Here is a 70140-nt window from a genome sequence, read left to right on the forward strand (position 1 = left end):
TGGGAGACACGTGGGTTCATGCCCATTGTGTTCCTGGGAGCCAAAGACCCGGACCTCCCAGTGAAGAGCCAGGAGGTAGGAGCTGGGCTGAGAGAGAGGGTGAGTGAGCACAGGGGCGCTTGTAGGGGGCTGAGGAAGTGTGAGTGTGTCTGCGAGCATGTGTGTGCATGTGTGCGTGTGGGGCCGTGCCGGGCAGGACATGTCGGCTGAGTGGAGCCCGGGAGGGAAACCCCCCCGCCCAGGTCCCTCCTTAGCTGAGCCCCCCGGGAGCCCTGCGAACAGAGCGCACAAGCAGGCGCAGCCCAACTAGGGAGCAGCGGTTTGCACGGGAGTTCGTGCAGAGGGGCGCGCAGAAGGCGCCCAGAGGGCTGGTCCGAGCAAGCGGCCTGAGCCCAGAGGCCTGAAGAGCAGCTGCTGAGACCAGGTAAGTATGAGACGTAGCTCACAGCCGTGGCAGTGACTTGCCGTGCCCATCAGCTTCAGCTTCCCCGCACGGAGACCCCACCCAGACAGAGCGTGCAGCCCTGGCCCTGGACTGCGGGGGCTGCCTGGGGTGGCAGCGGCTGCTGACCCCGAGCACAGGCGCTCCCCCACGTGTGGGATGTGCTCCTTGGTGGAGCCCCTGGAGCGCCGAGTGCGGGAGCCTGAGCAGGAGCTATGCCAGCTACGCACATCAAGGCCCATGAAGGCTACACTGACAACTACCGCTGGGCCCTACTCCAGGGAAACGGCGCAGAGAGGAAGGATGTGCAGGAGAAGGGGGAGGAGGTGGCCACAGAGAAGACTGGCAACAAAGACCCCCTGCAGCCACCTGGAAAACAGTTGTCTCCAGGTCCAGAGCATGCAGAGCTGGGGCCACTCCTCCCCGGCACGGCACATCAGGTAGCTCCCCGCACTGTGCAGGAGGAGACTCCCACAGAGACGCCAGAGGAGGAGATAAGTGTTCAGGAAGTAAGTATTCCCACCCCGAGGAGGACACACCGGGTGGGGATGGGGACTCTCTCCTGAGGGGCAAGGAAGGACCTATCTGCCATCTGGACCCCTTATCCCTAGAGGTCTGCTGTCTCCCTGCTGCCCGCATCCAAGATGTTGTGGAGAGGATCCCCAGGCTTGTCCATCCCTCTGACTATTGTCAGACTATGTTCTCTTCTGTGCTCCCTGTTGCAGCCTCCTCTCATCCAGGGCACAGATCTGGGAGGGCTACTGGGCTGTGCTGGACTCCTAAGAGATCATGTTTGTACTTGAGCCCGGCCTCTTCAGCTTCATGCTCGCGCTGGTGCTGGGCCTCCTTGTGCTGGCGCTGGGCCTCCTTCTCCACCATCTGCATCTGCCTCAGCTCCAGGTCATGCTTGAGGTTGTGCTCCTCAGCTTCCAGCTGCAGCTGGTATTTGCACAAGTCCCACTCAGAGGATGGCCCCTCAGGGTCTGGATGGACTCAAGGAGCTGATCTTGCAGCCTGGTCATCATCACACAGGATCTTAATCAGGTCTTCTTTCTTCTGCTCCTCCTCTCTTTCATCACCTCTTTCAAGTTGACCACAGTCATGTGGTCATACTCGTCAGTCACCCCAGCTATCTAAACTGTCCGCTTGACCAAATGCCAAATGAGAGATGGTTTGCTCAAGGGTTTCCAGTGACTGTTCCCTTCCCCAAATGATGCCTTCAAGACAGCAGCTTCTCAGAACCCACCACTACCATCACACGTGGTGGGCCAGTAGAGGGTGCTCCTGCATTGAGCCATGTGTCTCACTGCGCCCAACCACCTTCCAGGCTCCAAGTGCTTCTCTGGGGGTAATGAAGCCACCAACCATGATCTGGTCTGATCTTGGCACTATGCCCCATGGGCAACACAGGCCTAGTAGTCCTTGCACAGCCCCACTAACTAAATAGATAGCCTGCATTAACTCAGATGCATGATCAAAGGCTACCATGCCACCATTTGCTGGAAGGGATTTCTCTGATATTGCTCAATCCTGTGCCATATTGCAAACCTACTCCTTGTAACTAATACATTTCTCCTAGCATGGGAGACTTGTTGGGAGAGGGTGTAGTTTATGCCTTGGGATCCCCTTGGTTTGGCTGAGTAAGGGGGACCTCTATTTCTGCTTCAGACAGGGAAGCACCCCAAGTTCTTGCAGTGGATCAAATACCCTCAAAAGCTACTAGGCCTTTGTTTCCCATTGGGCATAGGGCCAAGATCAGTCCAGATCGAGAACGGTGCCTTCATTTCCCCCAGCCTTGCAGGTGTGGTCCAGGAGTGGGGGTGCCTGGACGTGAGGTGCCCCCAGGGACGCACTTAGAGCCTGGAAGGTGGTCGGGCTCAGTGAGGTGGGTGCTCAACGCAGGAGCAGTAGCCACTGGCCCACCACGTGTGATGGTAGCTGTGGGATCCGACAACCTGCTGTCTTGAAGGCATCATTTGGGGAAGGGAACAGAGTCACTGGAAACCCTTGAGCAAACAATCTCTCATTTGGCATTGGGTCAAGTGGGCAGCGTAGATAGCTGGGGTGACTGACGAGTATGACCACATGACTGTGGGCAACTTGAAAGAGGTGATGAAAGAGAGAGGAAGGAGCAGAAGAGAGAAGACCTGATTAAGATCCTGTGTGATGATGACCGCCTGCAAGATCACCTCTGCACGTGCAGGCAGAACCCGAGGGGCCATCCTCTGAGTGGGACTTGTGCAAATACCAGCTGCAGCTGGAAGCTGAGGAGTGCAAGCTCAAGCATGACCTGGAGCTGAAGCGAATGGAGATGGTGAAGAAGGAGGCCCAGCACCAGCATGAGCATGGTGGCCAAGAGGCCAGGTTCAAGTGCAAACACCATCTCGCAGTACTCAGGATGCAGTCAAACCCTGGAGTTGCAGGCGCTTAGCGAGCCCCAGCTGCTCCCTCAGGCTGAACACACCAATCTCCCCTCACAACAAACATGGAGATGATCCAGAAGCCTTCCCAAAACAGTTTGAAAACCATGCATGCCAATGAAAGCTGGGAAAGGTCTTGAGCATATAACTAACCTCGTCTCCCGAGAGTGTTTGTGCATCACAAACTGTTGGGGACCAGGCTGTGACCAGGGAGCCAGCGAACAGGGACTGCCAACAGGGGAGCAGTTTGACTGCAGTTCACAGGCCAGGCATGGGCAGGAGCACATGGGGGCTTATGCCAGAGACTTCAGGGAAGTGAAGGAGGAGGGGTGCTACTATGGGGTGGTGACACGGAGCGCAGCCAAGGCCCCTGCCCTGCTGCTGCCTCCGGCCCGCAGCTCCTGTGAGGCCTCCGCCCAGACAGGCCCCTTGGATGGGTGGGCAGTGCCCTGAGCCCTGTCTGCGGGGGCTGCCTGGCGGGACCTCTGAGGCCTGGGGGTAGCGTGGGGGCCGGGAGTCTCTTGCCTGTCCCACCTGTGCCCGGACTGAGGCCCTGGAGGGGCAGGTGAGGGGGCTCCAGGCAGAGGTGAGCAGGCTGAGGGGGATCAGGGCAATTGAAGAAGGGATTGATGGCTACTTTCATTCTCTGCAGGATAAGGGAGGAGCACCAGGAGGTATGGGGGTGGGTGGGAAAGGGGCTGTGGGTTGGGAGTGAGGGGCACCGGCAGGGCTGGGGGGGCAAGGGGAAGGGTATATACCCCTTCCCCCACCCAGGGGTCTGCTTTCTTGCAATTGCAAAACCATACCCTTATCCCCGCCTTGTAACAAACCTCCTTCCCATTTTCCCCCTCTCCCTCCCGCTCCTTGTGCCCAACATCCCTCCTGAACATAAATTATATTCCCTTCTGCTCCCCATTCCCACCTGACCCCATCCCTCCCATGCCTGCACCCCAACCCCCCACAGGTTCCCAGTCTCCCCCAGCCTGAGAATGGTATTCGTGTCAGCTCCTTGTCAGGATGCTCTCATTCGGGTCTGACCCTGCTGCCTCTAAAGAGGCGAGGTAGGCGCCTCCTCTTTTTCTTGTCTGCAGCAGACAATGGGGAGGCACGGAAAGCTGGCTTTCTTCTTTGGCTGATGTCTGCGTTCCCCTGGCTGTTCATATAAGAAAGCACATTTGCTTCCTGTGGGAAGACTAGCTCTGCAGAAAGAGAAAAGCAAAGAAGCGTCGAGTGATTGACTCTGGATAGTAGCACTGCAAGCAAGCATAGAAAACTGGTGAGCATTCAGAGGTGCATGCTGGCTAGACACGTGCCACTTAGAAGTCCAAATAAGGTTCTTTAATTTGGTTTTTACTAATTATAACATCTCCTTTCCCACCAGCAAAAGTATGAGAAGATGTTGTACCATCCAAAATTATGCTTCTGGAAGTCTGATAACACCAAACTTACCTGTGCACTACATGAAACAGTTTTCTGGCTCTGAGATCATTGACTACAGACAGTAGCATGACATATACACACAGGGCTGTACATTTAGGTTGAAAGGCAATCATTTGACTTGCTTCCTCAATGCATCATTTCCATGTGTGGTTTTCTACGGCTTGCATGTGTTGGGTCCTTTATTCAACAAAAAGGTCAATGCAAATTCTTTTCCATTCAGCTGAAACAACCCCTTTACCTCATCATTAACCAAGAGCAGGGGTTGAACTTTGCCTTTTGGCATCAGAGGAGATTGCTGCTCCCTGAGCTCACAGGTCCCTGTCTGCTTCAATGGGAGACAGCCGTTTTCCAAAAAGGTGCCTGTGTGGGGAGGGGGGACACTGGGGTGTTGGGTTGCTGGGTCCCAGAGGCGAGCAGAAAGAAACCTGCTCAACCTGGCTTTCTCCCCTCCCTTTGCATCCTCCCTCTCTTCACTGGCTCTGAAAGAGGGCTGTAAATCCAGTGCAGGGCCTGATACTGCTGCTGATTTGATGGTGATGATAGTTTGACCTCGCAATGGTCAGGGATTGATGGTAGACTCTCCTCCTGCCACTCAAGATACTCAGCAGGCTTAGGGCTTGCCAAACACTGCAAGTACAATGCCTACAATCAAGTAGCCTTCTGTGAAGGTGAAGCTATTCTGTGGGTGATGCTCTGGATTTATACAGTGCTTTCTCCAGTAGGGTCTTTGACCATAAGTATGGCTTTTGGCATGACAATAGTTCAAATAAATAGTAAAGATTAGCGTGGGCATGCAAAACCTCAAACAACTGGTGGCCAGGATCCCATGGACAGTAAGTTTAAAGGAAAAAGGAATCGGGGAATTTGGTTGTACCTTCGAGAGAATATTAAGGGCACTAGGATATGCCATCCCTGTGTAAGGAAGGTTAAGAATCACATCAACGGACTGGCTTGTCTAAACAGCAAATGCTTTTGTGACTTGAAACTTAACAAGGAATCTCTCCAAATGTAGAAACATAGCTACAATACTACAGATGACAAGAAAGGAAAACTCCAGGCAGACCAAGGCACTGCAATACAGCTAGTCCGAGACACGCAAGCATCCTGTGAAGTTAGATGTCAAGGACCAAAGGAAGTGCAGGTCCATTACTGACTGGGGAAAGGGAATTAAAATTGCTCAATACGGAAAAGGCAATGTGTTTAATGACCTCTTATCTCAGTCCGCATAAAATGTGTCCTAGAGGTCTCAAGGAACTGAGCATACACTTAGGAAATCTGCAGATGATGCCAAGCGAGGTAGGACAGCAGATGATCTGGAAGATAGGTTGAGGATTCTCAATGACCTTGACCAATTGGAAAAAATGGTCTTAAATTAATGAAAGGATAGTATAATAGTTACAGGAGTAGAGTACAAGCTAAATATGAGTCATCACTGTAATATTCTTACAAAAACTGATAAAGAGCAAGAGCATATGGGGCTGTATTAACATGCATGTTGTGTGCAAAGTAGGGGAAACCATTTTTCAATGATATTCAGCATTGGGGAGGCCTTAGCTGGAAAACTGTGGCCAGTTCAAGGCATCGTGCTTTACGACAAACAGATGAACTGGAAAGAGTCTGGAGAAGAGCAACAACAATGAGGAAGGGTCTAATATTGTCCTAGACAGGAAAGTTGGAAGACCTGGATTATGTAATCCTGAGAAAATGGAGGGGGTGTTAGAAATCTTCAGAAAGGGTTGTTACTTGTAAAGAGGATCTCTAGTTGTCTGTGATGATAGCAGGTATAGTAACGGGCTTCCATTGCAACAGGGGGCATTTAAGCTGGAAATGAGGAAATACTTCCTAACTCTAGAAGGTGGGGCTAGGCCCTGGGTGTCCTGCTCCCTGGATGAGTAGCCTTCCCATTAGCTTGAACATTAAAGTATGGGAGGGCCCTCATTCTCCTCCCACCTCTCCAATGAGCTTTTGCCCAGCCAAAATGTCATGACTTATAGTACGGCCTAGTGAGCGCATCTGACCTGTTCATGGCTCCAAACATGCTGAGCTGCAGCACAACCCTATCCAAAACGGCAGCTATGTGGCTGTGGCCATGCTGGTTAGGCACACAAGGTGAAGTGGGATATAGCCCTGTGACTCAGTTTACATGCACGAGGAAGAAAGGAGCTGTGCCCATTTGAAACATCTAGTAAACTTCAGTCTTCTCCAGGAAGTTATTGAAGTCAAGGATGTAATCACTCACAAGGAGACGGGACATATCAGGACAAAAAACGGCTTCAGCCCATACTTAACTAACTGGAGGAGAGGGAGGCTGTACTGTGCTGCACCAGAATTAATACCGTGATGCGGAGATTACACAAGTCATCACAAATTCCTGGTGCAGAGGTTGTAGATTTTTTTCAAGCAGGATGGATTTCAGGGAGTGGATCTGGACTGTGTCGTCCCTGTGTCTTTCTGGGCACCAGTCAGGGTACAGGTGACGCTCCCAGACCTTTCTTCTGTTTCATTTGGCCCTGACTTCAGACAGCGGGACACATGTCAGCGCTGGATCTCTAATTGTCAGTCTTCCCCAGCTGCATGCATGACATCCCAAAGGGGAGTAGAGGTGTGCTGACTCCTACCAGGTAATCAAGAGGGAGGTCTACTCCACCTGGCTATGAGATGAAGCACTGCACTATTTCTAAAATGGATTCATAGGCATGTTCTTCTGCAAATATGAGGAGGATATTTGAACCAGCAAAAAGTTTTGCTCTCTTACCTTTGTGTTCTGAAATGACCTGCACAAGTTGGTAGTTTCCAGCTTCCTCCATGTCCAGATCATATTTTCTCATAATTTTTGAGATCAGATCTCTAGTTGTGTCTTGGCTCGTTAACTGGAAAAAGCATTTTGCAGTGAAATATTTTACTTCCTTGTTTCTTGACATTTGTTTTCACTTTATCTATCTGGCATGTTGGTTTGGTGTCTCATCGCTGAGGTACAGACAGTGCACAAATGGAAATTACAGAGAGATGGAAATAGTGTTGTGCACAGAACATCCTAGCAAAGGGTGACGGTTTCTGTGTGTATTTTACTCTACCAACCTGCGTCTCTAGATTTGGTTTGTCCCTAGTGTAAAAAAGACCACTATGAATGTTCTTTTATTTTGCCTCTGTCTCTCGGAAATCTTTCATTGCAGCGTGGTCACCCACACGTAGCAGAGTCTCAGAAGCCGCTAGGCTGGTCCTATGCCATCAAGGCTTTACCTGCCTAAATCTACCTTGGGCCAGCGAGATGGCACAAGCAGCATCTCCCTCACCATGCATCTGGCCCAGGGTTTCCCTCTAAACGGTTTCCCTTTCACTGGAAAGGCCCATACAACCTTCTCACAAACAACTGGGAGAAACATGGGGAAAAGCAAATGACTCCAAAGCAGATAGACAACTGGCTCAGCAGCCACAAGCAAAGGCCATTCTGCATGGATCCAGGTGGGAACGGCAGGAGGCTTTGAGTGGACTCCTACAGGGATCTGCCCTGGCTCCGCTGCTGTTCAGATGATTTGGATGCAGGAATAAAGAGCTTCCTGAGCAAATTTGCAGAGAACTCAAGACTGGGAAGGACAGCAAACTCACTGGGAACACTGTCTCTTGGCTGGGGATTTGGACTCGGGTGTGCTGATTGCTCTTGTTAGAACTAAAAAAACCTACAAGTTCCTGGGTTTTGCTTCTCTGCTCGGGGTCCTACCAAGCACCACATTTGGGATTGGACCTCCGCCTCCTTGCTTTAACTGTAGCGGGTTATGGTTCTTCTTGGTGTTTTGGGCATTGAGAATAGTAGTTGTGTGGGAGGTTGGTTTCTGCAGTATTAAGAATAGGTCAGACATAACTTGAGTGGAAAGGTTTAGTTAGGAATCATCCTGCCTTCAGCAGGGGGTTAGATTAGATGGCCTCCTGATGTCTCTTCCAGCTCTACTTTTCTATAAGAGAAAATGAGGGGTAATACACTATGATATTTAGAAGTATATGCCCTTTGGGATCCTAATTTTCTAGTGCTGTACAGCATCTTTCGGTGACTTGCCACCAAGCTGCTCTTCAGTGTATCTGTCTGCCTACCTGTGCACACACGCCCATTCATACAAATGGCGTGCATGGTTTCTTGGTACCTTAGTCAATGATTGAGGACAAGTGGTGGATATTATCCAGCTGAAAGCCCAGAGAAAAGTTTGGGAGGTGGAATGTACTTTGACTACTAAAATAACAATGTCAATTCACCTAAGAATCAAGGGCATGAGGTGGCCCCTAATATTTCAAAGCTTTGTCTTGGTGTGAATCAGAGCAGCAGAGAATTTACATGTAACTTGTCATCCCGAGTGAAAACACATCCTGTAATAAATCTACACAGCTCTTCCACATCACTTACCAGAATGCCTTTGTACACAGCACCTTGACTGTTCGGCACTGTGCAGTGAATGACGTAGGCGTCGTCGTTCTTCTGGGAACAAGGTGCAGACAGAGCAGATCAGAGGTGGAGGAAGGAGGAGGTGATGAACACGCGGCCATGGAAGGTACGCATGAAGGAGATGATGAGCATTCAGAGAGGTAAATAATGAAAAATAAATGAAGGGAAAAAGTCAGAAACATGATGGAAGCAGTTGGGATGAAAGAGCAGAACCAGAAGCAGGTATTTTGGGTCTATGCCTGGTTCTTGAATGTTGTTAGTGGTGGTGTCCTACCTCCAGGAGTAACTTGGTTTGGTATTTGTAATGAAGTATTCATATTTAGTATTCCATCTACAACTAACACCCCTGAAACACGGAAGATATCGATTTTTGCCGTTTGAAATGGGTGTTTAGTTGGTCTAATAAAAGACAGCACTTTTACCCAAAGAACCTTGTCTGCTGAAAGAAACGGTAGCATTCCTGACTACACAACGTGCTTTGCTCAGGAAGGAGCTCCTGCAGGGCCGATGCGCCTACTGACCTTTCTCTGCCATTACCTATTGGGCAAGGTTGTGATATGGAAAGTAATATTGCAAAACCCTGGAAGATTTGCTTCCATCTTCTGCACTCCTTTGTGTTTACAGACTCCTCTGACTTCTGCCCAGCTGGGGAGGGATGCATGGGACGGGCAGGAGGGCAGGGGAGCCTGGGATGCGGGCACAACAGTGCGGGGAGTGGGGGATATGCCTCGCTGCCTCTTACCCAGCCAGGACGGATGGCAGGGAGGGGCACAATGCAAATACATCTTGCTCCAGGCGGAAGGGGGCAAGCAGTAGCAGGGCATAGACCCCACTCCCCGCACTGCTGTGCCCACATCCTGTGCCTCTCTGCCCCGGCTGGGTAAGTGGGAGTAGGGCATCGCCTGCCAGTTGCCCATCTGGGGTGAGGGGGCACAGGATGCAAGTGCGGCAGTGCCAGGAGTGGGGGCTATGCCCTGCTGCTGTTTGCCCCCTTCCACCCAGAGCAAGCCGCGCCACCCCCAACCCCCTCCCCAAGTCCCACATCCCCCTGCCCTGGCTGGGCAGCTTGTCCAAGCCCCAGCCCCAATCCCTTCCTCACTGCGGGGGCAGTGCAACTCAGCCGAGGCCTGGCCTGGTTTAGTATAGCACCATGCGCTTTTGGGTAGCTCTGGGCCACTCATGCTGTCACTTGCGGGTGCCCCGTGCCCCTCACGGGGACTGTGTGTTGAGGCGGGATGGGTCCTGCATGCATGAAACAGGCCCCACCCGATGGCACGTGGTGCCCATGCACACAGGACCTGGGCCAGCATGACAGGTGGTCTCCGGGAGTGGGCCCAGGTGATGTGGCAGAGCAGCGGCCAGTGCCGAGCCGCGCTGCTGTGCCACATGGGGGGATGTGCCAGGAGGCCCCAAGTGCCCCAGTGCTCACTGCTGCTCCCAGTGAGCTGCGGGCTGTGCATGGGGGGCTGAGGTATTGTGGGGGTAGGCTATGTGGGGGAGCTGTGGGCCCTGCAGGGGGCATGTGGGCCTGGCAGGGGGGGAATGCTGTGGTCCTGGGGGCGGCAGTCCATGTGCTGTGTTGGGGAGCTATGCCCTGTTGGAGGGCAAAGGACCCACCCTACCTGAGCAGCATCCTCCCACAGTCCCCGCTCACCCACAGCCCCCCCACAATCCCCCCACATCTATCCCCACCCCCTGTCCCACCTCACTCCTGCAAGCAGCTGCTGGCCCCAGGCTCTATCTCCCCCTCGCTGCAGATCTGGGAGGAGCTGGGCGGGCTTATTTTGCCCCAGATGGCACAACTTGCCCCACACCAAAGGGTGTGGCCAGGCATTTGGTGAGGCAGAAATCCCCGGCTCAAATACATGCCGCTCCTATTTGAGCTGCTGCAAGCACACATGCTGCATGTGTGGACGTGCCGTAAGGGTGCAGAGAGAAGTGGAGCTCCCAGCTCTAACTCAGAATGATTTTTGCAAAGCGTTCTGAGTTCCTACATTGCCCGAGACCAAACAGAAGTTCACTGTTGGTCTGGAGGGGTGGGGATCTAGCTGCCCGCTGGGAGCCTGCAAGCAGGTTTCCACAACAAGGGCCAAGCTCTGTGCCAGTGTTGGCTGTTTCAGAATGGGAGGGGGGAAAGGCAATGGAGGGAGCTTGTTCTTGGGGCTCTGCAGCTGGTGTTGAGGGGTGGAGTGGGTGAATTGGAGCCACCCCACTTTGGGGGGCCTGTAATACACTGGCCCCACTCTGTAGGGGGGGCTGAAAAACCCTGAGACTCAACTCCTTCTGCTCCCTTGCCCCCCTCCCATTCTGAAAACACCCACAGGTTGGGAGCCCCAGCAGACACACCTTACACAAGACACTACGTTTTGAAACATCTTTAGCTGACACCACATGCAATGAGGGGCCAGATTTTCACCCAGTGGGCCATTTAAGCTGTTTGCAGCCGTGCACTTGTGTTTGGTCACAGCTATGAACAGCTTTCTGGGGGACAGGAGTAAACAATGCAGGTGGAAATTCAATTTTCACTTATAAGACAAATATTGGCAATTCCTCATCCCCTTTTCATATTGAATACTTTGAACAAAAGGTTCTAGACCATACCTTTTCCTGAGGCAGGTTCCTGGGCTGGTCCCCGGGCAGGTCCCTGGGCTGGCCCTTGGGCTGGACTCTGGGCAGGTCCCCAGGTTGGCTCTCGGGCAGATCCCAAGGTCGGTCCCCCAAATGGTCCTCAGGCTGGTCCCTGGGCTGGCCCTCAGGCTGGTCCCCAGGTTGGTTCTCTGGCTGGCCCTCGGGCTGCACCCCGGGCTGAACCTTGGGCAGGTCCCTGGGCTGGACCTCGTGCAGGTCCCCTAGCTGGCCCTTGGGCTGGTCCCCAGGTTGTTCCTCCCGCTGCTTCCCGGGCTGGCCCTCGGGCTGCACCCCGGGCTGGACCTCGTGCAGGTTCCCTGGCTGGCCCTTGGGCTGGTCCCCAGGTTGTTCCTCCCGCTGCTCCCCGGGCTGGCCCTCGGGCTGCACCCCGGGCTGGACCTCGGGCAGGTCCCCGGGCTGGCCCTCGGGCTGCTCTCCAGGCTGGCCCTTGGGTTGGACTTCGGGCAGGTCCCAAGGTCGGTCCGCCAGATGGGCCTCGGGCTGGTCCCTGGGCTGGCCCTCGGGCTGGTCCCCAGGTTGGTCCTCTGCCTGGCCCTCAGGCTGCTCCCCAGGCTGGACCTCGGGCAGGTCCCTGGGCTGGTCCTCGGGCAGGGCCCCTGGCTGGCCCTCGGGATGGTCCCCAGGTTGGTCCTCCAGCTGCTCCCCGGGCTGGCCTTTGGGCTGCTCCCCGGGCTGGACCTCAGGCAGTTCCCCGGGCTGGTCCTTGGGCTGGTCTCCTGGCTGGTCCGCAGGATGGTCCTCGGGATGGTCCCCAGGCTGGCCTAGATACACCAGTTTATTTTGAGCTAATTGAGGTGAGTGAAAATGGCTGTACCAGCCTTAGTTATGTATGGATAGTTTATGAAAAGAAGCCACATAAATAGAATTTTTAACAATTGTTTACAAAAATCAGCTCTCTGTCCTCCATTTCTGATTCCTTCCCTCCCCAACTGGCATCTCCCCTCTCTCTCTCTTTATCTTAACTCAGTAAAATCAACTCTAAATCTTGTTCTACAAGATGTTAACCTCTTAATTTCCACTGGCATTTCCCCTATAGTCTAACTCATTGACACTTCTCAGTCAAGTGAGGTGTCTGTCACTCAAAGTTTAAGAACCTTTTTCAAATATTACTACAAGAAATAAATGCAAGAACAAAACCCCTGGAAACTTCTGCTTGCTTTGAACAAGAGTCGGATCGAGACATAGACCTGAACATTTTCTTGGCCCACTGGAACCAAATCCAGGACAGAACCTCATTAGCCACCTATTAGCAACCTTGGAGATATGAATGTTTTTGGGGCTGAAGAAAAAGTTGGCCGGGGAACTCCCTTTTTGAGGGATGCAATGCATCTTTTATCCACCTTTAAATGCCTGAGCTTATCTGGTGGTGAACCCAATTCTAAAATAACACCTTCTTTCTGGAACATCCACCAGGTCAAGTTTATGGGGTTAAAATACTGCTTTGCTTTTGTATCCTCTATTTCATATATCATTTCCTTTCACTTCTGTGCCAAAGCGAGACATTAGCACATTGCACCAGGTCCAAGAAGCATACCCAGCAAGTGATTTGCCACAGGAAAGTTTCTAACTGGGTTAAGGACCGTGTGTCAATTTGATGCTGGACATATAGCATTCTTGTATTGCCACAGCTCACCATTGTTTCAGCAGGTCTTTGACCTGGAATGTAAATTATTTCTCTGTCCTTGGAGGTCAGAAGCCCATCACTCAAAGAGGAAAAAACACTCACACGCACTTCCTGTGCTATGGTGGTCACTAGCAAGACATGCTTCACGACAAAAAGGCTTTGCCTGAAGCTGCCTTTGGTCAGAGCACGGTAACACCTGATGAGATTTTTCTCTTTGCAAGGGGAGAAGTAGGTAGAGAGCAGCTTTGGCCATACTTCCAAAGTGCTGAAAATGCAAAGGCAATTTGCCTCTTGGCTGCTGCTCTGACTCTTGTGCGCTGGCAAATTCTCTGAAATGCCAAGTTCCCAGTTTCCAATCCACACGACCAGGCCTGTGATTCCCCACTGCAGATTTGTGTTTCTACCCACTCTTTACCCACTCTCCCAGGAGAGATTCACCAGGGACAGAGCCAGAAAAACCCCAAAGTCTACAGGGCCTGATCCTGTCGTGTAAGTGATATCAGGATTAGGCCCTGGCAATATAATTGTTGCTAACATTTACCTCCCAAAATGCAATTCTTTAGTGCAGTTTCGGAGATGATGAAGTGATAGCTTGAAAAAAAATATAACTTACTCTCATTTTCTGCTTCGTTTTGAAACTGGTGGAGGAGGTGTTTGGCCTCCATTTCAATGTCACAGCCAGGGACATTCTTGTTCAGGTGTGCTATTACTTTCTGTAGTGTGTGGTACTTCGGCGGCTCTTTGAAATCTTCAGGGCTGAAGTGCAGCCAAGTTTTCAAGAAGAAGATGATTGGACTGAAAAGAAATACATTGACAAAATCCAGTCATAATCAGTCTTTGTAACAGTGATATTTGTCATTCAAACTTGTATAAAAAGATGAATCTATTCCTTCTGCTATGAGCAAGCAAGGCATTCTGATCTGGGCACCTTTTTCCGTAATCCTGGTCTAAACTCACTGACACACATTTTACCACTCTTAATTACTCATCAAACTAGTGAATGAACACTGAATTGTATTCTCAAGATGCAAAATATAGGACAATTATAACTATTTTTAGCTATATCACCATCCTCCAATTTGATCTAGTATTACAGCAAACAAAGTAAAAGAGAGACAGGAAAACACAAACATCCTGCCCCAAACACAACCTTTACACAACACACAAATTGCCTGGCTTTCTCGCTTTCTACTTTTCTTGCTTTCTTTTTTTCTTGCTACATTTGGGCCACTTTCTGCAGTGCTTCTCTCCTAGTGTCACACAAAGAAGAAATGCCTACTTGAGTGGGTAAACTTCAGCTAAGTCACTACCACAGCTTTTGAGGTCTGCCAGTCTCTCCCCTTGCTCTCCCACAGACAGGCAGGAATAATGCCCATTCTCCTGTACAGACATGATACATAGGACCGTAAGAATCACAATCTGGCTCAGAGCAGAGGCCCCGCTATCTCACAACACTGTCTCCACAAGTGGTAAGGAGCAGATGTTTTGGAGGACAAGTAGGAGAAAGTGAATAGAGAGATGCATCCTCCGTCTCGATGTTTGCTAAGTCACCACGCACGTGGACATCCCTAAGCCCTATGACTGACAGCCCCAGATTGACAACTTTCGAAAGGGTAGTTGCAATCTTTTCCTGAACCTGGTTATAGTACTGGCCTCCACAACATCCGGGGGTGATGTGTTTCACAAATTAGTGAGGTGTGAAAAAGTGCTTCCTTTTGGTTGTTTCAAACCTGCTGCCTCATCATTTAATGAGGTGGCCCTAAATTCTTGTATCAGGAGAGAGTAAATACAGGTTTCCTTCGATTTCTTCTCTACACGCATTCCTGGAGCACGGCACATCAGTCACATTTGCAGAATGCAAACCCACTTTACAATTCATAGATTCATAGATGTAGGGTGGGAAGGGACCTTGTAGATCTGCTAGTCCGACCCCTGCCCTGGCAGGAGAGAAAACTGGGCTCAAATGACTCCAGCCAGGTAAACGTCGAGCCTCCTCTTAAAGACCCCCAGGGTAGGAGCCAGCACCACTTCCCTTGGGAGTTGGTGCCAGATCCCAGCCGCTCTGACTGTGAAGCAGTGCCTTCGGATGTCTAGTCTAAACCTACTCTCTAGCAACTTACGGCCGTTATTCCTTGTTACTCAGGGAGACCCTCAGGGGAACAAGGTCTCTCCCAAACCCCGCTGGTCTCCTGTAGTAAGTTTACAGATGGCCACCAGGTCCCCCCTCAGCCTTCTCTTGCAAAGGTTGAACAGGTTCAGGTCCCATAGCCTCTCCTCATAGGGTCTGCCCTGCTGTCCCCGGATCATGCGGGTGGCCCTCCTCTGGACCCTCTCCATGCTGTCCACGTCCCACCTGAAATGCAGCGCCCAGAACTGGACACAGTACTCCAACTGCAGCCTGACCAGTGTCGCATAGAGGGGGAGGATCCAGCTGTTCCCCCATCCCCCACATCCGGGCCACTCTTCCCTTCCCCTCCCCCACATATCTGGATTGGGGTTGCCCTGACCCAAACTGCCCCTCCCCATGCATCCAGATCAGGACTGGGACCAAGACTGGCTGCGGCACCCCGCTGCAGTTTCCAGAGGCTCTGATAAAGCCTTAAGCAAAGTATATAGGGGATTAAAACACATCTGTTCCAGAGTGGGCAGTAGCCTCAGGAAGTCCTGGTTTGCAAGGCCATTATTTTAGCCACTAATTTATATTTCTTCCCAAGTAAACCCAAAGACAAGCAGGTTATTCAGCACTTTATTAACATCAGACTTAGAGATAAGATCGAGCTTCGACCATCTCAGGTCCACACTCAACAGCTGCTGCTTCCCAGAACATGCCATACTCGCACTTCACAGCCCCACAGCCCCACAGTTAAGAGGATTTCCCGATGGTAGGACTGGTAGGTCAGATATTTTATAACATGTAATGGTAAGTATTAATAATCATTTTGTAGTGGGGTTTGAAAACCTGTGGCTTTCTCTGTAACACCCCCCTGCCAGAATGTCTTAGGAATGAGCAATGCTAAACTTCGGAAAACTAAAAACCCTATTCATGAAACTTTGTAGAAAGGTTGTTTCTGGGAGGGAAGATGCTGTGTAAGGGCTTGGAAGTTAGACTCTCGTCTTGGATTTACTAGTCCTGGGGTACTGACGAGATGGCACATGACAGAAAAGGATGTGGAACTTGTTTTTTCCCAAAAGAAATGAAAGAATTGAAGCTACTTGAACCCTTGCTTAAATCCAATCATTGACAAGCAAGATCATGGGAGTTAAGACAATTTACTTAATGTGGGAAACTGTGTTAATTTACTTGCCGGAAGCTGTGCTAGCACTCTTATAGAGAAACTCAGAACCATACACTCACTGCCGAGAGCTGAAGGGAGTCAGCGGGATCAACAAGGGGGGGATCAAATATAATCCTTCAAGTCCTTTATACTGCCAGTGCATACCAAACCTCAGAGCATGCAGATGACAATGTATAGACGTGCTGAGGGAAGGTTCATTAGACTCCTGCCTCTTAAAAACTAAGTAATGGTCCGTATGGAACTAGAGGCAGAAGAAGACATCTTCTTTTTTCATTTAAGAAAGGTTCAGTTTCACCGTTTTCAGCATCCAAATGTAAACACAGTTTAAAAATCCACAAGGATGAATGATTAATCAAATGACCAATTAACCAATGCTTAAGAAATTCCAGCATGTAGGATTTGGGGGACAGGCACCTGCATGCACACAAACACATGCACGCAGACATACACACATACATGCATCACATGCAAGCACACAGAGATACAGTCATGCAGATACATGCATGCAGATACATGCACACTTGTGCATGCACAGACATGCAAGCACACACTTGTGCATGCCAAAGATGAGTGCACACACATGCATGTACACATGCACGTGTGCACACAGGCACATGCATGCACAAACACATGCTCACAGACATACACACATGCATCACATGCAAGCACAATCAGGGCTACATCCCCCCTAGAGTATGTTGGCATTTCCAGAATAGAAAATGAAATCCACAACAGACAATAACATGCATATTTGCATAACATGTGGTGAAAAGAAGCAAGGGCAACAAGCATGCTTTGTTTGTCCCCCAGAAATTACTGACCCCAAAATAAAGGACAGTTTCTGTTCAGTTTTCGGGCAGCATCCCAGTCTGTGTCAATTAATGTAGGCATGATACAGTGAATTCTTTGCTGATACCAATAAGGATGGCTCTGTGTGCATGTGTCTGTGTGTGTGTGTGTGTGTGTGTGTGTGTGTATATATATATATATATATATATATATATATAAAAGATGATTAGTTTTACCACATCCCTTGAATCCTGACTGAGGTTTTGCTGTACAGCACACTTACTTCCCGAGGACTGCCCTGGAGTCCGCTGAGAAATCTGGACTTTCATCTCCTCTGCAGCTCAAGGTCTCCAGCTTTCCATGCCTAAACATCAAAATGGATATTTTAGAGAGTTATTTAAAAAACAAGCTCAACATACTTGGAAGGGCAGCACCACTAGACTCTTCAGCACCACTAGACTGCACAGCCCATCAGGGTAACAGGACCAGCAGGTGTGATCAGAGATCATGACAGACAAGAACGTAACTACACCTTAGTAAAATGTCCTTGTCATATCCATTTACGTTCTTATCACTATTCTGATTAGTCTGCAAAAGGACAAAAGAGCAGCAGGAAAACCACTCCCCAAGTCAGAGAGGAAACCAAATCTGGCCAGTTTGGGGGGACAAGGATCACGTTGTGACCCTGAGCAGAGTAAAAGATGTGAGAGGTTTCTTCAGAAATCCCTGCCTTTCCCATAATTACTGGACTATCATGGCTACATCACGCTTTCACTGAGACTCAAATAAGATGTTTTTTTTTTTCTAATAGTGAGGCTGGACAGCAAAGCGGGGATCTGGTTAAATGGAAGAGCTAGATTAGCAGACCTCATCGTTGGAAAGGTGGGAGGGCTCGGAAGAAAGGAGAAGACTGCATATAGATTGGTGATAACTAGACCTGCTCCCACCACAGGGCTGCTGGCTTAGTCCAGCACCAAAGAGAGTGTGTTGCACATCGGGTGCATCTACACGTGACATTAAGGCGAGCCATAAACTCTGGTGTACTTGGCGCCAGAGTCAACTGCTCCCAGGCACAGCATCTGCACGTGCACCCAGGACCACAGCACTTTGTGCCAGGGCAGAAGAGTCCCAGGCTGAAAGGAAGCATCAGTCCCAGTTCGGGGGCAGCACTGGGCAATGGAGGGACTGGCCGGGCACGGAGGTGCTACAGAGTGGAGCGAGGAGGCAGGCAGCCCCTGTAGTTAGCACCCTTGTGCCCCAAGGAGTCCCTTTCTACAGGACTTTGGTTTAACATAATTTCTTCTCTGGCTGTCAGCCCACCCTCATCCTGCTGAGGACCAGACTGAGACTGCCCTTTGGGGAAGGGCTGCTGTGATAAGATTTCCCCTCCGCCCCTCATGTTCTCCATACGCGGAGAGGGGCTGTCGCATTTTCTGAAGTCGTGAGAGTATTGAGACTGCTCTCGCTGTTCACTCTCAGATGGATATCACCTTTCAGTGGCATATCACCACAAAGAGGACAGGAAGGAGGTCAAGTCTTAGCCCTGTCCCCCTCCCTCTTCTGCTTCCTTCTACACCAGGGCATTTCCAGCAACTAAATGGTACAATTTGGCCCACCCTTTCGTGTTACATTACATTAGAAGAATTAGTTGCAAAATAAAGATGTTAATTATTTGCTGCTAGGAAAAATAGAAGTCTTCTTTACTGACTGTTGTAGGGAAAAACTTGGCCATTGCAAATCTATACATATTAAAGGCTGCCCACATTTTCCTGTGAAATATGCTTGTGGGAGAATTTAATGCTGAGACATGGTGCCTAATGGTATGCTTTATACCTGTTCTGGAGACCACTGCTAGGGGCAGGCAGGAGGCAGGGCAGGGTGGCACTGAGACAATAACTTCTTCAGAGAGCTACAGACTTTTGTTGGCCTTCCTCAGACACTATGAACGGACTTGCAGAGAGCAGGGGGACGAGACAGAAAGGTCCTGATCCAGCACAGGCCGATTCATGCAGCGAAGAGTTACGCAGAGGGACAGTGACAGCCTGGATTTGTTAACTCTGGATTTTCCCAGCAGTGTGTTGAGCTGTTTGGAGGACTGCTTGCCTCCAGCTGTCCTCTCTTTCCACTAAGGAACCAAGCAGTCCAATTTACTTATTGGTCTCCTTGTTTGAGGAAGTACTCAGCTCTGAGGAGGCATTTTCAACCCTGTTTCAACTGAAACACTGACTTTTTCAAGCTCGTTAGAAATACATGCATAGCATTAACTTCTTAAGTATGCCATCTTCAAAACTATTTGAGATCATTTCTTGCAACGTCACACCTCTAAAGGCCATCACAGCTTCCTCCACAGCTCTTGGCTCTTACCTGCTGAGGAGCATTTCTAGGACCTCACCAGGAGAGGCAAAGGTCCTGTATGTTGCGAAAAATGTATGTATGTTCCCAAAACCCTCCAGAAGAGCATCTACATTTTTCTGCATGACCTGTGAAACAAAAGATGAAAATCATGACATCAGTCATGAAACAAGCAGTCTCCCCGCTCTGAAACTCCAGTTCAATTTTGCCTTTTGAGAACACAGAAGATCCTATAGCACAAATTACTGAAATGTCATTATTTGATTGCCTGTCTAAAGACGGCTCCAATGATGAACTCATTAGAACAGCTGATCTTTCTTCACAGTATTACCTTGACATCCTCCCTCCACCGTGTCAGTAGCTAACTGCAGCCCAGAGACAAGCAGGTCTTTCCTCTCCCAACCACAGCAGCGCTGGGACACGCTAGCGGGGAGAAACATGTCCGGGACAGAGGAAACAGCACGAGTCCGCAGTGGCCCTCCTCTGAACCAGTGCCAAACCCCACGTCCACCCAGTGCTGGAGGGGGGAGGTCTGTTACCAGAAGCACATGTCGGTAGAGGAGACAGAAATGAAGTCTTGACCATGTGGAATCAGACACGTTTTGTGAAGGAAGAGTGTTAATCCCACGAGTCCAGGCATATCCCAGAGGTAGCAATGTATTTTGTCTCCCTTTGTCCCTCTTCAAGTTTTACATCTGGATGCAATATTTCTTGTCACTTTTAGACTTGCCCTTGCACTGGCTGGAGCCTGATCCAAGCCCAGGCAAGTTAAACGGAACAAGCCATCATTGTTATTCGAGAGGCAAATATATGTTATTAGTGGGAAATGGTCCCTGGGAGTGATTCAGGTACTTGTGTGGAAAGACAGCGGGGATGGAAAGTTCTGGACAGATAAAAGATGCAAATAGGTATGTTGACAAGGACAACTGGATGTTTCCCATGTTGTCTTTTTCAATAGTCCAGTTATAAACAGGAATATACATAGTTTCATAGTTGGTCGGGTGGGAAGGGACCTGTGCAGATCATCAAGTCCGAACCCCTGCCATGACTACTGGGGTCAAACAACCCTGGCAAGGTGTTCATCCAGCCTCCTCTTAAAGACCCCCAGGGTAGGAGCCAGCACCACTTGTCTAGGAAGTTGGCTCCAGATCCTAGCCGCCCTGACAGTGAAGTAGCTAGCGCCTCCTGATGTCTAGTCTGAATCTCCCCTCTGCCAGCTTGTGACTGTTATTTCTAGTCACTCCTGGGAGTGCTCGGGGGAACGGGGACTCCCCCAATGCCTGCTGGTCCCCTCTGTCCAGTTTGCAAATGGCCACTAGCTCCCCGCACAGCCTTCCCTTGTGGAGGCTGAACAGGTTCAGGTCCCTTAGCCTCTCCTCGCAGGGCCTGCACTGCTGCCCCCCGATCAAGCGCGTGGCCCTCCTCTGGACCCTCTCCATGCCGGCCACATCCCTCCTGAAGTGCGGTGCCCAGAACTGGATGCAGTACTCCAACTGCAGCCTGACCAGTGCCGCATAGAGGGGGAGGATCACTTCCTTGGACCTGCTCGAGATGCATCTGTGGATGCATGACAAGGTGTGGTTGCACTGACGAGAAGGGAGTTCCCCCAACCTGTAGGTATGCTGCTGGGTCTTCCTCCCCAGGTGCAGCACCTTGCACTTGTCAGTGTTGAAACCCAACCTGTTCTCATCCGCCCACCCCTGTAACCTGTCCAGGTCCGATCACACCCTAGTCCTCCTTCTAGCGTGCCCACTTCTCCCCACATCATAGTGTTGTCTGTGAATTTGAACAGGGTGCTTTTTACTCCCTCGTCCAAGTTGCTGATGAAGATGTTGAACAGTGCAGGCCCGAGGACCGAGCCCTGGGGGACCCCACTGCCCACGTGCCTCCAGGTCGAAACGACCCGTCCACCACCACTCTCTGAGTGCGGCCCTCCAGCCAGTAGTGACCAATCTGACTGTGTAGGTGTCGATGCCACAGTCCCCTAGTTTTTTAATGAGACTGGGGTGAGAGACAGTGTCAAAGGCCTTCCTGAAGTCCAGAAAGACTACGGCCACTGCTACACTTGTGTCTAATGATTTTGTGACCTGGTCACAGAAGGCTACCAGGTTGGTCTGACAGGACTTGCCTCTAATGAACCTGCGTTGGTTGCCCCTAAGCATAATCTCCCCTGCCGGCCCCTCGCGGACATGCGCCAGGAGAGTTATCTCAAAAAGCTTACCCAGGACCGAGGTAAGAGCTTACCTCAGTCCCTTTCTCTACACGTTGTCATCCCAGTGACCTCCCGCCAGCGTTAACAGACTTTTATGAACAAAAACACTTGTTTCCCTGGAGATACCTAGATAGTTCACATGAGTCAATGCAAATCTATAGCCCTCCAGATAATGCCTGCTCACAGTCCCCAACAGGCCTCCTTGTTTGTAACGTCTGGACATCCACAATTCCTGGTACGTGTGTATCTCGGGCCCCCTCGACACATGCAGGTAAAGGTGTGATTAGCACTGTCGTGTGTGCAAATGCCTGTACGTGATTCACAAGACCCAAGTGCAGCACAGCCCAACTGGGAAGAGCCCGGCCCAGGGGTGAGTGGGGCCGCAATCTGCCCTGCTCCATGGGTGGGGAGACAGGGAGTGGGGCTGGGGCTGGGGCAGGCGCTGCACAGCTGGGGGTGCAAGTCGGGGGGTGCCGCTCCTGCTGCTATGGGCTGTGGACGGGGGCCATGCTGGGCTGTTCCTGGCGGGGCGTTGAGTCACGCTGTGCTCGGGGAGGGTGGCAGTGGTGCTGGGTGGGGGGTCGGGGGGCTATGGTGAATTTTGGAGTGGCTGCTTTCTCCCATCCCCAGAGCCCTACTGGGGCCTCCATCTGCCCTCCACCCACGGCCCTGTCCCCTTCCTCCACAGACTTACCTGCAGCTGCAGCTGCTGCCTCCATAGAGCCTGCAAGGTCCTCCAGTCTCCGCTGTCAAATAGCTGCTCCTCCCCTTCCTGGCTGCCTCCTCGGGGCCTCGGCTCTCGGGTGCGGAGGCGCTGGAGGAAAGAAGGCAGAGGGATGCAGCTGCACCCATAGCCCTCCTCCTGCTCTGCCCTGTTGAGGAGTTCAAAACCTGATTAATTGGAAGTTATTACTTCCAGTAGTGTAAGGAGCCAAGATGATTAGATGTTAAGATTCATAGACTGTCGAGTTGGAAGGGGCCACGAAGGATCATCGTGTCCGACCTCCTGCCCCGGCAGGAAAGAGGGCCGAGGTCAGAGGACCCCAGCCAGGTGCCTATCTAGCCTCCTCTTGAAGACCTCCAAGTTGGGTGAAAGCACCACCTCTCTTGGAAGCCAGTTCCAGATTCTGGCCACCCTTACTGTAAAAAATGCCTTCCTAATGTCAAACCTGAATCTACTCTCCGCTAGTTTGCACCCATTATTCTGAGTTACTCTCTGGGGTGCTCTGGTAAACAGCGCATCACCAATTCCCTGCCATCCTCTCTGATGAAGTTATAGGCGGCTTCAAGGCTGCCCCTCAGCTGTCTCTTGTAAAGACCGAAGAAATCCAGATCTCTCAACATCCCCTCACAGGGTCTTTCACAGAGACCACTAATTATGCGAGTGGCCCTCCTCTGGACCCTCTCCAAGTTCTCCGTGTCCCTGCTGAAGTACGGCACCCAAAACTGGACACGGTACTCCAGCTGCAGCCTGACCAGTGCTGCATCGAGCGGGAGCATCACCTCCCTCCATCTGTTGCTCGTGCATCTGCTAATACACGACAAGGTGCGATTGGCTTTGTTGATGGCCTCGTTACACTGCTGGCTCGTGTTCATCTTGGAGTCAACTGTGACTCCAAGATCCCTCTCAGCCTCTGAGCCACTGAGGAGGTCATGCCCCAACCTGGCGGTGTGCTGGGGATTCCTCCTGCCTCGGTGCAGTACCCTGCATTTATCTTTGTTGAACTCAATCCTATTTTGTTCCGCCCATTGATCCAACCTGTCCAGGTCAGCCTGTATCTGCTACCTGCCCTCCAGTGTATTAATTTTTCCCCATAACTTAGTATCATCTGCGAACTTGCAGAGGGTGCTTTCCATACCCTCGTCCAAATCGCTGATGAAAATATTACATGACACCAGTTGAAGGACCAAACCCCACAAGACCCCACTGCCCACCTCCATCCGGACCAAGAACGAGCCGGCTACCACCACTCTCTGGGTCCTAAGCATATCTATACCTTTCAAAAGAAAACAAAAATAAATCAGAGGGACAAAAACAGAAAAATAAATCAACATGCATTGTACCATTTCTTTGCACACATAAATCGTGCCCCGATGAGTGTGCACATGCAGTTTGTGGTACTTCAAACCCGTTTCAGGCCCCATAGACCACATGTGGCACACATGCACTCCTTTGCCATGCTGCAGATTTATAGTGTGGTGCCCAAATTTGACACTGGGAGCTCCTGGTGTCAAAAAACAAAAGAAATCAAAGGTGGCACAGTGCACATGGCACCTACGTGTGCTGCCAGAAACAGAGCCTGGCTGGACAGAGCTATGCTCTGGTGCCTGGGCAGGCTCCAAGCAGCAGGATTGCTGCCACTGCTGCCCTGGGAGGCCCCAAGTCAAGTTGCTGGGGCCAGCACAGCTGCTGGCTCCAGCCTCCCACCCCCACCCAAGGCAGCTTGCCCTGCACCAATCCCATGTGCAAGGGCTTGCACCGCAGCATAAAGGAAATTTATGTCACCTCTATTTTTGCTGTGGCAACCGCATGCCCCTGCATGTGGAGACACACTCATAATGACTGTGCCCTGCTTTTATATCCATGCATCGTCATTCATCCTGAAAGATTGCAGTGCTTCCCAAAATACAGACTGGACATACCACTGACCTTCGGCCACCCCCGGCAGATACACAGACACGTAGCACACCTGATAGCTAGGGCCTGGGGGAGAAGAATGAAGGGGGAACGATTGAAAGACGTTATTCAGGGGACAGGTCTGAAATGACGGGACGGTCTCTCCAGGAGTGAAGGACTAGTGCTGAATTATGTGCACAACAAGGGACAGGGGAACCACAAGCATTGCAGCCAAGGTGGCAGAAGATCCATGTCAATGGGAGAGGGAGAAGTTAAAAAGAAAATGCGAGGATTATTAACTTAACTTCATTTCATCTACTTTACTCTGTGTCCTCTGAGCTGAGATATGTTGAATTAAGTTTCAGGAAGACTAAACAGTGGTGAAGATTTCCGTGTTTTGCATTTACATTGTAGGCAGGACAAAACACTTCTTGCATTGCAGGGAAATGAAGTTCTAGTAACCGCTGTCCTGATCATCTTTTCTCATGTGAGCAATGGTCTGAATTACCATAAGGGGGTAACATGGACGGGAGGGAAACAGCCTGTGCCACAGCAACCTGGAGGGGAGGAGTCCATGAAAAAGCCGCTCATCCAAACTGCTGGAAGATGTGAGATTCCCCCAGGATTTATGAAGTAGAGCTTTGCGCCTAGGCAACACTGAGAGGATGACGAATTAGAAATGCCTGCCTAGGACACAGTATGTTTCTGTCTTCGATTGAAAATCTCCTGCAGCATCTCATGAATGAATACTGTTTTCCTCTTAATGGCATATAGTCTAATTTTGATAACTGATAGATGAAATGTATCATTCTTAAGACAAAAACCCTTAAAATGAAAGCTGAAGAAATGGATACAGAAGGTGAGCACAATACTGCTGAAAGCATGCATTACTAAAAGCAAAATGCAAAAACTTTTCTATTATTTCAGTGAGTCACTATGAGCTCCTATACGCAGGCAGGGAGCCTGCTCTGACACGCTGGGAATGCAGCACGTTGGAGCAAACTATATGAACCAAGTCTGCCAGAGCCTGGACATCATCGCGCTCCAGCAGGCAGTAGAAAGACGGACACCCAGAGTTAGTCCAATGGTATTAATACCACAGGATTCATAAAGAAGAATATTTCAACTTAGTGCCGTGTTCGTGTGTTTTAGAAAGAGGAATTGTGTAAAAAAAAATGGGGAAGATCCTAAAGTTAAAATTAAATAAATGTATATCCTTACTTTAATTTCAAAAGCATGCCATAATGGAGACACGGACCATGAGCACACTGCCACAGAGCCATACCTCTTAACAAAAAAAGGAAGCAGGAAGGCATGAAAGAAAAGTGTTATGATATTAAATAGCAAGTTTTAGGAGACTGTTTGCATCAACTCGTTTAGAAAATGGAAATTGAAATCCAAAAGAAGCCCACAGAGCCTGAAGTGCAGCGTGAGAAGGGGAGACCAGGATGTTACGTGGGGAGCAAACTGTTCGTCGATTCATGCACTGTCAGGCCTGGAAGGACCTTGTCGATCCTCGGGTCCACCCCTGCACCAGGCAGGACAAGACACAGGGGGTCAAGTGACCGCGGCGCGGTGACATTCCCGTCTCCTCCTGAAGATTTCCAAGGGAGGTGACTGCACCCCTCAGGGTCACAGTCAGGGCGGCCAGGATCTGGAACCAGCTGCCAAGGGAAGTGGTGCTGGCTCCTACCTTGGGGGTCTTTCCAAGGAGCCTGGATAACTACCCAGCTGGGTCACATGAGCTTCAACGTACCAGGGCTCATATGAGCCCAGTATTCATTCCTGCCCAGGGCAGGGGGTCCGACTCGATGATCTGCTCAGGTTGCTTCTCACCCTACATCTATGAAGCTATGAACCACCACTGCGGGGAGTTTATTCCAGGCTGGACACCCAATTAAACACATAGAAATACATTTTTAAAATAGATTAAAGCAGGAAACTTGGAAAAGAAACAGTGCATCGATGGGACTACTAAGGCATTAAAGGAGATGAAGACCCCAAAGAAGACCCTTCAAGGCTATCATCCAACACAAAACACTTTAATAATCAGGTTTTGCTTATGTAAATCCCCCAGAGTCAATGGACGGCAACCAATGAAACTGGAAGCAGAATTTAGGGGTCAGTTCAATTACCAAAAAAGCCAACAGAAAAACTGTTCTTGTTGGGTTGAGCCCTCAGCCCTTTTCCTCAGTGTTCAACCAGGGCAAAGTTAGCCTGAATAGCATCTTCTCCTTCCCTAGAATAAAGAGGGGAAATGAAAATGAAGTAAGGCTTCATTGTCGTCTGCGGGCCTCGGGGGATCTTTTCTGGCCCTGCTCCAGAGCTCACTCCACCGCTATGCACAGACACCTGGCTGGGCCATCTTCTTTCCAGTGCAGCTCCCTGCCCTTCCCCTCGCCATGAAAACAGAGTCGTTACACGGAGATGGCATTATCACATTTAACATCACATGCTGCTGTCGACAGCGACAGGAGTGTTTGATCACACGCACTACTCATTTCCTTACCACGCATTGTGAAGATCTGCTGAGCACTGCATTCTTCAAGTAACACCTGAATCTCTCAAATTCGGCGAGGCAAAAAGAGCGTATAACAGTGAGAATTGACATCTCTATTTGATTTACCTTCCTGTGTCTCCAAAGGATCCCATGGTTGTATCCTGGGATAAGAAGCTATGCAGTTTTCTGTAGCTGTATGAAAGAAAGAAGGAAGAGCAAGTTGAAACCACAACCAGTAATTCCCAGTTACTTGATGTCTGGAGTGAGGGGCAGCATCATGGCCCGGGGGGCAGGGTACTGCAGTTTGGGGGTGAGGGGCACTGGCAGGGCTGGGGTCAGTGGGTTGGGAGTGAGGGGCAGCAGCAGGGCTGGCGGGGGCTGTGGCTTGGCACTGAGGGGCAACAGCATGGGCAGTGACAGGGCACTGGCATGTCCCTGCCCTCACCCTGTCATATCCCCCCCATTCCCCCTCCGCCATGTGACAGGTCTCCTGTATTTTGGACCTGGAAATATGGAAACCCTAAAGCAACCATCCACATCCTCACTGCCCCCTCTGCTGCACCCCTCACCATGCCTGCCCCGCCAAACATCATCGCTCCAAGCACTCCCCCCGCCTCCCCCCATGGCAGGCAAGCACACCTAGTCTTCAGTGCTTGGATTGCTACTGGAGCGGACTGAAGTCATGTTTAGGAAAGAAACGAAAGCATAAAAGTGACAATACCCCCAGCCACAAGTCACCCACCCTAGGACTCCCCAAGTGTGGGTGCAAACACCCCCCTCATTTGCCCACACTTACCCTTGCGGTCAGGGTGATCACAAGGACACGGGTGTGACCTGACAACAACCAGTGTCGGGTCGGGAGCAGTTGACCTGCTGTGTGCGTCTCCAAGAGCCGCACGGCGACGAGCCGGTTCTAGAAGGGGCCATTGTGATGCGTGTCACGTTCTCCGGGTCTGCCCACCTGCACGTCTCGGCCGTGTCTGGCCGCACCGCTGCATCAGCCACCGGGTGTGAGACAGGGCTTGGCTTGCACATGACCTGATGGTACTCACAAGGAGGGACTCCAACCAGGCCTGGACCCTGCAAGGGTTTCCCTCCAGGGCACTGTGACAGCGGATGAGGAAAGGGACTCCAACAACAGCTCCTAACGAACACCATTTATTGTGTGTGCACAAGAACATACGGCCCAGGTCTATCTCACACGTGTTCCCTGCGGTGACGTAACCTCTATTTCTGTAGGCCGGGGGGCTCCCGCTGGCTCCCAGCTCTGAGCTGGGGGAAATACACTGTATTACTTGCTGCCTACTGTCGGCCCTTTGACAGTGTGGATCCTCCCAGTCTCTCAGCATTGCACCGCTTTCATGGGTAACTTCCCTCAGTTTCCCTTCAAGCCCTTTCCCTTTCTGGAGGGCAAAATGTTTAACCAGATCCGTGCCCTGGATCTCCCTCTTCTGCCTTTGGACAAACAGCCCTTTCACCAGAGCTGCGGCTGAAGAGGCTCTTTCATGGATATCATGTGCTTACTGCGCCTTGAGGTAATGCTCCTTCTCTGCCATCCTCATTTTACCTTTCCTGCCTGCTTCCTTAACGATAATGGCGCTATCTCTTTCGCTTGAGATGAACGGACTGCAAGATGGACATATCTTGGTTGAACGACTGTGTTGTGAGATTAGTCCTCGAGAGCTCGATGTCTTCAAATCCCTGAGAGGTGGCCATGGAGAGGATGGAGACGTGTCCTGTTTTCTTCAGCCACAGCAACAGACTCAGAGTAAATCAAGAATTGCAGCAGGGGATATTTTGGTTCGATATAAGACCTTTCGCTCTATATGAGGGTGATTTTTTTTAGGTTTTTTGGAACACGGAAATGGGCTACCCAGAGAGTTGTGCAATCTCCATGCTTGCCAATGCATAAGAGCAGAGTTGATGCTTGGCTGGACTGCTTTGTAGGGCATGCTCCTGCCTTGAGCAGGGGGTGACTAGACGGCCCCGACGTCTCTTCCAGTCCCATAGTTGGTGATTCGATGCTCTCTTGGTGTGCTACTCCAGGGACAGAAGCAGCGGCATAAGAAGATTAGATAAATCCCTTTTGTCACTAAGAGTGAAACACAAGATACATTTGTTATAGTGGCTCCGTGGCCTTGTTTGGGAAAGGGAGGTGAAGTAGAAGACTAAAAAGTCATTTTGTGAGCTTGGGGAGATCAGTTCATGCAAACATTAAAAAAAATAACTATAAAGCAGTGCCCACGTGCTAACCACCTTGGATGTTGGTAGCGTGCTCTCATGACAAAATGTGAAGTCTCCTAGGTCTGAAGGCTGACAAAATGGTATACTTTAAGCACGGATTCACAGATTCACAGATGCTAGGGTGGGAAGGGACCTCAACAGATCATCGAGTCCGACCCCCTGCTTGGGCAGGAAGGAGCGCTGGGCCAGATGCCCCCAGCCAGGTGCCTATCCAGCCCTCTCTTAAAGACCCCCGAGGTGGGAGAGAGCACCGCCTCCCTTGGGAGCCCACTCCAAATTTTGGCCACCCTTACTCTGAAGGAGTTTTCCCTGATACCTAGCCTAAATCTGCTCTCTGTCAGTTTGTGACCATTGTTCCTTGTGTGACTCTACTTACCACAGGGGCAATGTGTAGGGATGCACGCATGTACACATGCCCCCCCTGAGCATGGCACTGCACCCCCTACAAAAACGCACCGCCGACATTGCTGGCAAGGTCTCTGGGTGGTTGCTGCCCCCTGGTCAGTGCTCGCCACCACCCCCCACCCTCCGACTGCTGACAACACCAGTGCCACCTGCGGGACCTCCCGCTTCGCACCGCCACTCTCCCGCCGCCACCGTCGTGCTCCCGTCACCGCCGTGGGCACGTGTCCTTCATGACGCACCATCTCTCTGCACATGGGCACGCAGACACACACATATTCTCCCTGCCATGAATACAGACACATACACATGCACGCCCGCACGCAGAGACAGGTGTGCTCTCTACTCACTCTGCATGAGGACACATTAACACGCTCTCCATGCCATGAACACAGATGCATACACTCACGCACACATGCAGACAGGAGCGCACTGTAGGCACTCACTCTCTGCACATGGACACAGACACAAATATACTCTTCTGCCATGAACACAGACACATGTGCAGACAGGCACACACACATGCAGAGGAGCGCATGCACACACACATGCATGTATGCATGGACATGCACGCATGCACAAACAGCATACATGCACATGCAGGCAGGCACATGCAGACATGCACATGCACACAGGCACATGCATGTATGAATGCACACAGACATGCTCACACAAATGCACATGCATGCACATGCACACACATCAACACACATGCACATATGCACAGACATGCACGCACATGCACGCAGACACACGCACATGCATGCACGCACAGACACATGTACACTGACATGCACATACAGAATGGAGAGACGCACACCCTCGTGCCCGCGTGCGGGAATATGCATGCACACACGCGCACACACGCAGGCCGGGGTCCTTGTCCGGCGCGGGCGGCCCCCGCCACCCCCCGGGGCAGCCTGGGCAGCGCGGCCGGCGGAGGCCCGGAGCCCCCGGGGTGCCGGGAAGAGCCCGGCAGGTCGCGGGCGGCGCAGGGCCGGGGGCGGCGGGGCGGCTGCGGCCGGGCTCCCCCTCTGCTCCGGCCGCCTCCTGCCCGGCCCCGGCCCCGGCCCCGGCGCTGCCCCGCTCCGAGCCCCGCAGCCGGCGGGCAGCAGAGGGGAGGGAGCCCGGCCCCGCGGGGGGAGCGCACGGGCCGGGCCGGGCCGGGCCGGGCCAAGCGGGGCTGCGACCGCCGCCTCCCGCAGTGCCCGGCCCGGCCCGGCCCGGCCGGCTGCAAACGCCCTTCCCCGCAGTGCCGGGGGTGGGGGGTGCGGGCTCGGGCCGGGCTCCGGGTGTGGGCGCGCGCCGCCCCGTGTGCACCCCAACTCTTCTTGGGGTGGGGATCCCAGCCCCCAACGCTGCACATTAGTAGTGCAGGGCATCTGCGCGTGCGGGGTGTCCTGCCACAGACTTTGCGGGGGGAGGGGCTCCCCTATGCCGCTCCCAGGCCCCTTGTTCGGTTTGTCCAGGGCTGTTTGATGCTGATGAGAGAGAAGGCAGTGTAAATGCTCCACCGCTTTAGTTAAGGCTCCTTCATTTTTGTCTCATGGGCAGTGCATGCAATTTAAAGAAGGGTTTTATGTTCAAAGCGAGTGGGGTGGGGAGTGCTGGCTGCGGGAGCAGGTGCGAGGTTGCAGCCCCCGGACCGGGCACGCCGGTGGGAGCCGGGGGGCGTTGCAAACTTGCCCCCGCCCCTGGCTGCACCCCCAGCTCCCCATTGCTGCAAACGCCTCCTTGCCCTGTCCTGCGGCTCCAGGACATGGGGACAGACAGGCACAGACCCCATGTTGTTATATTGGAGTAGACATAGGTGCCTCTGTATACAAGGTACCGAGATCTGTATCTATATCTCTCCCCCTCCACCCATGTCCCATCCGGGTCCCAGTCCCAGTGCCCCCGGGCTGGGCCGGGCAGGACGAGGTGGGCGCGGGCAGGCGGCCGTGGCGGAGCTGCGCTGCCCGCACCAGGCAGGTCCCCGCGTGTCCTGCGCATCCCCGGGGCTGGGCCGGGGCAGTGCGGGCAGCACCTCTGGTCCCTCTACACCCTCGCCTTGTAGCATCCCACCGAGACATGCTTGGCTTCTCTCTCTGGTCTGGTGCGTTCAGGGCTTTGCTTTTCTTTCTACCTCCTGTTTTACTGTGTTGGTGTCAACTGAAATAGCAGGTCAGGTCCTGCCCGTGGGCACGATCCGTTCTGCCCCGCGGTGGATTTTGTTGGCGGGGGTGGTTAGGAGCAGCTCAGGTTTAAATCTCAGGGGGTTTTGGTGGGTTTTTGGGAGCTGCTGGGAGGACCAGGACTGACTAGTACCACTGAGATGAGTTTTCTTTGACCCAGAGCTGTCATATTGAATGAAAGAGTTTGAATGTTTGTAATAGTTGCCCATTAGCCAGTTTAGGAAGAAGACAAGATTTATCTTATCTAGGCCATTGTTTTGGTCCGTGTGGAAGGTCCTAGCTTTGCTCAAAGTCTTAACTCTTGAATTTTATCTTTAGAGGCCTTTATAACAAAGTTAACATAAAAACGACCCTTAAGCAAACATCCCACATTCCGAGAGATCAAACCCTAGGAGACTTTTAAAAGATTGGAAATAAAAGTCAACTCAATGACATGGAAATTCCCCAAAGTAATTAAAATGGTCAAGAAAAGAAACTGATTACCAAGCAAAAGAATCTGTTAAGTAAGATCCAAGCCCAAATTTGGGAGTAATGACAGGTTTGGGTAGGAGGAGCCCAGGACGGCAACTCGCTCAATAAAAATTGTAACCTACTGTCCCAATTTGGAGGTAACCTCACTTGCAGAACATCGAAGGAAGAATCGCAAGTGTGGGCTGGATCAGACTGATCACCTTGTCGTGGAAACACACACAGAGTACTTTTGGGTCAGGTCAGCAGAAGCTTTTATTCAAAAGAAACTACAGCTGTAGGGGGAGTTCCAAAGTGACATGGATTTCCCAAGCACTTGGAAGGGGTCCCCCCCCCAAGAGCAAAATCAGGAGGCTTATATACTTTTTAACAGTCGCTTACAACTCACGTGATCATATAGTGAAATTAGCATGAAAAGCGGCTATAATATTTCTTCATTATTTCTTTGCTGTTATCAGGATGGGAATTATGGGGGAGGTGGGGTTAGTTCACAAACCTCCTTCTTGCACCTAGAAATCTACTTTGTACATACTTTTTTTTTCTACCTTCAATGCCGCGGTGAGCGAAGCTGTTGCAGAAGAGTTACAAACACTTGCCCTTATCTGTTCTACTGTACCGAGCCAGCAATTCTACACAAAGCGGTTATGTCATCTTATAACTAAAATAATCAAAGTTTAAGGCATATATTTTTTCTGATTCCACAACCTGAACCACCCTCTCTGTGAACACGAATCTCTTAAGTCATGCTGAACCTGCAGAGCACCCAAAAGGGACTGAAAGAAAGGGACTTGTTCCTATCACTGCTAAGACCAACCCTAAAACCATAACTAAAGAATGAAGGTATACCTGGGGATTTGGTTTCTTGGAATTCTAGGATTGTAAGTATATTATGAAAAATAATAGTATTGATTCAAATTTAACCTTTAGTTGTAATTGTAGTTGTTTTTGTAATACTAATTCTTATAGCATTGTTTGGGAAGGAAGTGCATTTGGAGCATTGTTTCTGATATATGTAGTTATTTTGTTCTTAATGTTTGTGGTATTTCTTAAAGCTAAGCAGTGTTATATGTGTAGCAAAGAAATTTAAAATAAAATTGTGTTGTATGAATTAAGAGTGTAATCATTGTGAAATCGTGCAAGTAGCTAAAAATTTCCCCAGCCAGTGCATCAAACGAATCAGTAAGTTGTGTGGGATTTTCTCTATCCCGTAGCCCACTAGAGACAAGCAGCACCAGGACCCAAAGCTGCTGGTGCTAAGGGGTGTGGGGGCTGGGGCTGGGCTGGGGCTGGCTGGAGCACTGGGCTTCTCCTCTTGCAGGGAGCAGGACTGAACCCAGGACTGTGCTGGGGAGCTGCCACATGGTACCCAGGCCCAGGAGGTCCTTGCCCAGCTGCTGGGCGCTGCCTCCCCAGGGCAGCAGGGGAGAGGCCCCCCTGCCATGGGGGTGGGCATGAGGCATGGGCTGCCGTCCACAGACCATGAGGGCAGGGGATATCCAGGCCCAGCCCAGCAGAGGAGGGTCTGGGGGCTCCTGTGGGAGCAGGGGAGCCACATGCCTCACACCGACCTGCCAGAGCCCGGGGGCAGGGCACGGACCCCTCCCACCACAGGGCCCCCTGCTTGCGCCTCCAGTGTGTCTGCTCCACATCCATGTGCCAGCTTCCCCTCACCAGAGCACACACCTTCTCTCCCCCAGGCCTGGACTCCCCTGCCCCTTGCACACCCAGAGCACACAACTTCTCTTCCCCAGGCCCAAACCCCTTGCCCCTTGCGCGTGCAGAGCACACACCTTGTCTCCCCCAGTCCTGGACTCCCCTACCCCTTGCACATGCAGAGCACACACCTTCTCTTCTCCACACCTGGACTCCCCTGCCCCTTGCACACCCCTCCACATGAGCACAGAGCCCTCCTCCCCCTCTCCAGCCTCAGTTTTCCCAGCAGCAGGGGGTGGTGCCCGCCCAGTGGGGCTTGCACTGGGGGCAGCAGGAGCAGGCGAAGGTGGCAGCCTGGTGCCCAACCCCTGCCCCCTCCCTCAGCTCCCCTTCCCCTCCCTCGGCCCCACTGTCCAGTTGCACCCACCCAGGGACAAGTTGTGGGAGAGGGGGTGTGTGTGCACCTGCTCAACCTGAATGTGGGTGTGCATGTGGGTGTGCTTGCCCTCCTGCATGGGGGGGGTGTGCCCATCCTGCTGCACAGGTGTGTGCACGTGTGTGCCTTCCTGCATGAGGGGTGTATGCATGCACACATGCATCCCTTTCTGCACAGGGTGTGCATGTGTTTATATGCCCACCCTCCTGCATAGGGGGTGGGGTGCACACTGTATGGCATCATGAGGTGAGCGTGTGCACACCCTTCCCAGAGTGCTGGATGTGGTGAGCAGGAGCAGAGAGGGGGAGCAGGGCCAGTCATCCCCTGTAGTGGGGCATGGTTTCTACCTGGCAGCTCCTGAGTTCATTCCCACCCCCCTGCAGCTCCAGCAGGGCACTACCAGCCCATTCCTCCTCCTCTTTAGCCTCAGTTTCCCCTGCTGCAGCAGGAGACCACTGCTCCTAGTCCCGTCCCTGACATTCACGGAGAAATGCCCATCTCCATCTGCGCTGTCGTTGCCCCAAGACTGGGGTCAAACCCCACTCAGTCTTCTCTTCTCCAGACTCAATCACCTGAGCTCTTCCAGCCTCTCCCCCTGCCTCCCAGGCCCCTCATCCTTTGGGTCCCTCTTTGCTGGCCTCTGTCCAACCTGCCCACCACCTCCTGGAAGTGTGGGGTCCCGAACCAGACACAGGAAGGAGACCTGGAAGTGATTGTGGAGAGTTCAGTAAGAGCATCAGCTCCATGTCTAGCAACCATGAAGAAAACAATGGAAAATGTGAGGGCTGATAAGGAAGAGAATTGTGAACAAGATTGAAAGCATCATGATACCCCCTTTATGAATCCATGGTGCACCCACACCTCGAATCCTGTGCCCTGGTCTGGTCCCTGCACGTCTGGCAGGATCTAGGGGGACTTGAGCAGGTCCAGAGAACAACGGTACAAAGGGCCTTCCCTATGAACAGACTCTAACGAGACCAGGTCTGCTCAGGTTGGTGTCCCCCAAGGTGCCGTTCTTGGACCTGTACTGTTTAATGTCTTCTTAGACAAACTGGACACTGGTGTCAAAAGACTGGCCAAGTTCGCTGACAACACCAAACTTTGGGGAAGAGTGTCTGCACTTGAGGATAGGCTGGCGATCCAGGCTGATCTTGACAGTCTTGCAAGGTGGGCAGAGGAAAACCTGCTGTCATTCAAAATGGGCAAATGCAAGGTATTCCACCTCCGGAATAAAAACTTGCATCACACTTATAGGCTCAGCAATGCTACATGCACTAGCACCATGACCAAAAGAGACTTGGGGATTATGACTGACCGCAAGATGAACATAAGCCACCAATGCGATACCACAGGTGGCAAAGCAAATAAAACTCTGGCTTCCATCTACTGATGCATCTCAAGCAAGACCCAAGAAGTCATCCTCCTGCTGTACTTGGCCTTGGTGAGGCTGCAGCTGGAGTAGTGCATCCAATTCTGGGGTCCACAATTTAGGAAGGACATGGAGAAATTTGGAAAGAAGAGAGCCACGTGCATGATCTGAGGGCAGAGAACAGGCCTTATGAAGAGAGGGTCCGAGCTATGGGACTCTGAGATCGGCGGTACACCCTCTGTGAAAAGCACTGCTGATGCTGCTGGCAGTGCGTGCAGGCTGTTGCTGCTTGCCACCCCCCCCATTGCCACCATCACCTCTGGCAGCATCTGCAGGCAGTCCCTGATCACCACTGGCCACCACCACTGCTGACCACCAATGTTCATTCCCTCTCGCCCCACACTGCCAACACCACTGTGGCTGCCTGCGGGAGCTCCCCGCTCACTGCCACCACCCCAGGGGATGACAAGGTCCAACAGTCACAAACTCCTGCAAGACTGTTTTAGGGTGGCATAAGGAAAAACTTCTTCACTGTCCGAGCCCCCAAGGCCTGGAATAGGCTCCCCCAGACGTGGTGCAATCACCTACTCTGGACACTTTCAAGAAACATTTCTCTTGCTGGGATCCTTTGACCCTAGCTGACTTCTTGCCCCGGGGCAGGGGGCTGAACCCAGTGGTCTTACGAGGTCCCTTCCAGCCCTAATGTCTATGCAATTACTTCTATGAAAGGTTCTGCTTTCGGTCCGCAGTTTGCCAGTCCGCAGTCTAAAATGGTTGGGAGCCACAGCTCTAGGAGACGTTCTCATCATGGAAATCCTAGAACAGAGGGGCTGCGGAGGCCTGCAGAGGTCACCTCCACTCCAGTCGCTGCCTGAGTCAGCATTAGCCCTGTCCAAACCAGCCCAGACAAACCCATCATTGAACTTCTAAGCCAAACTGCCACAAGCCTGACACAGTAGCAGACATCGCACCTGATCCTGCCCCAGGAAAAGCAGGGGGCCATGGTGCTCATCCTCTGGATGCTGTGACAGGTTGTTAATCTACACTCCAGGGATCCCAGGCAGAGGCCGGGATCACACTATAAAGGCAGGCAAAGCTCCCCAGTTTGTACTGGTCTGACCAGGGGGCTCAGACACATCCTGGTGCTCAGGAGGCATCCCTGGGATGGAGCCAAGCCAGCCTGGAGATCCCCCAGGGCTGCAGGGAGGGTGGTCACTGGTTGGGCTTGGGCTTTTTTGGGCACAGGATGGGGAGTTTAAGTAGAAGGAGAGAGAAGAAGAAATGGAGGTCCACCCATCCCCCTACCCCATGACAGCCCACCCCATACCTGCCCCAGGTGAGCAGACACCCCCATAGCACCCTGGAAAATGCTGGAAAATGGCGGTATAGCACCCTCTGTCCCATTACAGCCCCTATCACACCTGCCCCAGGTAAGTGTGGACCCCCCAGTCTCCCCAGTAAGTGTGCCTCATACATACCCCAGGTGGAGTTGTGCCCCCCCCAATGATGATGCCCCCTGCAGGGCAATGAGGTATCACCCCTACCTACCCTGGCTCCCTTCACACCTGCCCCAGGTGAACACAGATCTCACCCTTGCAGCACTCACTGCAGAAGCTTGAGGGCATTACCACCCCCCCGCCCCCGGCCCCTACACGTCATGTGCAATTTAACCTCCTCGACCTGGCTCCGGATGTGCACTCACCTCTGCAGTGCTCCCTGCAGTGGGCATGAGGGTGTAACACCCCCTGCCAGCTACCACAGCCCCTGGGTCTGGGACAGACACCAGCATCTGCATCAGGTCAGTGCAGTCCCTCCCCCACCCCCCTGCATCCGGTGCCCCTTGCCCTGCAGGGCATGGCAGTAATGAACCCCACTCCAGCCCTGCGCCTGACTCTGCAGGGCCAGGTGGTGCAACCCACCAACCCCCACAGGGGACAAACTCAGCCTGATTCCCCCATGCTTGGCTGGACAGCTGTGCCCAATGCCCCACCCCAGGCCCAGCACACACCACCGGTCCTGACTCTAATACCTGCCCCAGCATTACATGTTGCAGGCATGCTGGCAGGGGTGCTGTCACTGTTGTGGAAAACCTGCTCTCCCAAGGGTGGGGACACACCCCACTGGAGTTGGCACCATGCACAGACTGCCCCCCACTCCTCCCGTCACCTCCATGGTGCAGATGGGTGGTTGTGGTGGGTGAGGGCAAGAACAGGTCAGACGGTGCTGGCTTGGGGCACCTGCTGAGCCACTGGCCAGTTGCTCGCCCAGACTTGCTCACGCTGTGGTGCTGGCTCACCCAGCTCTGCGTCCTGCTGTGGGAAGAGGGCAAAAGGGGTGGGAGCAGCCAGTCAGGAAGCAGCAGGGTGGGTAGATCAGACCACCTCTTGCTCCCAAGGGTTAGCAACAATCTTTGGATTGTGGTGAATCATTTAGAAAGGGAAGGGGCTGGGAAGTCACAGAGAGATCTGCCCTGGAAAGGATTGCGCGCCTGGGTCTGTTCCCATTGCACAGCTCCAGAGAGGACACAGAGATCAACCACAGGGGTGGTATGCTCAGTTCTGGGGCTTTAGTAGCAGGGAATGCATGAGAGAGAATACAATGAAGGGGAGGAGGGCAGGGGAGCAGCACACACCCTGTGGTGCACAGCTCTGCAGAGGCTGAAAAGCAAAACAGGCCAAAAAGGCTCCAGGAGTGGCAGAAGCAACTCCTTGCAGACCCCACTGGGCATGGGCAGGTCTGGGAGAGGGGAGATGTGGTGGTGAGGAAAGGTGAGGTCAGGGAGGAGGGTAGGGAATGCTTCCCCAGCCATAAATGCACTCCTCCCTGCAACTCAGGGGCTCATATACCAGAACCCCTGGACTGGGAGGAAGGAGAAAGCTGGGAGGCAGCCAAGAAAAGTCCCCGGGTGTCACTTGAAGTCAGCTGTCTGGGGGAGGGCACCCTAGCATGAAGGCACTTCTTCCCCTGGGAGTACTTTTAGAGAATGATGGGGAATGCACAGGCTCCAAGGTTGATGCAAAGATCATCTCCTCCTCACCCCACATCGGGGCTGACCTCTGTCTGAGGTGTTTCCTCTTAACACCCCCCCGCTGACAATCGTACCTTGGGGGCCAGCCTCTGGGCTCTGGACTCCCACTGTACCCTACAAGGGACAAAGCCTGGGGGAACTCTTTCTGCAGTCCACCAGCATGAGGGTGCTTGTCTGAATGCGGCCACTGGTGGGTGCTGAGCAGGCAGACATCTCCAAGCCCTTCCTGCACTGCTGGCAGAATTAGGGATGCTTCTGAGTGTGGATGTGCTGATTCCAGGATGGCTGGGAGAGATGGGTGAAGCCTTTCCAATACTCAGAGCACCCATGTAGCTTCTCCCCTGTGTAGACTCACTGGTGTTCAAAACAGGCTGGAGGAGTAGGTGAAGCTCTTCCTACACTAAAAGCAACGATGTGGCTTCTCCCCTTTGTGGATGCGCTGGTGACGGGCCAGGTAGGAGGACCGAGTGAAGCTCTTCCCACACACAGAGCACAGATATGGCTTCTCCCCGGTGTGGATGCGCTGGTGCTGGGCCAGGCTGGAGAGGATGCTGAAACTCTTCCCACACTCAGAGCATTGATAAGGCTTCACCCCTGTGTGGACATTCTGGTGCTTGGCCAGGCTGTAGGAATGGGTGAAGCTCTTCCCACACACACAGCACTGATATGGCTTCTCCCCTGTGTGGATGCGATGGTGCCGGGCCAGGTGGGAGGACTGGGTGAAGCTCTTCCCACACACAGAGCACTGATGTGGCTTCTCTCCTGTGTGGATGCGCTGGTGCCGGGCCAGGCAGAAGGGGATGCTGAAACTCTTCCCACACTCAGAGCACTGATATAGCTTCTCCCCTGTGTGGACATGTTGGTGCTTGGCCAGGTGGGAGTGGTACGTGAAGCTCTTCCCACACTCAGAGCACTGATATGGCTTCTCCCCTGTGTGGCTAACCTGGTGCTGGGCCAGCTTGGAAGAGGAGATGAAGTTCTTCCCACACACAGAGCAATGATGTAGCTTCTCCCTTGTGTGCATGCAACTCTGCTTGGTCAGGCTGGAGAGCTGCCTGAAGCTCTTCCCACGCTTCGTGCAGCAGTGTGGCTGCTGCCCCCTCTGCACACACTGGTGGTACAACAGGCCTTGCCAGCTGATGAAGTTCTTCCTGCACTTGGTGCAGCAGTGTGCCTTCCTTCCCAAGTGCATCCGACAGTGCTGAACCAGAGAGAAGAAATGGGTGAAGGTCTTACCACATGTGACACAGCGGTACTGACACTTCTTCCTGTGCACATCCTGGGTTTTGAACAGCTCCAAGCTGCGCACAAAGCTCTTCCCCCTTTTGGTGAAGCGGTGGGGGAGCTGTCCAGAATGGATCTGGCGGTGAGCAGCCAGGGTCGAGAGGCAGGTGAAACTCTTCCCACACTTGGCACATACATGAGGCTTCTCCCCAGAGTGCCTTATCTTGTGCAGAGTCAGGAGTGAGGGGCAGCTAAAACTTTCCCTGCACTGAGGGCAGGGGTGGGCTCTCCCCCTGGGCTTGGTAGTGAGTTCTTGCTTCCCTCTGAGGCCCCCCATACTGACTTGGTTTGCATCTAGTCTCTCTCTCCAGTGGACCTTTGCTTTCTGCCTCTTCAGGTGTCTCAGCACGACATATTCTTCCCTGCACCTTGGGATTTTTCTGGCTTCTTTCCCGTCTTCACTCCAATGCCCAACTAGAGATGGGACCGCATTCATTGCTACAGTCTCCTGCTTCTGGGGCATCCCCTGATCCTTGTGCCATTGGTCCTTCGCTGGGCTCAGGGAATCCACCTCACCCATACTCCCCAGGGAAGCCCAGGCTGGCTCCAGCTTTCCAGGCCCTTCCTCAGGAGCCTGCTCCTCACTTCTGCTCAGCAACCAGGCATGTCCTGCATGGGAGGAAGAAACACCAAATTACTTCCTGCCCTGCTGCCAGACTCTCAAAGTTTCTGGGCCAGCTCCCAGCCCCATCACCTCATGCCCTGCTCCAAGAACCACGTGGGACATGTATGCTAAGGACAGTACCTGAATAGGATCGTGTTTTAACAGGCTGAGGATGAGACCAGGAGGATCTGCTATGAATAAAACTGAGGCTCTCAAAGGGCTGCTGTACCCCACAGCACTGGTGGGTCCAGGGGGAGATGACACTGAGCCCTCCACCTGACTGGGCTGACACACTCCAGAAGCCCCAGTGCTTTGGCAAGACCCATCTGCAATGCTTGCCCTTGATCTCTGGCAGTCAAGAAGGCAGCATGTGGGTACAAAGGTGAACAGCCTCGGGGTGCATTTCTGGGACTTGTCACCAGCCAGGAGTGTGTGGTGAGCACTGCCTTGCACTGCTTGGTAGCAAAAGCCCTCGTGTTTCATGCATTATCCCTCCAAGAAATGTTTTGGAAGTGGAGGATTGAGAGCTGTGGTCTCCCTTCTGGAAGGAGCAGTGATCTGCTTCCTGCCTGTTTCTGGGGCAATGTCTAATGCAGGGAATGATCTCACGGAGCTTCCCTCTGCTAATGAACCCCAGGCAGCCTCCACATCACAGGAATCTGCACTGGGACAAAGGCCTTGGCACGAACCCGCACACGGACTCTGGGCTGAGCCTCAGGCTTTGTGACACTCAGGGCTCCAGAGAGGAAACGGCACAGGGAAGAGTCTGGTACAAACAGTGGGGTATGCCCTTCCCGTCACAACATGAAATCTTCTGAATCCCACCCACTCCACCGACCCACTTCATGCAGCCTGAGACCAGGATTACACACATCCTGTGCTCCAGGTCACTCCTACCAGGAGACACCAGGGACAGCCCCAGACTCTCTCTTGTCCAACAAGAATGGCTGGGGGCGCAAAAAACCCAGAAGTGAGAGGCTGTGCCCATGAGGGATGAAGATTAGGCTCTTCTGCCCTGGATAACCAGGGCAGAAGAGCCTAAAGATTAGTCCTGGGTAAGTCCTGAAAACGACACCCTCCTGGGACTGGTTAGTGTGGTGGGGCTACTTGTGGCACGGCAGTCTCTACAAAATGCCACATGTGGGCCAAAATGCCACCCCTGAGAAAGGCGAGTTCAGAGCACCTGAACACCTTGGTTCCCACTGCTTTGTGGGTTACTCTTTGCTGGGAAAAGGACAGGGGGAGCCTACCCAAACAGAAAAACCCCTGGTGAACGCCAAGAAGGGAAGTTGCGTGGCAGGGTAGACCTTGCAGCAGCCGTCACTTGAAGCAGAAAAGATTGCTAAAAAAGCAGCCTCAAGCTGCAAAGAGGGGAATCTGTGAAGGAGCTCCAGCAGGGCCAGGGCCAGCCACAGTGTCAAAAGTGATCCCATGACATGAACGTTAGGGGTTAAGCCCTTCCCTTTTTTGTCTGCGTTTTCTAGGATGTGGACCAGCAGTGAATCATCAAGAAGTTCACTTGGTACAAAGAAGATTCGAGCTTCATTGTGTTATGCATAGTAATTGTCTTGCTTGCTCGGCGGTGTTTGTGTACCGTTACTGCTGTAAGTGGTTGTGGTGTTAACTATGCTAGACAATGAAATGTAAGCAGAAGGTCTGGATGGGTTCTGGAATATCTGCAAAGTGGCTACAGAAAATGGTACATCCCTGGAGTATGGCCTCCAGGGCCTCAAAAATATCAGTCATGCCAGAGATTGAAAAGGGCGGATTGACCGTTTGTTTTTATTCTCATCCTTTTGTTGGTTTTCTTTCAACCCTTAGCATTTCTCCAGCATCTTGCAGGGCAGAGGGGCACTGGTAGTGCTCCAATGGCACAAGCAATCCATTTGAAACAACAAGGAAAGCGTTGCCCATTATATAGAAGGGACAGAATTCCCGAGAACATGTCTGGACCCCAAAAGCTCTGATCATGGGATGTTTCTCTGATCTAAAAAGCCATCTTAAATATCAAAGAAAACCATCATGTGAGTACTGGAAGAGATTAAAAAACTTACCCATAATTATCGCTGGTGAAAACCTGTTTGGTTGGTAAGGAAGGGGAGATTAGGCAATTTGGCAGGAGAAAGTTATTGAAGTAATGGACAAAGGAACGGGGTGTTGTGTGCATGCTGTTAGCCTGGGGAGTTGGGGGGCAGTCGTGCAATTTTTACTTGAACAGCGGGAAAGCCAGAAACAAACATCTCCCACACTCAGCGGAGGACACGAGGCCAGCACCACCAAAGGTTGCTGCTGTAATGTCTAAGGGAGCCACTTTTTGGGTCGTAGTACAGGAAGGACACTTGTAATAATTACTATTAAAGTTTACTTAATGTTAAATCAGCAAGGGGCCATGTCAACCCTTGGGGGTCTTTGACAAAAAGAATCCTGTTGGTAACAGTTTCCACAGTTTGAATTTTAGGGAGTGGAACAACACCTGTCTGCACACATGACAACATAAGCGATTTGAGGTCAGCACCCTGAAATGTCAGTACAGAGCAGGTCTGAAGTTTCCAGGCTCCCTTTCACCCTGGGCATGCAGCATCTGTGAGAGGGGAGTTGGGTGGAGGGAACAACCACAACTCACCTGGCAGCAGGTCCTCCGACCTCGAGATTTCCCCACAGTCCTCATCGTCACACACCCAGAGCTGCACCTGTCCTGACCAGATGCGGCAGAGTAAGTCAGGTGTGGGACCTTGATATCCTGTTTGGGCAGTGTTGAAAGAGAGTTTATCCACTGGTACTGGATGCAGAATAAGCAACTGAAATTTGGGGAATGGAGCCAATGAACTCAAGGATTATACTAAGGACTTGAAGGACAAGGGAGGATGGACATTTAGGATGAAAGGGAAGGCATAGCATGGAGAAGAGGATGGTCCTTTTCATCCAGGCAGTGGACATATGGTCACAAGAAAGGAAACACCAGTGTACTTCCAGGCAAATGAGTGGAAATGAGTTTGGACAGGACACATTAGGCAAGAGAGGGAGGAAATCAGAATAACTGCCCAAGGAACAGCTGTTAGTGCATTTTTAGGCCCAATGAATGGCAAATGATATGAGCATGGTGAGAAGGCAAAGGGAAATCATGTTATCAAGGGGAAAGACTCCAAGGAAGGTGGCTGGATCAAATGAAGGAGGAATATATACAAGTGTGAAATGTGAGAGGTCTGATCATGGACAGAGCAGCGGGGAGCAAAGGGATTTAAGCCACCAGACAAAAGTTCATGAGGATGAGACTGTTAAAACCAGAGAGAAGACAACACTTCAGAGCTCACATGGCTCCAAGGCAAAGCAAGAACCAGAGCTTTACCTAGGAAAACAAGGGCTTGGTAGTTCTTCAGCATCTGGTCCCGGTAAAGCTCCTTGTCTTCCTCTTCCAGCAGCTCCCACTCCTCCCATGTGAAATACACTGCCACGTCCTCAAACACCTCCCGGAGCTGCAGTCACAAGTGTTACAGCATCAGTATCTCCTGCCTCAGCTGCCCCCACAGCCCTGTCTGCACTCATTCTACACTACAGTGCTTTGCAAGCTTAGCCATGACAGGAGCAGGGGTATGCTATTCAGCTGGCACATGATATGCAAGGATCCTGGTTTTGTCTGTTTAAAAACTGCAAATTCTCTCATAAGAGAAAAAATTGCTCCCAACCCATAGCCAACCCCCACCCCATGCTGGTGCCCCACACTTGCCCCCACAGGCCCCTGGCCCTGCTGGTGACATCTGGTCCAGGAAGAGACAAAGGCTTGTGGCAAGACACTTTCACCTCACTGGACTTCCCAGTGCTGACCTCAGAGCAGCTGTTCTTGGACCAAACACTTCAAAACAAACCTGAACATGGAGTTGTACAACCAGAAATCATCTGGTGGCTGGGCTGTGTTAAGCACGGCCCAAACAGGGACCTTATCCAATTACGATAATTGGGACCTTATCTAATTAGGATAAATGCAAACAGGGATTCTTATCCAATTAGCTAGATTAGCTGCTGTGTCCCCTTTGTGCGGGGGGGTCTTTACTTACATTCCCCTCTCCCAGCACTGTCCACCTTCCCACCACGCTGCCCCCCTAGACTTGGTATTCAAAAGACTCTCTCTATTTAATAGTCTGGTCTGTGCATATCCTTTAATTTCAATTTATGAAATGAGCATGGAATTGAAAAAACCTTTGCTGTGCCTCTGATTCAGTTAGTTTGTAAGCTGCAAATCCATCCTGGCTTCTGCCTCACCTCACACTAACACAGATAATCAGCAGCCAGGTGTGCTGCTCACTCATACCAAACTGATAGGTTGGGGGGACCCTGCTGGCATCAGTGGCAGAGACCCTCTGTGCTCCCCAGTCCTAGCCAGGGGGAAGAGGACTTGCTGGGCTCAGCTGTAGAGACCATTACCCCAGGCTTCCTGGTGCTGGCTGGCTGGACTCTGACCAGACCTTCCCATGCCAGCACCCCTGGCTCTGCACCCGGGAGCACACTGCTATTAATGCAGCCTGGGGTGTTTGCAATCTCCATCACCAGAGACTTCTCACTCTTCAGGTCTCTCTGCTACCCAAACTCTTGACAGCACCCCTGGCTCCTCCTGGGCTCTGCCCAAGCTGCATTCCCACCCCCACCTGGAGCTGGTGCCCTGCTCACCTCCATGCTCTCCCCCTGCTTTGCAGGCCTGCCCTGCCCCGCCCCTTCTGCAGCTGGCCTGGCCCAGGTGTCAGGGAGCTGCTCTGTCCCCGTTTCCCTGCAGAGGGTCTCTGCAGCTCCAGGTTGACAGGCCCTTCCTTGGGACGTGCCAGCCCGGATCTCTGCGCGGTGCGGGGGGGAGGCGGGCAGGGCCTCTGGTGCCCCGCACCGCAAGGCCCCCGCCCCTCACTTGCCCCTTAGCGCTGCCCGGATCGAGCAAACAGCTCCCAGCCCCGCCAGCCCATGGCCGGCGGACCCCCGGGGAGGAGGAGCCCCCGTGCCCACACCGAGCCCCCTTTAGGGTGCAGGCACCTAGGAGCAGCTGGCCAGCAGCCTGTGGGGGGGGGGGGGGAGAAGGGGACCTGCCTGAGACCTCACATTCGTTGCTGTGATGGAGACAAAAACCGAAAACACCCAGGCAATTAGTTTACACCAGCGGAGGGGTCCAGCTTTCCACCACTCGGGGGCCAGGTAACATGCACCGGAGCAGAGCAACCCCATCCGCGATAGGACGCAAAGCCGGGAGTTAGCTCCCAACCCCCCTCCTACCCTTGTCCATCAAGGGGGAACATGGGAGTGAGAGTGCAGGTTGTCAGGCCCTGGCCCTGGGAGAGCGCCTGTCCTGCCATACAAATGGTCGCTGCCCGGGCACAGCCGCATCTAGCTGGTGTGGGAGACATTTCCTCTGCATCACCCCCACCTCCGCATACAGGACTGTGGTTCGTGTCCCTCCCACCCTTACCTGAGGAGAAGGTGAACACCCAAATGTCAGAGTTTTCCCCTGGGGCCCTCTGGGAAGGTAGGAAAAATCATCTGTGTCCTCAGGCGTCTTGAACCTTCGAGCCTGGAAAGGAGCCCGTCATCTGCAGCCCTGGTTAGGGACGAGGGTTTGGTGGATCTGGTTGTCCTGTCACCCTTGGGGCAGACCCCAGGGGCCCAGGTGGAGGTGGGAGTGAGAGGGAGAAGCCTCCTGCCCCTCAGGCACCAGAGACCTGCCCGCAGAGCCCACTACAGCCCCTAGCCAGCCACAGCCCTCTGCCCCACTGGGATGGGGCCATAAAGGGCCCAGTTTTCCCCCCACAGGGTGCACCTACACAAGTGAGGAGAGTGCTGGAGTCGAAGACCTTGCCCTGGTCGGGTTTGGCCCTCAGGTTGCCGGCGTACTTGTTGCGGACGGCATTCTTCAGGAACCTCTCCAGGAAGGTCCTTGTGCAGGGCATCACAGGGTCGGCCTACGGGGCTGGTTGCAAGGAGACTCCCAACTCCGGGCTCCTTGCTCCAGGTCCAGGCACAGCCGATGCATTTCCCAAGGCGGCGCGTGGCCTTGCAGGCTTGGATCCACAGCGAGGCAAAGTCCCGCCATCTCTACTGAACTTGCCCTCCAGCGAGCCGCTGAGGAAGGTGGCCAAGTCACATCCAGTCAGCTGCCTCCCGATCCCCTCGTAGGCAGCCTCTGAGGGCGCTGGCAGCGATGGTACTTACCACGGGGTCCAGGCAGGTTAGGAGGTGGAAGGGAAGGGTGACCATAGGCTCTCCTTCTCCAAGGAGTTAATCCTCACACTTTATAATTTCCATGAACAATTACAACACTTAAATCTCTATGGTTCAATCCAATATCTTTAAAAAATATCTCTTCCGTAAATTCAGTTCTCTTGAGCCAAGTCACTTCTGCAAATCTTTCTTTCAGTAAAAATACTTTCACTCTCAGTTTCATTTGCCTTCAGGGGGGGCAGGAAATCTTCCTTTCCCCAAAATGGCTCCTGCTCCTCCTCATCCAACTATGCCGCAGTCCTCTTCTCCGATGCTTTTTCTCTGCCTGCCGCCATCAGATCCCGGTGACTCCGTCTCTCGTCCGCCGCCAGCTCTTGCACCTAACGGCTCCACTCGTCCTGCTTCCACTTCTGTCCCGCAATCAGTCATCCACTCGCTCCGCTCCCTCTCGACCAGTTCGCCCTTCTCCCACACCATCTCCGTCTGTGGCTCCATCTCTCCTCTCACAATCCTCTCAGTCACCCCCTGCTGCTCTGCCCTCACTTGCACAGGCAAATCACTACCACGCCTGCCATCCTTCTCCATCTCCTCCGTTTTCCCCGACCTCCCGTCTGACAGAAAGAGGAACAACCAGACTTGTGCCTGGCCTTTTTTATTAACAAAGTATCAAAAACAATACAGAACTCCAACACCCAAGCAACAAACACAAATCTCATACATTCCCAGGTACAATCCATATCTTTCGTCCGCGTACATAGCTCTGTGCAACCCATCGCATTTATTCCACCCCCCTCCCCACCCAAAAGAAGCTTCTGGTTATACACCCCCACCCCGTCCCTCCTTCACCACCGCTTAGCCACATTCCTGTCGAGTAAAAAATAAACCCTTTTGCACCAACAAACACCGCACCTTCCACAGGGCCAGCTGTGTACAAAGTAACAAAACCCTGATCTCCCACTCCTTCTCCTTGTGATTTACTAACCCATACATGGCCCCCTCAAAAGTAACACACGCTCCCCAGCCAACTGCGCTACAAAACCTATCCACCCTCTGCCACACCTACACTCCCACAGCACACGATAGATTGTTTCTTCCCCCGTGCACAGCTCCCGCAGGCACTCCGCCAACTGAAGTAACCACCACAGCCTTTGCTCCGCTCTCACCGGTAAAATCCTTCACACCACCCGCCAGGTGAAATCTTCTTGCTCCCCTTTCCACCCCTTCCCCACTACTCCCTTCCACCCCCTCCCCACCTGTGCCCAGGACAACTCCCCTATGTCCGCCATCCCATCCTTTCCCCCGATCTCCCTCAACACCCTCTTTGCCTCCCCCAAACCCTCACAGCCCAACCCCTCCAACCCTTTTGCCCTCAAAAAGTTCCACCTCGCAGGTTTTTCCGCCCACAAACCTGTTCACCGCCCGCCGTACAATCCCAGCCTCCTCAAAGATGTCCCTGCCCAATACCGACAAAACACTTTCCCTTCCAACCTTGCCAACAGTACCACTGCTTTCCAAAAGTGAACATAAACAAAAGCCTCCAACTCCGGTACTCCCCACCCTCCCAGCTCCTCCTCCTTGTATAATTCCCGCCTTGCCACCCTCTCCGTCTTCCCTCCCCAGAAAAATAAACAAACCTCTCTCTGCACCCGCCACACCTGCAACCAGGTTGGCGGGTACACCACTGCCACGAAAAATATCATTGGCAGCAACACCTGTTTAATCATGCCTACCTTCCCCCTAAATGATAACCTCCTCATCCCCCATATCCTTAAGACCTTCTTTACCCTCCCTCTCACCTCCTCCCATGCCCGTTTCCCCTTCCCACCTACATCCATATATACCCCCAAAACTTTTATCCCGTCCTTTTCCACCTGCCACCCTTCCTCCCCCAAACCCCTCCACTCCCCCACCACCAACAGCTTACTTTTCCCCCTATTGACCCATGGCCCTGCCGCCCCCCATACTCCCTGATCCCTTCTAACACCCTCCTCACCGACCCCTCACCCTGAACCACAAAGGTGACGTCGTCCATATATAACATCACCCGTAGTTTCCCTGCCCCCAGTACCAGTATCCCCCTCACCCTTTTCTCCCTCCTCACCCACTGAGCCAACGGCTCCATCCCACAAACAGAGAGACCCGGCGACAGGGGGCACCCTTGTCGCACTCCTCTCTCGACCCGAAACTCGTCCCCCAAAAATCCCTTCACCAACACCCTACTCCGTGCCCTTCCATACAGTGCCCTCACTCACCCTACAAATCTCCCAGAAAACTCCATCTGCTCCAAAACACCAAACAAAAACTCGTGCTCTATACTATCATATGCCTTCTCCAAATCTACGCTCCCCGCCACCACCCTCCAGCCCCTCTCCCCCGCAGTGTAACATATCCCGCAGAACCCACTGCGTGTCCGTGATCCTCCTCCCCTTCACTGCACATGTCTGATCTCCCCCTACCACCTCCCCCAATACCTTCCCCATCCGTCCAGCCAACACCTGAGTGAACAGTTTATAATCTACGTTCAACAAAGTAATTGGTCTCCAATTCTGGAGCACCTCCTGATCCCCTTTCTTATGCAACAAAACCACCCCCCACCGCAAACCCCTCCCCCACCACCCCATCTCCATAATCTCCCTGAATACCTCCACCACATCCCCCCCACCACCTCCCAAAACCACACATAAAATTCCACTGGCAACCCATCTAAGCCAGGAATTTTATTCCTCTTCATCCCACCCAGCACTCTCTCTCACTTCTTCCCTCATTATGTCCTTTTCCAACTCCGCTCCATCCCCCTCTCCTACCTTCCTCTCCAACTCCCCCAAAAACCTCTCCTTTTTTTCCCCCCCCATCTACATCCCACCTCTTATATAACCCAGAATAAAATCCTGTGATCTCCTGCAACACTTCTCCCTGTTTCTCCACCCATACTCCCTCCCCTGTGACAATCGCTCCCACTTCCCTTTTCCCCTTCCTTACCCTTTCCGCAAACTATTTCCCCCAGCCCTCTCCCTCCCCAACCCACAGTGCTCGTGCCAAAGAGATACTTTCGCGTTCCTTTTCCAGAAACTATTTCTCCACCGCTCGCTTCGCCTCCCCCAACTCCCGTTTTACTTCCCTTCCCCCCATGCCCTCCCAAATCAAACATTGCACCCTTCCCTTAAGCTGCCCCAGCTCCCTCTTTTCCCAAGCCCTGCGTTTTCCCACTCCTATAAGCCACCTCTTAACCTTTTCTTTTACCACCCTCCACTACTCCCATCTTGATTGAAACAGAACCTTTAATGTCCACCACCCCTTATATTCCATGTGAAAAGCCCCACATAACCTTTCATCCCCCAACACTCTCCTGTTTAACCTCCACACTCCCTTCCCCCACCCACAATAACCTATGGTCGCTAAAACCCACTTCCCTCACTTCCTTACCCTCCATCCTCACCCCATCTGACACCAATACAAAATCCATCCGGGACACCCTCTTCCCCCCCGGATCGAATCTCGTCCCCAACTGCTCCCCTTCCCAAGCATCCTTCAAACCCTCTTCCCTTATCCAATTCCTCAGCCACCTCCCCATACTATCCAACGTTCCCTCACCCCAACACCCCCTTCCCTATCCCTTTCTGCAATAATACAAATGAAATCCCCCACAAACACCTTATTCCCTCCCCCAGCCCTGCATATCCCCAACCTACGAAAAAGCTCCCATTGCTCCGCCCTTGCCGCAGGTGCATAAACATTGAAAATTTCCACCTCCACCCCCACCTCCAGGTGTTGCAAACAACCCTCTAACAGAGTTTTCACAGCAAGCACCCTCACCCGTGCCTTGAGTAAAATTCACACCCCCGCTGCCCTATTCCCTTTCGCCCCTGCCCACCAAGATTGCCCCTTATCCCATCGTTTCCTTAGAAACACATAATTTTCCTCCCACCCTACCCCACACTCCTGTACACAAATAATATCTGTTGTAACCATTTTCAAACACTCCCCCCACTCTCACCCACCTCCTTCTCGATAGTAGACTCTGCACATTTAGTGAAGTGACCCTCAGCACCATTTTCCTTTTCCAAACTTTAGACTAATTGTAAAAACCCTTATCCCCTCACCCCTCATCTCCACTCCCCAGTGACTCGGCTGGGGACACAATCCCTTTCCTCCATATCCCAGTAGATGCTACCAACCCTTTCACCGGCCCAGGACTCAAATCCCTCCCCCTCCTCCCCTTCCCCTTTTCCATCTTTCTCCCCTTTCTCCTTTCCTCTCTTCCTTCTCCCCATCTCCTCCAATTCCTCCGCTTCCACTCCCACTTCCTTTTTACCCCCTTTCCCACCCCACTGTTTCTCTCTCTCCTTTAAATCCCCCTCCTGTCCTTGCTCAAGTGCTTTCTTCTGCCCCGTCTTCCCCCTTGGGCTTCCCCATGTCCCCAGTTGCTCCACCATGCCCCTCAGCTGCTTCAACACCAGATCCCCACCTTCCCCCTCTCCCTTCTGCTCTTCCCTCTTCTCTTCCCCCTCAATTTCTTCCTCCGATAAATCTAGCACCACTTCCTCAATACCCTGTTGACCTTCCTCCCCATCTGGTATTTCCTCTATGACCATTTCTTCCTCCTCTGACCACAGCTCCAGCTGTTCCTCCTCCACCTCCCCGTCCGCTCCTCTCTGTTCCTCCCGGTCTTCCTGCACCCGTACTCTTATGCTAATAGAGTATGGGCACTCCCATTGCATGCGACCCTCCCGCCTACAACCGGTACACACTTTTTCCTTACAAAACTGGGCTCTGTGCCCCATCCCCCTACACCGGAAACAAACAGTAAGCTGGCAAAAGGCTGCCAAGTGCCCCCCAGCCCATATCTACTGCACACCTTGGGCTGATCGTAATACATAACGTACCCTCTATGAGACCCAATCTGTACCACGGGCAGCAAATGCCGCACATCCCCAGGGCTTCCCACTTCCTCGTGCAGAAACACCCGTGCTGTCCACAACCCGGTCCAAATCCTCCACCAGTCAAATACCCTCTCCACGTGTAACACTCTCTGTACCCTCTCCTCCAACCAATGTACCATGTCCTCCTCCTCCTCCAATACATCATTGTACATCTTGACAAACAGCACCGGCTCCCGCGCTTTTTGGCCCACTTCGAAATTTAAGCTTCCAGCTCCCCTCTCTCCGCAGCCGCCTTATGCGCCTCCCAAAAGGCTGTACAAGCCTTAGCGTGCCAAAAGGACATGTGCCATTGTCTACAATTGTCAAACGCAATGACACAACTCAAGTCCACTGGGTCCACGTTGAGCGTGGACAACAACACCCGCACCATAAACTCCGCGCAAATCAAGGCCTTTGCTCCTTTGAATCCCTCAGGGGACAGGGTCACTTTGACCCTCCATCTTCCGTCCCTCCTGAGGCCTCCATCTTCTCTCTCAAGCCTGGAAGTTTCCGACATCCCCGCCGCCTCCTTCTCCTGCCTGGGGGTCTCCTGCCGTCTGCCCTCCACCACAGTCGGTCCAGCCTCTTCAGGGCTCTTCCTTCTCCCCCACCCCCGCCCCGCTCCCAGCTGGAGCTTCCCGTGCCATCGCACCTGGCTCCATCCCTCCTCTTCTGATGTCTGCTCACCTAGGCTGCCGCTCCGCTCACCTCCTCCTCCTGTCTCATGTCTGCTTTCTCCACTCTCCCTCTGATCTTGCTCCCTCGCTTGCTCTACTCACCTCCACTCCGCTCTCCCCTCCTCCATCAACATCGTTGCCTTCGCCGTCACCATTTCCACCATGCTCCCCGGCACCCGGCCTCCCGAGGACCGACCAGGCAGCAGCCAGACCTAAGCCCGACCGCCCCCAGGTCTGAGCCTTCAAGAGGCTGAAAAGCGATAACCTGCCCAGGGCCGGAGCGGGAGTGGGACCCCTTACAAGAGCTCTCCACAGCCCCTAAAAGCCACAAATGTATATTTCCATAAGACACATCATCACACACCATTTCCATACCCACCACCCCTTTTAGCATAAAGTGGTCTGTAAAACCCAAAGGTAAAACATCCTGGGCACCAGCTAACGTAGAAAAAGATGCATGACCACTCCTGGGCCCCAACCTCCACCCTCATCTTCATTCTTTCCCCTTCTCGTCAACCCTTTAAAAACACCATCCACAGAGATGAAGCAGGGACCACTAACAACAAGACAAAAGCAAGAACAGGCCTACTGTTTGTCGTTTGGTTTGTCTAAGGCCAGATAGTGACTGTAGGGGGATTAGCTGCCTGCATTGCCTCACTCAGCCCAGCGGGACCAGGCCTCTGCTCTGGGCTTGCTGCAGGTGGCACCTGCTCAGGAGATGATGAGTAGCTCTGGTCTTCCGACGGAGCCCCCGACTCCAGGGCTCCAATCTGGTCTCCTTACAGTACATTTCCTAGCACAATGCATGGACAAGGGCTTCTGGGACAAGCTTCTCTGAGTAACTCTAATGGAATGCTTGGACTAGGTCAGGGACACGTGCATTTCCTGCAAGTTTCTAGAAGCAGTCGGACAGTCCGTAACCTTGCCAGTCAAATACACTACTCAGTGAATGGAAGGTCTTGACAAGGAGATTGGAGCATTTCCATCCAATCCCTCCCCCAGTGCTGCCTATAAGAACTTCTGTGGCCCCAGAAAAATTGACAGGTGCTGTGGTGGGCAATGCAGCGGTATTTCTTCTACAACAAGGCATCCCTCCTGCCAATGCAGGTCCCTGGCTGCTACACAATTAGAAGAACTGAAGCCATTAGCAAGCTAGGAACCAGCCCAGTGTCTCTGGTTCAGGCTTCTTGCAGGTCAGAGATTCCAGGTGGTGCTTATCCATGAGGACCTCTATGGGGTGCGGTCCCCCTCCAAGTGGGGACACCACTGTGAAAAGCCTGCTTTGATGTCAAGGGCCTCCTCATTCCAAATACCATAAACTAGATCATACGGATGCTATTTATCTTCAGTAGCAGGTAGAAGGGTACTAAAGATCTTCAGGCTCCGCTATATTGGGACACCTGTCCCCACAACACTGCCCCCATCACAAACGTAAGAAGTCTGTGCAAGGATGGGACTGCTGAGGAAGGCCTGCTTGAGATGCCCCATCACAAGTTGGGCCTCTGGGGGCATGATAACCTGTAGGCTATGCCCTAAGGCTTTCTGGGGGTAATCAGAAAAATCAGTAGTGAGGTTCCATGGTATCAGCAGGTGACAGAGTTGTGGATGGCTAGTCAGGGAATCCCCAAGCTCATAGGAGCATGTTCCAATTGCTTCAGGCCAAACTGCAGCACCTCAGTCCAGCTCTGGATGGAGACTTGGAGCAGAAGTTGGTGGGGGCAGAGTACAGAAAGCTGTAGGTGTTCAAAGTATCTGGATTCAAGTTGAATGGGGCATCCACAATGACTCCATTGTTGTGGAGTTGGCCCCGTTCCTCAGCAGGATGCACATCGCTTTGAGAAAATCTTCTTGATGAAGCACCCGAGCCCACCAGGGCTGATGGCTGTACTGCTGACAAGGTTGGGTGAGCAAGGTGCATGGTGAGCAATGCAAAAATGCCACATTCCTCAGCAGCCCCTGTCCCCGCAAGGTGAAAGGGCCCAATTAGACTAGAAGGATGGTACAAACCTTTTCACCCAGCCTAGTTCCTCTTACTCCACTTCAGGAGCCTCAGTCTCATTGTAGTGGGGCCCCCTCAGCTTGAGTGGGTGGTTGCAGAAGGCCTTTGTGCTCCACAAGACGTGCAGAGGCCAGACACTTGCCACCAGGTCTTCTACGTATGGCAGATGGAGACCTCCATCTCTGGATCTGCTGCTCTTCCTGGGACACCAGGGCACCTGGGATTATCAAGTGGGGTCCCCTCTGCATAGCCATCTTTTCCAGACACCATTCTGAGGCAGTGGTTGATCCACACAGAGCTCAGCCAAGGGCCCCAAGCAAGCAGGGCACTCCAGAGGAACAAGATCATCCTTTAGCTCCACACTAAGCCTCTGGCAGAATTGCCACAACTGCACTGCCCAATTCCACTTGTGGTCAGGGGCCCACCACTAACAAGCCCATATGGGCTCACTGGTAGCCAGCCATGCTGAAGAATTTCAAGGGCTATTTCTGCAGACCTCAGCTGAAGGGGGTAGGCTGGCATTCCTGGTGCATATGGGACTTTTTGGTTGTTGTTTTGTTTGTTTTTTTTAAAGCCATCTACCCAAGCCTCTATGAACAGGGAAACCCAGGCCAGGACTCCCCCCTGCAAGCAGGCTGATGATTAGTCCCATCTTGGCCTGGTCTGTGGAACAGATGATGGGGCGCAGGGGGAACAGCAGGCAGCGCCAATTCAGGAATCCCAGAACACTTCCTTGGCTCCTGCTCAAGCGCTCGGGGAGTGGGACTTGAGCCTCAGCTGAAGTCCCCCTGCCAGAAGCAAGTGCTGCTATTGCCCATGTGGGTTCACCTTCTTGCCAGGTCTTGCCCAGCCTTGGCCTGTGCCTCTTCCAGGCAGGTAAACAGGTCCTGTTTTTCCCCTTTAGGGATTCAATCAGAGCCTGGAACTGCTGAACTTCCTGCTGGAGATGGATCATCATTTCTTGGGAGTCAGGGGCTACAAAGGGCTTTTGGGGATGTTCAAGCAGAGTGCAGTTTGCATGTCCATTTTGGGGCCTGCCCCACAGCTCTGAAAGGACTGGTCCTGGTAGACTGTTTGGACCAAGGCATTGGTGGTCTGGATAAGCGATTAGATGCTTGGAGTACGAGGGCAGTCCAAAATGGTTTCCTACAAACTGTGGATAGAGGGGTCTGGCTCTGGAATTGGAAGCTGCAGTTGAGATGGAACAAGCCCAAAAGCTGCAGCCAGAGACATGGTACTCCTTCCGTCTTTGGCCAGAGTACCCACAAATTGGTCCAGGTGGTAGGCATCCTGCCCAATCCCCAGCATGGTGTCCTTCTGCATCCACCATGCTCAATGACCCACGCATGAGCTAAGGCCGAGGTAGGCCTAACTACTCCCCAGCTGTCTTGTGGGTGCACGCTGGATCATGATACTGGGGGCCATAACAATTTCTTTCCAAAGGTGACAGTGAAACACATTGGACTGCATGGAAACAAAAGGTCTGCTCAGTCAGCTGCCTCACTGCTTTTGCTCAGCACCTTCAGGAGTTCATCAAGTCATCCTCAGAGACCTGGATATCTACCTTTTTGTCTGGGACCCCTGCACAAAAAGATGGGCCAAGTGTTCTGATGCTGGGATATTAGAGGCAGCCTTGGTTGAAAGTAGTACAGTCTGTCAGGAACAGTGTTTCACACCCATTTGCAGGAAGTGATACTGTAGCTGTTGTAGACCTTATGGACCAGCTGGGGAAGTCTGGCCTGACATCCCAAGCTCCTGGAAGATGATGAAGATGCCTGGGTAAGGGACTGCGCCAGAAGCCTGCACTGACCTGCATGCGGGCACCATGCTGTCTGGGTGCTGTTGTGGGTCACCAGCAGCAAAGTTGTGTTCAACAGCCCTCACGGGACATGAAAGCTTCCTGATTCAGACCAGTGACCCTTCCATTCACTGCCTAGTCTGTGATCTGGGCCAAGTTGTAGCCCAGCATGCTGTTTACATATATGGTAGAGCAAAGGATGATGGGCCTCCAGGGATGCAGAAGATCAGGCTCGCTGTTTTTGTGGAGGAGCCAGGTTATTACCTTCTTCCAGGACTTGGGCATGCAGCCAAAACTTGCTTCAGCTAGCCAGATACATCAGCTCAAGGCAGTCTGGGTCCCACTTCCCTGCAGGCTGGACTCTGTGCCATCTTGGTCTGAAGCTGTAGTCCACGTCTCACTCTGGCCTCCACCAGGAGCTTAGCCTCAAGCCCCTCTGCTGAGGGGAGTGGCAGAAGGGTTCCCGATGCAGTCATCACCCAGTGCCCTACAGGCCTGCTGCCTCTCAGTTGAGGACACCATTGTAGTAGGAAGTCTCTCCTGCAGGCACTGTATACAACACCCTGGGCCCAGTCAGATCTCACTGCATTGGGGAGAGTGAGGCTCCAGGATCCAGAAGTAGACCAGCAACAGCAGTCCAGCAAGCCAGAGCCGTGGTCTGTAACTGTGTGGCTCCAGTTACTGGTGCAGACTGTGGACCTTGCAAGAGCTGGTATTAGGGATACTATGTGCTCATGCTAGTCTAGATCAGCATGCTCTATGCACTAAGAAGCCACAGCCTGGGGAAACAGAAGGAAGTCTCTTGGTCAAGAATACCATAAACTGGTCAGGTGGAAAAAGGAAAAAAAAGTTCTTTCTTGGAAAGCACTAGTAGCAGTACCTTCTTATTTCATCTTTTGAGGAGAAGAGATTATCGTAAGCCTTACTTTTGCCACTCTTGGCCATTTTCAAATCCTATGCCACAGTACAGACATGTGGCTGAAGCACGAGATGTCTAATAGACTGTCTCTATCAGACCACCAAGCAAGTATTACAGGTGTGACCATCAGTTGATGTACTCATTTCTTCCTTTCCTTTGCTGGCCAATGAAGCCAGAGTAAATGGAGCAAAGGACCTACAAGACAACATGATCAAACAGATCATCCCAATGCAGATCATCAGTCCTTTGGCATGGAAAAGTTAGTAGCAGGAACTGATCTAACCAGATGCTCCTATTATAGCCAACCTAAGTCTACACATGCATCAGGCTCCTTGTAACAGTTCCCCCTGCCCCTTTAAAAAAGGAGGCTAAAACCCAAAACACCCCACTAGCAGCTATGTCAGCACAGATCATAAGCCAAGGTCAAAAGGAAACACGACAGCGACAGGCAGCAGCAGCGTTCCATAATGGTATAGAAGAGACAGTTCTGGAAGGGAGGATTTTGCATCTTGCACAGTAAGGGGAAAACCCCACCTAACTGACACCTTCGCAATCCAAACAAGAACTGCTTTGGTTCAGTTGCAAAAAGTTCCAGAGAAACCAAGTGGTGCGAGTAAGAAGGGGTCACAGCCTTTGTGATGGTACTGGAACAAGCCACCTCAAAACACAGGGCAGACTGAAGGGAAAGTTGGAGAACTTCCCAGATTCTAAGTCAGCTGCTGCCAGTGCGTGCTACCTCCCTCCCAAGTTCCCCCACTGGTTTAAGCGAGGGTCTCTATTGCGCTCTTGTGGGTTATTGGACACGTGCTGGAGCAAGCACGTGTTCTCTTGCTTCTGGTATGTGACAATAGGGCATCAGGCTGAAGATGCATCACCTGCTGCTTCTCTCAACTGGACAGTGATAGTTATGGGAACTGTGACTGTACCTTGAGTCTTTGTCCAAGCCTGCAAAAGAAGCCCTGATAGCAGAAGGGCTGTTGTCAGGCTGTGAAGAGATCAGGCAAGTCCCAAGGTTTGGGGAAAACAGGAGGCTGGCCCACTGCTGGGGAGAAAAGCAGTGCCATAGGACTCTGGTCCGCTGTTAAAGGCACCTGGGCTGGCTGTCCATCTTCCACTGCCTTAGTCGAGCAACAGCTGACAGGTCTTTGGTATATCTGCTCACAGAGGCTTCAAACTTCCAGCAGGCTTCAGACTTCCCACATCTCTCCATCCAGGTCACCAGCTTGGAAAGCCTCTTTTGGGCCTCACACTTCAGAACTTCTGCTTCATTTCGGGCCTGAAGCTCTGGAGAGAGAGAGAGAAAGAGAGAGAGAGACACACACACACACACACACACACACACGGGTGTAACGGCATCAAGACAGTTGTTAAATGCTTACAAATGCAAAAGATGAAGGACCTATATGCCTATAAAGCTGAACGAGCCACAAGTTTTATTGCCCACAATTACTGCGATTCCCTTCACTGGTGATGGATAGAAGCTGTCAAGTCTGTTCTGTACCCAAAACCCAAAGCATCCCAACCAGGAGAACCATGAGCAAGCTTGGCGTACCAGAACAAGACAGATGCAAAGTTGCCATGTTGATCTGAAGTCCCCCCAAACACAGGGTTTCTGACTTGGGCTCATCTAAGCACCACTATAGCTGTGCATGCACACATACACACTACTGTAAATACCATTATATTCTCTTCCTTCAATGAGCGCACACACACACACACACACACACACACACACACAGTCACGCCCCTGCCCCCACCCCAGCAAAAAGAGAAACTTAGCATCCTTTGTTTATAAGGAAGGCAATACATGAGTGGACTGGGATGGGGGCTGTTCCAGGACAGTCCTAACCTGCAATACCAAACAGCACCAAGCTGTGGCAACTGTGATGCTGGTCTCAAGCTCCTGAACTAATCTGGAGAGCCCTTAGTGCAGTGATTCTCTACCAGGATGCTATAGCATGACAGAGTGCCTTGAGATCCTCTCACAACTGCCACAGAGGACCTCACAAGCTTGCACTGTGAAGCATGCAAACATGCGTCTCAGGAGAGAAATAGGCACCACAGATTGCAAATAGGACAGCATCAAAAACATCCTGACCTCTTACCATCTTCCCTACTTCTTTTCAAGTAGGGAAAAACAATGAAGCGGACTCTCTTGCCAAGAGTATAAAAATAAAAAACAGAAGAAAGAGAGAGCTGAGATATTTATTGAGCTGACATTTACTGAGGGATGTCTCATGTCTGACAAGGCCAAGAGCCACGGCTGCCCCCGAGATGCAAGAGCTGCTACAATTACGAAGGCCCCAAGGTCTCAATATGATCCACACAAGCTCAGGAGTGGTGAAGCCTGTTGGATCACCATCAAATCCTTCGACTCCACTGCATTCAAATATTGGCCGCTTCCTACACAGGGAACCAGCAGGCTCACTTGGAGGTAGGGCTGATTCTACTGACCGGGCTACAGAAGAGTTGCTCCATCCACGTGTCTGCCCCATTCTCCGAGACTGAAGACCAGGGATGAGAACGTGTTGGTTGAAGTTTTAGCAGGCTGCATACAAACCCTATAATACATGCATGCAGGGCCAGCCACCTTCATAGGGTGTGGAGACAGTGTAAAAGAAGAGGAATTCAAGGTAGGTATTTCAGGGCAGCTTATGTCATACACTTGTGATTTGAAGAGAGCAGCTGGGTACTTGGTATCACTGGACTCCATGGGCAGTTATCTTGTCTGGTGCATTGCTCTATCAACACAAGGAATATTTTTTCCACCAGTGATGAAGGAAATAAAAGCCTTACTACTATGCTAGGGGTCTTGAGATACGTTATTCAGTTTGTCATCCTAGAAAAAACAGGAAAAGACATTCAGACCCTAACTGCTCACTGCTTCTTCCAGTGGTGTGGAGCACATGATGCCCGTCAGGCAGAGATACACCTGCCCGAGCCCACAGCCTGGGTACAGACTGATCTGCTCCCAGCATTCACACTCATCCACCGCCCACCCCAACCCTCTGCAGGGCCCCGAAATGCATCTCCCTGCCCTTCCTATGCCGCCCCTGCCACCTCAAGAGCCCCTTGGCCTCCCTCTCTCACCCATCAATCTCCTCACACCCCTCCAAGTCCTACCCTGCCTCCTCCCTACCCTCTCAATCCACAGTATCCTGCACAGATGCAACCCTTCATGCCCAGCCTGCCCGACTCCTCACTACCCAGCTCCAGCTCACTGGGCCCTTTCAGGCACCTCCACATATTCAAACCTCGCTGCTGCTCCTTGCATACCCTGCTCCCCCTCGCCCACAATCCCTTTTCCATCTTCTCAGAATCCAGCTCCCCCCCCCCCCCCCAAAAAAAAAACAAAAAAAAAACCCAGCTAACCCCACACCTCCCTGCACCGGCTAGGCTCCAACCCTACTCACCATGCACTCCCCACAAGGCCCATTGCCCCCTAAGGCCCCTTGCTTACAGCTGCCCCCCAGCTTAGACGCTTAAGGCCTCGCAGGTCTCTTCTCCTCAAAACCCTCCAAAACCATTTCCCCCACCACCCTTCACAGACACTGACCATGAGGCATGTGGATATAAGGCACCAACTGCTTCACCTTGCCCCACCACCCCCCACCCCACCTTGCACCATGCCATCTGGCCTCCACCCTCCACAGACCAAGACTAAGACACTGTCAGGGGAGAACTCGCTTCAGCTGCTGGCAGCATCCCGACCCCAGAAGACAGCCCTGCCCATCCACCTCTGCAGGGCTTTCTGCCACCCTGGTTGTGTCACTGCTTCAGGCTCCATCATGTGCTCCAGGAGTAACCCAGGAAAGGGTCACTGCAGGAGCTCCCTTCACCTCACCTTGGCATCTCCCTCCACCTCCCCACTGCTGCACCACTACCCACTTCAGCCTGCTTCTAGCCCTGCCCCTCTCCCTAGTCCCAACTGTTCCCATTCACCACCAGGTGCCGGCTCCTAGAGAGCTGCACACCCTTACTGAACATGCTGGGGGGAGCGAGAAACAGTACCAGGAGTGGATGACAGACAAGGCAATTCCTAGAAGAGAAGCTACCACAAGTAGGTCAAGGGCTGTTAACACCTGTGGAGAGGAGGGATTAGGAGGCATCAAGCAGCTACTCAGCCATTAGATTAATTAACCCCCACAGCTCCACCCTAGGTAAAAAAGCAGCTCTCCAGGCTGTTTAGGTTGTAGCTATGCTGCTCTAAGGACAGGCAGACAAGGTTCTTTGTATCAGATTCACCCATCCTTTATTAGACAAGCTAACAGTTGGAAAAAAATTCTTCTTTGCAAGTTTTAGGGTATACCTTAGTCAGGCTGAGGGAGCTCTCCCAGCTGGGTAATATGCACAATGGCATTCTCTTGCAGTAGTTCTGCACAGGCGTCATCATTGCAACCTTTGAGAAGATTACTGATGAATTTTACCAATTATACGAGACCAGCCTGTCCTAGCTGCACTGCTTGAGAGATAGCAAGGGCAGGGGGCGGGAAATAAGTTTCAGCACTGAAGACAACAGACCTGACAACCTATCAGAGTAGCACATTGCTTAAAGAGACCACTTCCTTAGCATGTTGCCTGTACTGAAGGTGGAGTTGTTGTGAGGACAAAAAACACAAAAAACAAAACCCTTCAGTCCTGAGAAATGGCTAAATTGACAGCCACCAAATTGTATTTCCAGGAGTCTGGCTCCTGAGGGGCTCATAGCAGCTAAGCTATATCATACTTGCCTTGAAAACCTGCGTTTACTTTACGAGTTGGCTCACTTCTCAGACATATCCAGAATCTCAATCGGGCCCCCCTGCTCATGGTGATCATTCAAGTAGGACTGACAACCAATGTTCCCAAACAGAGGCAGGCAAGATGGTTACCACTCCCTTGTGGGAAGCTTAGCTCAAGGAAAGGTCACCACGCTGAAGAACAAGGAAGAACTGGCAAGCATTACCATGAGCTGTACCTCATACAGAATGTTAAAAAGCATCACTGCACACCAATGAAGATGGTTTTCTTGGCAAAGGTAGCTAGGATACCAGGTGCTGGCAGAACTTGTGTCCCAACTACTGTTAATTACGAAGGGAAGACCAACCTGTTTTCAGAGGGTCATAGATGCACACATCTTCTCCATTATCCATGAAAACCTGGTTGCTTTTGTAGTACTGACCACTCCAAAACATGGAAAGCAGACAGCTCCCACAAACATCCTTGAGAGGGGCTTTACGAATATAGTGATTTCAAAACACCTTTATTTGCCTTCTGGTTTTGAAGCTTCTAAAAGGTGCCCCAGCTGGGTTTTTTTCCTCTTCATCTGGGTTTACTGCAGAAAATTAGGGTTCTTCTTGGGTGTTGTTTCTTCAAACAGAGCTGATACAGTCAGTCACACAGGTCTACAGAAATGTGTGTCATGGGATTAGTGATAAAACCAAGATGTTCGGCACCGTGCTTCCAACATGTCCAATTTGATACGGAGGATTACAGGCAAGCCAATAACCCATTAAGAAAGATCACTTCACTGCCTTACTGAAACACTGGCTTGAAGCCCCATTCGTTCTTAAGAGACGGCATGTTGTTTCAGCAAAAGTTTCAAAACGGAGATTGCGTTCTATCCATAATCCAGAGGGACCAGCTTGACCCAAGTGGCATTTGAAGGAATTACTTGAAAGGCTCCCAGAAAGGAGGAGGGAAAAGCACTTTCTCTCTCACTCACTGCAGAGAGAAGGATGTAAAAATCAATGGCTCTAAGTTGCGAAGAAAGGTTAGCGTGGATATCTGGGAGAAAGCCACCGTGAGAAGCCAGCCAGTGGAACAGCCTGCCTAGGGAAGCTGTGGACTCTTAGTCCCTGGAGGCATTCAAGAAGAGGCTGGGCAGCCACTGGGTGGGGATGATCTAGGCATACCTATGCCCATTTTCTACTCTGGGTATTTTCCATGCTTGTGCTTTGCCTGATGCTCCCATCCCCATCTTCCACACCTCTTTTTTCTGCTATGCGTGTCAGGGTGTTTCTAAGCCTCCCCAGAGGCATTGGGGGTTGGCTAAGCCAGGATTGGGGATTTCACCTGGTGTGTCCTCTTCTCCTGCTAGGAGCAAAGCTGGAGGCTCCTGGATAGAGGCCTTTACCCCTCCACTCAGGGTCAAACACATGGCCACATGGGTCTCTAGGAAAGAATTTTACCCCAGGGTTAGATTGGTGTGGGCTGTGGGACAGAGGGGTTGCCTTCCTCTGTACTGGGGGGCATAGCCCTCTGGCCAGAATCTCTTGAGCCTGTATTGACAGCACCTGAAAGGGGCAGGAAGTGGGCAGCCATGGTTCCCCTGCTTTACCTGCAGCAGGTCAGTGTGTTAGGTCTGTGTTGAGGGTAGTCTCATGTAGAGCTTAGATTAGGGTTGAAAGAGATGGTTAGGGTAGGGATGATCCAGCCACAGGCAGGAGGTTAGATTAGATCATCTCTGAAGATCCCTTCCAACCCTTCACAGGTCTTCTCTCCAGTCAGACAAGACCAAGGAGGCTATTGGCTTAGGGAAAGAAACTAACCCATCAGCCAGCAACCTTATACCATGGAAGTGTCTCAACATGCCTCTCTCACTTGTCATTAGAAGATGGTTTCACCATATTTTGATAGTCTTGTCCCTCGGCTGGTTCCTAACAAGACTATTGACCCTACTGGAAATTCCATGAGTACAACCACGGCTGAGCAGTTCCTTTTAAATGATCACTACTGGATCTCAAGGCATCTCATCCATGTATAGATCCTTGCACTTGCCTCAAATTGGGTGCCTCTTCAGTCTATGCCTACACGTTTGCCTATGGTTATAACCTCCTTTGGCAAGCCCTCTTAGAGGGGGACTGTTCCGTTACAAGCATTACACATTTTAGTAGAGTTGGCAGGACAGGACACTTCCCATAAATGAGTCGTATGTCTGGTATAATGACTTCATCCATTGCTACCAAATGAAGGGGGAGAAAGACTTGCTACCTGGAAGCATGCATCAGCTGATATTATCACCACGGGTGCCCTATAGCAACTTGAACCTTGTGGAAGAAGAAAACCCCAGGCCTTAATTTCTGCTGTCTTCTTTGAGTTAGTGCACTATTTGCTAAAGATTGCTTCCCCCCCCCCCCCCCCCCCCCCCCAACTTATTTTGGAATCTGAGCTTTCTCCCGTCTTTTTCCCTTGTTGAGCTGAGTAGACCTATGAGGTCAATAGGTCAAACCACAGTCTATGCCCTCTTGCAGCTTTCTGGTTCAAACCAGTTTTTCGTTGACTTGTTATATCTCATGTCATGTGACCTGAACTGAAACATATAAAAGGCTTGCTTGAATTGTCGGGGGGGGGGGGGGGGGGGGGGGGAAGCATACGGGACTGATAAGAGTAAGCTCTGTCTGTCTGGTGCTCTCCCCTGCAGCTGCCTATGTAATAAAGGTCTCTGACAACTTTGTGACAATACAATAGAGTGAAGCCTGTTTCTTCCACAACCTTAACCTCAACAATTACCCCTCCACATCATAACATAGCTTGCTCTTACCATGCAGCCATACAAAAACAGTCACTGTCCATCAAGCAGATCCACTACAAGTCCCCATTCTTTGGATGATCCAAGATTTTTCATTTGTCTATTCCCTGGCAGCTGAAAACAGGATACAGACGCTCGGAGAATGTACAACTCATGGCCTTATACTCAAAACCCCCACTCTTGATTTTACCATATTAGAAACCGTCTGGAAGAAAAAAAAAAGAGGCCCAACTGACAAGAAAGAAACAAGGGAAGCAGCAGCACAGGATGAAGGTGAGATGTCCATCCTCTTCTAAGTGGTCACAGTCTGCAGAGAAGAGAGCTATAAAAATCTCCAGGTGTTTGGTTGAGTATCCATCCAGATGCTGATCTCAGGATGGTTGGGTTAATTCTCTTGTTGCTCAACTGTAGTGAGAGCATTCCCTGCCATGGTGTAAGCCACAGGAACAACGTTGACACTGAAGCAACACACACCACCTGAGAACCTAGAAGAGAAACTGGGTTCGCTCTTGTAAAAGGCATTTAGGGTCAAAGGTGTATGACAGGGATGTATTACCTTTGCCTCACAAGCAGCACCTGCTTTTCTGCTGTCCTCCATTCTCTAGAAGCTGATACTAGAACTCACCCCCATGTGCAGAAGCTTGGAGCTCTAAATCCTCCCATCATATAGACTGGAGGGATGCAATAGCTGAGAAAAGGCAGAACCGCTTCTCACATCTATTGGCAACACCCATTTTAAATCCTTCCAAACAGGAAGCTACTTAGTAGACCATCAGGCCATTGCTTTTTTCAGGAAGGTGCCATCTGCACTATCCCAAGCCTTGGTAAGGTGTCCCATGTCCCCAGGTGTGCCAATATTAATCCCCAGTAAAGAGAAGATGCTTCCAGAAGACAGTAGCTCACTCTGCAGGAACCCTGCTGATAAGGAGCAGAGAGGATATGTGTCACTGCAGTGTACATCTGGGCAGCCGTGTAGCGCTCCCATGACAGCCAGCCAGAGCTACTCGTTCCATGATCAACCCTAGTTTCACAGCTAGCTCCACAGCTGGGGAAGAGAAGTCAATTTCCAGCGACTGTTACAACCCAACCCTGCCCAGGCAGACTTCCTGCATATATGACCCTTACTCAACTATTTCTTGCCCATGACGGGTCAACTTGACTTGTTCAACTTGCTGCGTTTCCTCCTTGCCATGCAAAGATGGTTGAAGAAGCACTTCTAATGAACTTCTTCCAGACTACGGAGATCACATATATCCCCTCAAGCTTTGCTCTTCCTCTCTCTGCTTGATGCAGAGCTCCTGCCTAGAACATTGCCTCCCCCAACTCCCGGCAGCCTAGTCAGCCACAGCAGCAGACACACCAGAGTTCGAAGGGCTGGCAAAGAATGCTCAGGAGAAAATCTGGCAAATACAACCTCACGTCTGCAAATCCTTGTAAGTTAGGCTACACCCAATACTTCTTCAGCTACAGCTGAGATGATACTGTATGCAAGTCTAGGCAGGCTTTGCTGGAGCAGCCAGAAAGACTGTGGAGAGCCTCAGTGTCTTATCCCAAGTTTGGTTAGGTCAGAGTGGACAGTCAAGCGTGGTGTGGGCAGAACTAGGAAGAACAGAGATGACGAAGCAGGCCGAGCACCTGTATTTCACAGGGCTTTGCTTTGTTTTCCAAGGACAACAGATGATCTTTCATCTCAAAATATATTTTAGCCCTGGCCTTTCAGGCCTTAATCCAGCCTTGCAAGTGTTCCTGACCACTTTTCCAGCACAGGCAAAAGATTCTGTCTCTCACCCTCATCTTCACATTGAACCCACATACCTACTTGTGCTACAATCTCTGGGGTAAGCAGAGTTCTGCAAGGTTGCATGAGCACAAGCAAGGACAACCCCAGGGGCTAACTAGTAGGGTGTTCATCATAGAGAACAGTCCAGTTGTCCTCCATTGATATGAAACCAGATGCCTTTATGTCCCCTTATTTTTCACTTGGAGAGAAATAAAGGATATAAAGCCATCCAGTTTTGTATCAGTGGAGGACAGAATAGAGGACATCCTGGTTTTCTGCTAGGATGACCACCCTACTTGCTACCCAGCTAAGTAGCCTTACTCTCCCAGCTTCCACTAGCATAGAGCTCAAGCGAGTTCTGCTCCAAAGAGGGTGCCCCATCCCTTGCCTGGCATAGAGGCAGAGGTCAGCCATGCTGGTAGTTCACTGGTCAACAGTAGCCTTCTGAGCTACTACCAGAGATGAGTGTTATATAGGGCTTGGTACTAGTTAAAAAAAAAAACCAAAAAAAAAAACCCACCACTTACCTCTTATTGTTAAGGAGGCATATCAAGACTTGGAAGCCTCAGTGGATAGGAGTGGCCCTAACTCCAGGCAAGGGGAAGAGCCCTAAACAAATAAAACCAAAGTGACAGAAAGCAGAAAACCAACGAACAGCACCTTCCCTCCCACCCCCAAATATGCAACCCTGGGTCAACTCAGGCTTTCATGCAAGCACCATGCTTAAGCAAATACAGAGCAAGACCTTGATTTATATCAGTGGCAAACCACTTCTTCTCCACACACCATGTGACATTTTTTGGAGCCCTAGAAGTACCTGCTATTGTTGGCTACAAATGTCCAACTCGGGATCCTTAAAATTTGGTTTGTTAGGTGGATTGAAACACTGTAATGAAGTCAAATCATAAACCTTGGGGCTGGTCCCCACACACGCACAGTAGTGAGCTACAAGAGTCAGGTATACCTATCCCACAGGTGCTGGAGTCTGCCGCTGACGGCCAGTCAAGGCTTCTTTCAGCATGGTGTTATCCTCCAGAAGGGGTTTGCCAGCTGGTCCTTCTGGCTGGACAGGTCGGGTGCTGGTCACGTTGGAGATCAAGAGGGCGCCACTGAGGGTCACTTTTCACTGCTTTTTATCTGTCCTTGGCAGACTTCGGTGACTCCCCAGTTTTAAGGTTTGCCCAATCCAGGGGTTGTTGACCCTCATGGGACTTTCCCCTCGGTGGCTACTGGATGGCATCTGTCAGCCCCAGGAGTTGTCCGCATGTACATGCAGGTTTGGGAGTCCATTGATGAATTTTGAATAGGGCTCTGGGAGCAGTCAATTTGGAGATATTCAGCCCAAAAGTTGGTCCCCGGCATTGATCAACTCAGACCGGGGCTTCTAGCCCTTGAACAGTGAAGTTTAGAGAATTCCCGGTTGCTACATTGTCTCATATTGATTTCTTCCCTTGGTTGATCTACGGTTTTCCTAGGTGTTAATCGCTGCCTGCTACTGTGTTACCATTCAAATTACAAATTCACTCCCTCTTTCAGGGGCCTGCCCGATACAGGGAAGTGGCAGTTTGATTCCTGCCCTTCTTACCATTGTTACAATGTATAACTTACTTCTGAAACTAAACACATTTAGTTAAAAGGTGAGGAGTATAAAATATAAGCTACAAGAGTAATGGCCATGGCACACAAATAGATAAAAATACCAAAATACAAGGGGAGATACAAAATACACACATACAAACTTTGAAACACAATTCCTTATCTTATATTGAAAGAAAGAGGAAGTTAGAAAAGGTAGAAGAGGAAAAACATATCCAAGGAGGGGAGAGCAAATGCAGGTAAGAGGAAAAGGGGGCTTTCTGCTACACTATCGTAGCAGTACCAACTTGCTGAGCAACCCCCACGCCCGTCAGTCTCAATTTTCGCATTTTAGCCCCCAGGTGGGCAGCCCTAAACAAGAAGTTTCCAACCTGTAATGTGAAGCATGGCTAGTTACATCTGGGTACCATGCTTCATATTTCCTACATGTGGTGGTTCTGAAGCCTGGGGGCACAGGAAGGTAAATTATACTAAAACACAGTTTTGTGGGCCACATCACCCTGCTGTGGTCCATTCTAGTTCACAGGCTCTCCAATAACAAAGCTGGTCACAGTAGCGTCCTAGTGATAGGACCTTATTACTTCACCTTAGGAGTACACTCAAGACTGCTTGGCATGACAGGGAGCAAGTGAGCTAGAGCCCTTACAGCATTTCAACTGTAGGGCAATCATAGGCAGAAGATTTAGATTTGAGGGGCTGCTTGGACTGGAAGCTTTCGTTCTACCCACTCCCTCAACTGCAGCAGCAGCACCTGGGAAAAGACTACTGTGCCATCACAATCAACCATAAGAACAGGTATTGCTGGCCATGGACACAACAAAAAAGGTAGACAGTTTCAAATGCCATATGAAACTCAAGTGTCTAGGTGTACAAGCCCATTGACAGGGATCTAAACCTCCTGGAACAGTTCAAAAGATCACCAGGATCATGGGCTATTGCTTTCAACCTGTTCTGCATTTAGGCCTACACCGAGCTTTGGCCCTCCAGACGCTCCACTGTGTGCAGATCCTAAGTCCCCATTTTCCCTTCTTTAACCCTGAAAGCCATCTAGCAACTCCAGAAAGGCTTAGTATGCGGAGGAGTCTAGTACACCTTGCAGTCACAGGTCTTAACCCACCTTTAAAAGCTTAAGAATTAAGCTTCTTAAGATATATGCATATGTAGTAACATGAGGAGCAAATGGAAGTACAGAAAATCCAAATTTGACTACAGTAAGCAGACACAGGACATCTGCACAGAGCAAAGCATTTAGTTCAGTTTCTGGGGCTTACAGAACCAAGTTACACTGGAGGAGCGCTCTAACCAGTTCTGAAGCCACCTCCACTAGACTGAGTTCAAAACTGCTCATTGATACTGTCTAGACTGTTTTAGGGGCCTCCAGTTGTCCCGATCTCTTTGCAAGAGGCAAGTTTCAAGACGCTTGTCAAGTTAAAAATCATACAGTTCAACATTAAGCATGATGTAACTACAGAAGAGTCAAGAAGTACTCCTCCTTTCAAGAGGAAAAGCATCAAGTTGTCACAACATACTTGGGCAGAATAGTGAAAATGAGTGGAGTGACTAAATACCACATTTTCAACTGAAACAAGGGGTTCTAGCACATGCACACTTTTCCAAGTCAAGATAAATAAAGTAAATATTTAAAAGGTCTACATACCAGCAGGCAAACTCACAGTCCACATGGCTTTGAAGATGTAAGAGCTGGTAGGACTCCAACAAACTGGGCTTGCCAAAACACAACCATATGTCTTTCCAAGCTCCTTAATGCACCACCTATTCTGAGCCTCTTTCAGAAAAAAAACACAAACATAAAAAACCCCATCCCCTCAGATTTAACAAGAAAAGTACTGCTCTTCCAGATGCTAAAGAAGCACAGACCTTTCTCCATACCAGCTATGAAAACAACCACAACCTCCTTCCCTATAAGCTCTCTCAGTACCTTCTTTCAACTGTGGGGTCCACCCAATGACCTGATCCTTTCCACCTACACCTCATCGGCAATTAGGGCTGCCTGCACTTATTAAGCTGCATGGGCCCTTTGGTTTGGAGACCTGCATCAATACCTCCTGCTCATTGGTTTAAGTCAAATACTATGTGTTTGGTGGATTTTCATTGTGACATTTCTGAGCTGCACTCAGACATAAGGGAGTATGTGGCCTCTAACTACCTTCTGGCTACTGTCAAACACATTACCGATTAACTAATGACCTGCTTTAGTCTCATAGCATAATTTAGCTGAGCTGGTAATTGAAACACATTTTCTGACCACATACACCATAGCACAAGGGGCTAAGACCATCAGTCCACACTAGCAG

The 70140-nt window shown here is 51.6% G+C and overlaps 3 protein-coding genes and 1 long non-coding RNA gene across 8 annotated transcripts; all 4 read right to left on the reverse strand.

Annotated features, from left to right (window-relative positions):
- Positions 1 to 3736: 3736 nt before the first annotated feature.
- On the reverse strand, positions 3737 to 8761 carry LOC132248506 (uncharacterized). The gene is made up of 3 exons (XR_009459705.1): positions 8696 to 8761; positions 7058 to 7172; positions 3737 to 4061 (listed from the first exon to the last, which is right to left on the reverse strand). It is a non-coding gene; the product is annotated as an uncharacterized LOC132248506 (long non-coding RNA).
- Positions 8762 to 13116: 4355 nt separating this feature from the next.
- LOC132249446 (ral guanine nucleotide dissociation stimulator-like 1) lies at positions 13117 to 26789 on the reverse strand. Its single transcript, XM_059724590.1, has 6 exons — positions 26783 to 26789; positions 24307 to 24360; positions 23592 to 23653; positions 19457 to 19572; positions 17376 to 17456; positions 13117 to 13802 (listed from the first exon to the last, which is right to left on the reverse strand). The coding sequence occupies exons 1-6, from the start codon at positions 26787 to 26789 to the stop codon at positions 13538 to 13540; spliced, it is 585 nt and encodes a 194-aa protein (XP_059580573.1). The 3' UTR covers positions 13117 to 13537.
- On the reverse strand, positions 22361 to 30940 carry LOC132248490 (uncharacterized). 4 transcript variants are annotated; one of them, XM_059721491.1, is made up of 3 exons: positions 27570 to 30940; positions 26900 to 26965; positions 22361 to 22528 (listed from the first exon to the last, which is right to left on the reverse strand). In XM_059721491.1, exon 1 carries the CDS (start codon positions 30799 to 30801, stop codon positions 29386 to 29388), a length of 1416 nt encoding a protein of 471 aa, XP_059577474.1. In that variant the 5' UTR covers positions 30802 to 30940; the 3' UTR covers positions 22361 to 22528; positions 26900 to 26965; positions 27570 to 29385. The 4 variants fall into 4 exon arrangements, with proteins under 4 accessions (XP_059577474.1, XP_059577481.1, XP_059577476.1 ...); XM_059721498.1 differs by lacking the exon at positions 22361 to 22528 and having other exon boundaries at positions 26300 to 26965; positions 27570 to 28865; positions 29030 to 30940; XM_059721493.1 differs by lacking the exon at positions 22361 to 22528 and adding an exon at positions 26300 to 26512.
- A 6552-nt stretch (positions 30941 to 37492) lies between these two features.
- On the reverse strand, positions 37493 to 45292 carry LOC132248480 (zinc finger protein OZF-like). Of its 2 annotated transcripts, XM_059721453.1 has the most exons (4): positions 45098 to 45292; positions 43782 to 43908; positions 43059 to 43175; positions 37493 to 40440 (listed from the first exon to the last, which is right to left on the reverse strand). In XM_059721453.1, exons 1-4 carry the CDS (start codon positions 45101 to 45103, stop codon positions 38948 to 38950), a joined length of 1743 nt encoding a protein of 580 aa, XP_059577436.1. In that variant the 5' UTR covers positions 45104 to 45292; the 3' UTR covers positions 37493 to 38947. The 2 variants fall into 2 exon arrangements, with proteins under 2 accessions (XP_059577436.1, XP_059577437.1); XM_059721454.1 differs by lacking the exon at positions 43059 to 43175 and having other exon boundaries at positions 45098 to 45290.
- Between the last annotated feature and the right edge of the window lie 24848 nt (positions 45293 to 70140).

Source organism: Alligator mississippiensis, chromosome 1 (genome assembly GCF_030867095.1).
Source record: "Alligator mississippiensis isolate rAllMis1 chromosome 1, rAllMis1, whole genome shotgun sequence".
NCBI lineage: Eukaryota > Metazoa > Chordata > Crocodylia > Alligatoridae > Alligator > Alligator mississippiensis.

What these genes read in the sequence shown, in the direction of transcription:
- LOC132249446 (XM_059724590.1), bottom strand. An exon ending in CGTTCTTGGTCCGGATGGAG is followed by an intron (nt 19,573 to 23,591) that starts GTGGGCAGTGGG and finishes TTTGTTTCACAG; the next exon opens with GTCATGCAGAAAAATGTAGA. An exon ending in TCCAGGGCAGTCCTCGGGAA is followed by an intron (nt 13,803 to 17,375) that starts GTAAGTGTGCTG and finishes ATTTCTTTTCAG; the next exon opens with TCCAATCATCTTCTTCTTGA.
- LOC132248490 (XM_059721491.1), bottom strand. Translation starts at nt 30,801, where the DNA reads ATGCCCTGCACTACTAATGTGCAGCGTTGGGGGCTGGGATCCCCACCC.
- LOC132248480 (XM_059721453.1), bottom strand. An exon ending in CCAAGCCCTTGTTTTCCTAG is followed by an intron (nt 43,176 to 43,781) that starts GTAAAGCTCTGG and finishes CTGCCCAAACAG; the next exon opens with GATATCAAGGTCCCACACCT. An exon ending in GTCGGAGGACCTGCTGCCAG is followed by an intron (nt 40,441 to 43,058) that starts GTGAGTTGTGGT and finishes CCTCCCATGCAG; the next exon opens with GACATGCCTGGTTGCTGAGC.